At 44.4% G+C, this 72,089-nt stretch overlaps 1 protein-coding gene across 1 annotated transcript; it reads right to left on the bottom strand.

The window, feature by feature from the left end:
- Positions 1-18,629: 18,629 nt before the first annotated feature.
- LOC144496986 (interferon-induced very large GTPase 1-like) lies at positions 18,630-68,698 on the bottom strand. The gene is given in 5 exon segments (XM_078217649.1): positions 18,630-28,091; positions 40,908-41,642; positions 41,645-43,888; positions 44,017-44,147; positions 68,439-68,698. Coding segments are annotated over 4 exon segments (8,046 nt in total). The 5' UTR covers positions 44,099-44,147; positions 68,439-68,698; the 3' UTR covers positions 18,630-23,106.
- Between the last annotated feature and the right edge of the window lie 3,391 nt (positions 68,699-72,089).

Here is a 72,089-nt window from a genome sequence, read left to right as displayed (position 1 = left end):
ATTGATGATTTAAACTAGTTTGGCAGGGGGTGGGACAAAAGAGAAGGTTGAAGACAGCACAGAAGTTAAAGAGAGCACATTAAGTAGTAAAGGCAGTGTCAGTAATCCTAGTGCCAGACAGGTCAGGGAAAAGCAGAGTAGAGAGCAAGGGAATGCCAGATTAAACTGCATCTATTTCAATGCAAGAGGCCTGACGGGCAAGGCGGATGAACTCAGGACAGGGATGTGTACGTGGGACTGGGATATTGTAGCAATTACTGAAACATGGCTAAGGGAGGGACAGGACCGGCAGCTCAATGTTCCAGGGTACAGATGCTACAGGAAAGATAGAACAGGAGGTAGGATTGGCCGGGGAGTTGCAATTTTGATTAGGGAAAACATCACGGCAGTACGTACAGGGGATATATCCGAGGATTCGCCCACTGAATCTCTATGTGTAGAACTGAGAAATAAAAAGGGGGAAATCACTTTGATAGGGTTGTACTATAGGCCCCCAAATAGTCAGCGGGAAATTGTGGAGCAAATATGTAAGGAGATTACAGATCGCTCCAAGAAAAATAGGGTGGTAATAGTAGGGGATTTTAACTTTCCCAACATTGACTGGGACAGCCATAGTATTAGAGGGTTGGATGGAGAGAAATTTGTTGAGTGTATTCAGGAGGAATTTCTCATTCAGTATGTGGATGGCCCGACTAGAGAGGGGGCAAAACTTGACCTCCTCTTGGGAAATAAGGAAGGGCAGGTGACAGGAGTGTTCGTGAGGGATCACTTTGGGACCAGTGACCATAATTCTATTAGTTTTAAGATAGCTATGGCGAATGATAGGTCTGGCACAAAAGTTAAAATTCTAAATTGGGGCAAGGCCAATTTTGATGGTATCAGGCAGGAACTTTCAACAGTTATTTGGGGAAGCCCGTGGGAAGGCAAAGGGGTGTCTGATAAGTGGGAGGCTTTCAAAAGTGTGTTAACCAGGGTTCAGGGTAAGCACCTTCCTCTTAGAGTGAAGCGCAAGGCTGGTAGAAGTAGGGAACCCTGGATGACGTGGGATATTGAGGCCCTGGTCAAGAAGAAGGAGGCACATGACATGCATAGGCAGCTGGGATCAAGTGAACCCCTGGAAGAGTATAGGGGGTGTAGGAGTAGAGTTAAGAGAGAAATCAGGAGGGCAAAAAGGGATACGAGATTGTTTTGGCAGATAAGGCAAAGGAGAATCCAAAGAGCTTCTGCAAATACATAAAGGCCAAAAGAGTAACAAGGGAAAGAGTAGGGCCTCTTAAGATCAACAAGGCCATCTCTGTGCAGATCCACAAGAGATGGGTGAGATCCTAAATGAATATTTCTCATCAGTATTTACTGTTGAGAAAAGCACGGATGTTAGGGAACTTAGGGACATAAATAGTGATGTCTTGAGGAGAGTATATATAACAGAGAAGAAGGTGCTGTAAGTCTTAAAGCACATCAATGTAGATAAATCCCCGGGACCTGATGAAATGCATTCCAGGACATTGTGGGAGGCTAGGGAGGAAATTGCGGGTCCCCCAGCAGAGATATTTGAATCATCGATAGTTACAGTTGAGGTGCCTGAAGATTGGAGGGTGGCAAATGTTGTGCCTTTGTCTAAAAAGGGTTGCAGGAAAAAGCCTGGGAACTATAGGCTGGTGAGCCTCACATCTGTGGTGGGTAAGTTGTTGGAAGGTATTTTGAGAGACAGGAGCTACAGGCATTTAGAGACGCAAAGGCTGATTAGGGACAGTCAGCATGGCTTTGTGAGTGGAAAATCATGTCTCACAGATTTGATTGAATTTTGTGAAGGGGTAACCAAGAAGGTAGATGAGGACAGTGCAGTTGATGTTGTCTACATGGACTTTAGCAAGGCCTTTGACAAGGTACCACATGGTAGGTTGTTGCATGAGGTTAAATCTCATGGGATCCAGGGTGAGGTAACTAAATGGAAAAAAAACTGGCTTGATGACAGAAGCCAGAGGGTGGTTGTAGAGGGTTGTTTTTCAAACTGGAGACCTGTGACCAGCGGTGTGCCTCAGGGATTGGTGTTGGGTCCACTGTTATTTGTCATTTATATTAATGATTTGGATGAGAATATAGGTGGCATGGTTAGTAAGTTCGCAGATGACACCAAGATTGATCGCACTGTGGACAGTGAAGAAGGTTATCTCTGATTGCAACAGGATCTTGATTAATTGGGCCAGTGGGCTGATGAATGGCAGATGGAGTTTAATTTAGATAAATGTGAGGTGATGCATTTTGGTAGATTGAACCAAGGCAGGACTTACTCAGTTAATGGTAGGCCATTGGGGAGAGTTACAGAACAAAGAGATCTGGGGATACAGGTTCATAGCTCCTTGAAAGTGGAGTCACAGGTGGACAGAGTGGTGAAGAAGGCATTCAGCATGCTTGGTTTCATTGGTCAGAACAATGAATACAGGAGTTGGGACATCTTGTTGAAGTTTTACAAGACATTGGTAAGGCCACCCTTGGAATATTGTGTACAGTTCTGGTCACCCTGTTATAGAAAGGATATTATTAAACTAGAAAGAGTGCAGAAGAGATTTACTAGGGGACTTGATGGTTTGAATTATATGGAGAGGCTTGATAGACTGGGACTTTTTGCTCTGGAGCGTAGGAGGCTGAGGGGTGATCTTATTGAGGTCTATAAAATAATGAGGGGCACAGGTCAGCTGGAAAGTCAATATCTTTTCCCAAAGGTAGGGGAGTCTAAAACTAGAGGGCATAGGTTTAAGGTGAGACGGGAGAGATACAAAAGAGTTCAGAGGGGCAATTGTTTCACACAGAGGGTGGTGTGTCTGGAACAAGCTGCCAGAGATAGTAGAAGCGGGTACAATTTTGTCTTTTAAAAAGCATTTAGACAGTTAAATGGGTAAGATGGGTGTTGAGGGATATGGGCCAAATGTGGGCAATTGGGACTAGCTTGAAAAAAAAGGGCGGCATGGACAAGTTGGGCCGAGGGCCCTGTTTCCATGCTGTAAATCGCTATGACTCTATGATTTGAATGAATGTGCAGCTTGTTCTTTTAACCCATTGGAAGGTGCTGGATGAACATGGTGAATACCATTGGACCTAACAGATTTTCAAAACTCCTCCACTGTAAGTGCTGTGCCATTTTCTGACACTAAGACCTCTGGGATGCCATAGATGGCAAACCTTTGCCATAATTTGTCAGTGGTGGGTGTGGCCATTGTAAACTTCATCAATCAACCATCCAACCATTTAGTATGTGCATCAATCCAGGTGGGGAACATTTGTCCCATGAACCTTTCTGTGAAGTCAATGTGTAATTGTGACCATGGCCGCCCTGGCCACTCCCAAGGATGCCTATTCGTCGGTGCTGGCAATGCCCGTTGGGCTTCTCTACTCGGGCACTGGCTGAATATTCTTTTGATTTCTTTATCGATGCTTCGCCACCAAATGTAACTTCAGGCAAGTGGTTCCATCCCACTTTGTGCTGGGTGTGCAGCGTGCAATTCCTGTAATAAAAGCTGTTGTCCCTGGGCTGGCACTATAACACCAGCCCCCCCACAATAACACAAAGTCTTCACACGTGGGCCGGAATTGTACCGGCCACCCGCCATGGGAATCGGAGTGGGTGAGGGGCGGACCATGGAAAGGTCCGTTGACCTCGGGCAGGATTTTACAGTTTCGGGATGAGTGAGGTTGTAAGTTCTCGCCCTACATCTCTGTTCCTTGCTGCTGGTAGAGTTTAGGTTGTTCTGACTTATGGTCTCGCCAAACTCGCATCTCCTTCTTCTGAACTTTGGTCGCACTGGATCTCTTTTAGTCTAATTTTTAATATTAGCAGCTGAAACTGATAATGTCGTTATTCGGTGCAGCACCAACACTATTTCTTGTGGTATCGGTGGTGACGGTATTGTCTGTGGCAGAGGTAAGTGGTTCAGTGCATCGGCATTCGATATTAACATCCCTGGTTGATGCTGGAAAGACTAGCTACACAGTTAGCAATAGAGCCCATCTCAGCACTCTTGCAAAGGGAATTGGTGACACTGCTTTATCCCCTCTGAATAACCCAACAATGGATTGTGATCTAATACTGTGGTAAAATGTCTACATATATGTATTAATGAAACTTCCTCACCACATAGATTACTGCCAGGCTTCCTTTGTCTACCTGACAATACTTTTACTCAGCATCTGATACTATTTTTGACACAAATGCAATTGGTTTTTCCACTCCATCTGACATCTTGTGGGATAAAAGTGCTTACACTCCATAACATGATGCAGCACAGGTAACTAGAAATGATTTGGTTGGATCAAAGTTTAAAGCAGTGCCAACAACTGTAAGACCTGCTTTATTTTAGCAAATGCTTCTTTTCATGTTTCTCCCCATTTCCATCGCTGATGGTTCTTCAACTCCTGGTTTTGTATGAATCTGCCGTAATAATTCACCATTCCGAGGCACGATTTCAACTCCAACACATTTTTTTGGCTGTGGTACTTCCTTTATGAGTTTAGTTTAAACCCCAAAGGGTGTAAGCCTTTAGTGTCTACCCTGAAACCTAAATGTGTCACTTCATTCACCTGGAAAGTGCATTTCTCTTGTTTCAAACTTACACCCGCTGCTTGAAATCTTCTCAAAACTTCCTCTGAGTTTGACCTGTGTTCCTCAGGTCAGGTTCCTGTAATCAGGGTGTTGTCTTGATAAACCACTACACTGGTGGTGCCTCACAATAAACTTTCCATTGGTCGTTGGAAAATAGCACAGGCTGATGAGACTCCGAAAGGTAAATGTGAGTACGTATAGCCCCTTGTGGGTGTTGATAGTAACTAATCTCTGGGAATCTTCATCCAGCTCCAGCTGCTGGTAGGCATGCCTGAGATCTAACTTGGTGGACTTAAGGGTCCCGGTAATTTGGCATAGAGGTCCTCAATTCTAGGAATGGGGATATCTATCAGTTAGTTTATAATTCCCACAGATTCTTACAGTGCGATCTGGTTTGAGGATAGGCACTACGGTGCAGAGAACATTCAGAGAACGGTATAGGTTTTATGACACCTAAATCTTCCAATCTCCAAAGCTCAACTTCAACCTTGTGATACAATTTATGAGGCACTGGGCGAGCCCAGAAAAGCTTTGGCATTGCCTTGGGATTCAAATAAATGTTGGCTTTATCCCCTTTCATTCATCCCAGTTCCTTTTGAAAAACCTCAGGGTATTTACAAAGTAACTCTTGAAAACCTCTGTCCTGAATGTTTAATATTTCCAACCAATCTAATTTTATCTGCTTCAACCAACCCTGACCCATTAGACAGAGTCTGTGCCCTTCAATCATTGGAACAGATAGTCAAACTGTTTGGTTTCTATAAGATACTGTAATTATTGCTGAGCCGACTATCTTCAATATCCCTCCTGTGTAAGTAAACAAAATGGCTCCAGGCTCACTCAATCTCAATGGTTGATGTCCGTTTAGAAGGTAGTGAAATGCCTGCTTCCTCTGACTGTGGCCACGGCTCCTGTGTCAGTTTCCATTTTCAGAGATCTGCCATTTACCATCAAGGCTGTTTTTATCGGAGGCACCTTACTGAGCTGGACCTGGTTTAAGGTATACAAGTCCCTTGTTTAGCTCCTCAGTTTCTGTAACAGAGTATAACTAACCGTTGTTGGTTTCTTTCCCTATGTTCTGTCCTGACTGCTTCTTTTGTCACCAAGTTTGTAACTGACCCGTCCTTTTACATCGGTAACATACATAATTTCTGCACCGTTAAGTTTCCTACATCAGAAACAAGCTTCCACCCTTGGTGCTATACTACCCATTTCAGGTCCAGCTGCACCCCCACTCAGACTGTTCCTCGCAGCAGCCATTTCCCATCACGAATGGTTCACCTCATTGGGAATGTCTTCGACTCATACTTCAGTCAGCTGTGTTTATTTACATTTCCCTGCATGCTTGAATGCATCTCAAGTCCCTCCACTGATCCCAGCCACAATGTTTACAAATAGTTTAAGTCTGTGCTTTCTTCAAAAGAAATAAGTGGTTTAACTTTCCCTTTTGTAAGTTCCTGAGCAGGAGTCTGAGGGGGAAGTGGAGCAGAGGGAGTTTGGGATCACCCTCATGCCTGCATGGTTGCGTGTGTGTATGTGTATGTGGCGGTGGGCGTTGATCTGTGAGTTGAGTGGTGAAAGGAGGATGCCCTCTTCTGAGTTGTTGGTAGTTCTCTCCTTGAACCTCGGGGTCCAGCATCCTAATTCCATGCTGGCGATTAACAACACCAAAGCCTGCCTGGTGCAGTTCCCCCCAGGGAGCTGGGTGTATGGTGGGGGAGTGAGTGACTGGGACGTCAAACCCGCTAATTGTATGACAGTTAGTGGGTTTATGTTATCATTATTGGATTGCTGCCTGCTCTGTGCCGGATCCCAATCAGGGCCAGCGGGGCAGGTCGGGTGAATCCCAATTGCCTTGACACCCATTGGGAATCCCGATTCTTGGCTGACGACCCATTCTCTGGGGCTTCGGGATTCCCACCGTCTGTCTGCTGAGACTGGAGAATCCGGTCCTTTGTGTCTGGAGTGTCAGGTGATGTTAGCTCCTCCCTCGGCTGTAGGTTTGTGGGCCACAGACTGTGAACAATATCACCTTTCATTTCTCCTCTGCTGTGATTTCAATACAAATAAATAACAGACTTTCTTTAATTGCCCCCAGTTTTCCATTTCTGGGTCAAACAGTTCAATCTTTCCAATTAAAGACATTTTTCTGTGGTGTATCTTATTCATAATTTTGATGCTCACTCTCTTCCCCCACCGCACTCAGCTAATGAAGGGACATTGCTCCGAAAGCTCGTGCTACCGAATAAACCTGTTGGACTTTAACCTGGTGTTGTGAGACTACTTACTGTACACACTACAGTCTCCCAATGACTGACAAAAGTTTTTTTTTTCCATCGCCAGTGTGATAACTTCAAAGGCGACTGGTTGTAACTTCAAGTTATAAAGGGTTTATTACCAATATTATTTCTAAATGTACAAGCCAGAGTCTGACAGAACTGCGACACATGTGTACTCTATTCTCCTCCCTGACTCCAACTGAGGATCCTCTCCAACCCAGGACACATCCTCTTGCACCCGATTAGCTCGGCTTCCCATGCTGCCGCTCCATAGGGTGCAGCCTGATCATGTAGTCCTCAGGGATCGATCCTTTAAAGGGGCCACGTTGCCACAAAGAGACATGGGAATAGTACAGGAAAATGGTGTTAAAGTCGATCAGCCATGATCTCCATGATGGTGCGGGTTCAAAGCATTGAGTGGCCTGCTCCTGTTTCTTATGCGATTATTTTCCTAGTCTGTAGTCCGCACTGTTGTCTGAGAGCATATATATTCCACCACTTTTCAAAATCCATGCATTGTTACAAAATGCTAAAGTCCAGAATAAAAGTTTTATTCAGGATGTGGGTCATAGAATCCCTACAATGCAGAAGGAGGCCATTCAGCCCATTGAGCCTGCGCCAACAACAATCCCACCCAGTCCCATAACCCCACGTATTTACGCTGCTAATCCCCCTGACACTAAGGGTCAATTTACCATGTCTAATCAACCTAACCTGCACATCTTTTGACTGTGGGAGGAAACCAGAGCACCCGGAGGAAACCTGAGCAGGCACAGGGAGAATGTACAAACTCCACACAGACAGTGACCCAAGGCAGGAATTGAACCCTGGTCATGTTAGGCAGGAGTGCGAACTGTGCAACCATGCTTCTCTTAGGATGCATCACTAGATATTATCCAGTTATAGTCATGGTTGAGTTCGTACAGATTGGGAGGGTCACTAATGAAGTGATCTTTGGCATTGAGCACAAGGACAAGTAAAACCATATGAGACTATTAATACTAAAATAATATTGTATATTCCTCAGTAAGATTAGACACACATTCTCTGGTCATTTACTCTCCACATAGCACTGTCAAGGTATTTAATTGTTATTCAAGACGACACTGAACTGGATGAAATCATTTATTTTATTGACAAGGTGAAAACTGAATCATGTTTATACAGTTTTAAAGCAAATCACTCAACTATCACACAATTGAATAATGGAATATCAGAACACCGATTGCAAACTTCTGGAAAATTCAATTAAATTCAAACATTTGAACAGAATTCAAGCATGTGTTTACTGTGGAATTAAAATCCTAATCCATTGTAAGAAGAATTTCAGAATATAATTTTGAACAGTATTATGTTTTATGCTCTGATTTTAAAATTCAACAAACAGGATAACATGTCCAGTAATTGAACACAAGCAACATCATCTTCAATCTGTTACTTGTTTATTTGAAGAAAACATCTGAAACGATGAAATGATAACACTAGCTATGGGGAATAAAGTAGTCTAAATGTGAGTGAAATGTTTAGCCTCTGTGTTAAAGAATTAGAAACTGGTTACACTTAAAAGTAAAGTTTATTTATTAGTCACAAGTAAGGCTTACATTAACACTGCAATGAAGTTACTGTGAAATTCCCCTTGTCGCCACAGTCCGGCGCCTGTTTGGGTCAATGTGCCTAACCAGCACGTCTTTCAGAATGTGGGATGAAACTGGAGCACCCGGAGGAAACCCACGCAGACACAGGGGGAACATGCAAACTCCACACAGACAGTGACCCAAGCCAGGAATAGAACCCGGGTCCCTGGCACTGTGAGGCAGCAGTACTAACCACTGTGTCACCGTGCTGCTCGAGAATTATTAATACGATAGCTGGGAATCGAACTCGGGTCAACTGCTTGGAAGGCAGCTATGCTCACCACCATCGCTCTTTACTACTTGTTACTACAAGTGAAGACGGGAATGGGTTAATGAACTTTGTAATACTTAGAGATTTGTAAAAAGCATTGGAGAACCTGTTTTCATCTCTGTCGGACTTGTTTTCGTGTATCCAAAAACAGATAAGAGAAGCAGCTGTCCCTGCTGTCGTACACAAACTTATGATTTTCCCAGCTAATTGTGTTCAGGAATGTGACTAACCCAGCTAGTATCCATTTTGTGTTCTTTAATATTATGTACTGCTGTGTAACATTGGACCTTACATGCATGCCTTCTGTGATCGTATAATAATACATTCATATATATTCATTATATACTATTTATCCTTACCAATATAAATTATACAGGTACCGACGAACATACATAAATTGCTATATCGGCCCCTGCACCCCTGTATGCCAGTGAACATGTTTGTGCGAGACTGTAACCTTATATGTTAGTTAAACACACCATAGGTGTTCACAAAGGGCAACAACAGTCGCGGCCTTGAGACTGCCGTTCTCAGGGAAGAAGGTGCCGTTCTCAGGGAAGAAGCTGAGGCAGCGATAATCATGGGAACCATGCGGACGTGACCAGGAGCGATAATACCTGTATAAATATGTACTCTTAACTTGCATTCGGTGAGAAGTCTGGAGACGGTGTTAGGAATCGGACTTCTCCCACAAGCTTGTGAAAATAAACCACTGTACTTTGACTCACGATGAGTCTCAGAGGTATTATTTACCTGCAACACAAGTTACAACTTGTTTCTGACTTTATTGATTTGCTTTAAACGTTGACACATAATGACTAAACAATGAAACTCTCACCTAACTCTAATATAAAAGAGAAAAAAAAATGAATATAATACAAATTGACAACAGGTCAGTCAGCATTTGGAAAGAGAAAATACAGAGAATGTTTCAAATTAAAATCACCTTAGTCAAAACCGAAAAGTTAAACTGTTTCAATTCTCAGATCCTGACGAGTCTGTTTTTTATTGACATTTTTGGGGATTTCCTGTATTATTTCCCTGTGTGTAAGATGTCCTGAGCAGTTATTCCCCCTCTCCACAATACAGAACTTTCAAAAGGCAATTAAATAAACACTTGAATGTTGAAATTTACAGGGTTATGGGAAAGAGTAGGGAGTGGGATTAATTAAATAACTCATTCAAAGATAGAGCAGTGGTAAGATGGGCAGAATGGCCTTCTTCAGTATTGTATCATTCTTCTGACAATCGAAAATTAGGGGATGTTTCCTTTTTTTTGAAAAAGATCTGAGGATTGTGATGTCTGTGCTTCTTCCTGGGTATGTGTTTGTTTTATCCCCTAAATTCCCCATGATCAGTTACAACAATTTGCTTTATAGGTCAATACTTTACAGGAATCTAGTTGGTTAAAAAATAATAATTTTCTTCCAACCAGAAATCTAACTAGAAAAATATTTAGGAAAGCAAGAATTGAGATTAACTGCATCTGTGGCTAATCTATTAATTGAGGATATTTTCAACTTACCACCCGAGTGTAAAATTGACAAGCCCATTAGACACATGTTCTCGAAACCAATTTACCAAATGGTGAGGATGTAACTCACCCTCACTTTATTCTTTATGGTGAACTCACTCCATGTGGGAACCAGTGAAGTAAACTGACTTTCCACATGTGCTGAGCAGTGGCAGCACTGGCACAGAAAGATTGCTGTCACAGAAACTCCTTCAACTCTGTTAACTAGGCTGGAAAATTCCTCAGAGTCGCTCTGAGTCACATAAAAAACCCAGCTGGAAGGACAGAGCTTCTGGCAGAGTTACAGTGCGAGCGTGGGAGTGATTCTGAGGAATTTCCTATCTGTATGCAGCTGAGTGAAGTTGCCTCACTGTGTCTGAGACTCAGGCAGGTGAGCTGTGAATGTCAAACAAGGATCCTGATGGAGCTCACCGTGTTTTAAGGAATAGCATCTGACCAAACACCAGCTGAGTAGGCTGGGTAAGGGTGAGTAAAGTAGGAGGTATGGGAATGAGGCAGGTTGACAGAGTGCTGTGACTGGTGTTGTAGGGAAATATCCCTTACCAGTGCAGAATAGAAGTCGAGTCGCAAATCAAGGTTCAAAGCGTGTCTTTATTGTACAATTACTGGGATCCCAGGGAGACCCCCGTAGCCAGCTCAGAAACAGTGGCTTGGCCACGTTGATCTCAATTAAATCACATCAGCTCTGGATCTTTATAGGGATCCAAATTCGCGCGGGAACATTTGATTATGCTTTTTTACACAATGTATAAAGTGGTCTGTCAGTTTCAAAAGTCCCTAGGAAGTTTCATCGATTAGCATTTGTATGGTGTGTGTTCATGTTAATGGAAGTACTTGGTCCTGCCCCGGTGTCTAAATGCGTTTCCCATTACCATCTCTATGTGTCCTCTTATTTAAATTGATCCTATTGTTTTGTGTCTGTGTTTCCTGCTTGTGAGATTGAGTGTTAATGTCATCCTGTCCTGTTGGGTGTCTGGAGTATTTCATTCTTAACCTTTTATCCTTATCTCTTAGTTTATCAGATTTTTATGTCTGCCTTGGCCGAATTGGTAATATTTCAGTGATAGCTTGGTTTTGATAACCCACTCTATGTCTCGTTTCATAGGGATCCTGATCGTCCTTGGCCAGTTTAAAATGCAGCTGCGCGCTGTTGCTAGGCAGATTAGGGATCTTCCGTAGTTTCTGAAATTCGTGAGTCTCTCAGCTGTGCAGGGGGGGACCCGATCGAATATCCATCCGGGGGTGCCTCTCTGCATTGTTGGCCCGTTATGAGTGGTGCCAATTAGTCCAATAAGTAAATATGTTTGATGATACAAATATGGTTTTCTGGAAAATTTCCTCCTTCAGTCCCTCCTCTCGTCCAGGGGGTGCCATTCATGGCTGACCCCCCATGGACGACCTTCAGAGGAACAGTGATTTGTACAGCTGTTGTCCTTGCCGTTGTTCCTCTTCTTCTGTGTCGTTGTTAAGTTCTTGCATCTGGATACTGGCAGTGGGTAGCATTCTTGATGTAATATTTGCACATATCACTTTAATACAGGTTAGGCCAAGGCAGAGTGTGAACAGGATGGCTACTACTAGGATTAATCCCTTCATAATATATGCTCCCCAAACTGTGTTAAACAGCCATCCTAACCACCCATCAGTCCCTGTTAACCCCTGTTTAAAGTTATCCAATTGCTTTTGTATCCCGGACATGGCTGCTGTTATGTTTAGTGTCTCGTCGTGTACATATGTGATGCATTTTTCCTTGATGATGGTGCATACCCCCCCTTGTCTGGCTAGCTGATAGTCCACCGCATATCTCGTTTGTTGTGTGTATAGTCTGAGTTCTGCGAGTTCTTGGTCAATTGCGCCTAATGCTTGTAGGGTGTTGTTTCCTAAAATGGTCAGTCCACATATAAAGAAGTTCCTATTACTGGCACTGATCACCCCTGCGGCGCCTCCCAGGGATAGTGTCCCCAGAAATCCATATCCTAAAGAAGACCCTAGTGTGACAGGGGCCTGCCAGTCGGAGCAAAATTCTGCGCTGATGGCCCTGGTCACTATGCGTTTCTGGACATGCCCTTCACTTGGGCATGGAACCGTGAGAGGTCTGATTGTCCCTACGGAAAAGAACCTTGGAGGCCTGTCTGTGGCCGTCATATATACATTTTAAAATAAAACACGTACCCGTCTTTAACCCGATAACATGCATTACCCCGGGGTCGTTTGACCGCATGGCCCCATCTTGTGGAACCTTCCCTCCCCCTGGACTGTCCACTTGATTGTACCTCTTGGTGAGAATCAAATGGATATGTCCCTGAGGCTGAGCTTACGTGGGTGCTGTTGCACTTGCCACACATAAGCTGCCTACCCGCGGTGACTGCAATGCATTTTTGTTGCTTGCAGTCACAAGTGAAGTGTCCTTCCCGGACCCGGCACTCCTGGAGAGCACAATGTGCCTCAGCGCACGAATCATTTTTAGGGACAAAGGCATGCACGCACCCCCATCCCTCTCCCTTAAAACATTGTGGGTAGTTCCCATGTGTCTCCTCCGGTTGGGGTCCCGTCCCCCTTAGAATTCCCGGCTCAGTGAGCTCTACACACCTTCCTTGTATCCCTTGCTTAAAGTACCCAATATGTTCTTTGCAGGGTGCCCCCGATGTGTCAATAGTGAATAACTCTTGTGGGAGCCACCCTGGTGTTGCGATGAATAGGGAGTTTACTGATCGCGCTGAGGGGTAACAAGCGGTCCTATTCCCATAGATCTGGATGTGTGTTTTCAGGAATAGGTTTCCTTCCATGATTGGTGGTTCTGCTCCCCTAACCCCCATATGTTGGAGTGTATTTACAATGGTCAGGGTTATTATCAGATATGTCCCTGTTCCCATATCGCTCTTTTTTTTTCAACAGTATTTTACAATTACAGTATATACAGAAAATAAACAGGCAATTAAATTAAAAGTAGTTGGTTCTGACGTCTTGATAGTAGATCTGGTCCTGGTTCCTGTGGAAGTTGAATGAGCAAAACGGTATTTTTTAGTTCATTTGTCCTCATATAGTTTTAATTGGGTCCAGTGTTTCCAGACCCCCTGTCCCCTTATATCTATACAGGCACAGGTATCTCCGCTAATAATGACCTCGTAAGGTCCGTGCCATCTTGGGGCAAATCCTGGTTTTGCAGGAAGCACTTTTGTTAATACCCGGCTCCCGGCTTTTGGGACTTCTGGTAATATTTCTGAGTCCCCCTCTGCGTCGACCTGTGCCTGATTAGAAATTACGGACCGGCGCATCCCCTTCAATTGGGTGCTAAGGTCTCGGATGTATTGTCGGATACATCCATTCATTTGTATGTAGTCTTATCAAAAGACATCGCTTTCCCCATTAAAATCACATGCCATACAGTTCCGATCTTTATATGGGTACTCTTACACTATCTCTAATTTGATCATTTGTTTGCGTGCAAGCGCTACACCACAGTACTTCACAAAATAATTATGTCTTTATCAATGCCCAATATAGTATATGAATATATCATACAAAGTTGGTTAAGGCTTTTCAGGATTTGATGTTATTCTTGTGTCTATATGGCAGTGCTATACTGTATAATATCAATAATCAAGCGGCAGTTGTATCATACCACTTTACACATCGTACCCGTGATATCCAAACCCTTTTAATTTAAGCCGTTTCTTTTTTTAAACTGAGCTCCAGATCGAAACCCCCGCACTCTAGGAAAAGTAACAGGCGCCGAATTAAAATCAAAGCAGGTACAATACATACCAGTTATTTGATTAGGAACATTTTGGTTTCTTAACTGGCTAGGTTTTAAGCTTTGCAGTGCTTTTATATTTGGCAAACCTTGAACCTTGATGGCTCATGAAATTCCGACGGCAGTACATAATTTTAACTAGTTCAGAATACTAAACTATCTGACGTTCGCAAATCGCGATATTCTGCGATTAATACTGTATTTCACTGACTTGATATACTTTAAACTAATTCATAGACCTCAGTCTTTTGTTCCTGCTTTTCTACCTTTCCACAAAATAACTTATTTTCTTCTCTTAACTCCTCAACTAACTCTTATAATTTCTACTTCAAGACAAAGGAAAGAGCACATGCTTCCTTCCAAGGTTTAAATCCTTTCTTAACATTCAAACAAACAACAACAAAGCATCCACGCAACCACTTTGTTTAAACACACACACATACACACATGGAAGCTTCCAAAAGTCATTCCACAGTACATCCTTTTTCATTCAAACTTATCATTTCAGACTGGGATGAGTGTAAAACATTCAAAGAGAATACAGGACATTGATTAAGACAATCGCTTTTATTCTTCTTTCTTCCAAACTGTAATTAACTCAAAACAGAAGTAAATTCAAGAAATCCTATCACTTTAATCTTTAACAGTTTTAACACTCTCCCAGCCCCCTGAGGCTAAACCAAGGTGCAATACACTGCACCCACTGCCTGTAGCAAACATTCCACAGGAACAAAGAGCTCCCTGCTCTCAATCTAATTACAACAACAACCACCTACATTCGACAAGCTACCAGATCTCACAAACACACTGAAATACAAAAACTAAGATCTCTCCTATCCATCTGCTGCCTTTCCCCTGGCGTAAAAGGCTTATAGGTTGTGCTAACGTCCCTCCTCTCGTGACTGGCGCTAGATTATAATTGTCTATGTTTTCTTCTGATGCTGGAGTGGCTGTATGTTTCTGCACTGACTCGTATGGGCGCCGAGGGTCCGTTTTCTCTGATCTCTGCGTTATCTCCGCAGTGTGGCTTCTGTGTTCTAATTCCCTCACTCTCTCCTGTAATACTTTAATTTGCTCTGTCTCTTTGTGTCTCTCCTCCATAGAGGCATTTACTTCCTCAATTAGTCCAGCTAACTGGGTCACTAATATTACTCCCATTACTTTTGTTTTGTCCCGTTTAACTCCGTCTACCCACTTTCTTTGATCTTCTAAAGTTTGTGATGCGTTCCACCCGTTCCGTTTCATCTTTGCAACAATCGCTTCTCTGGCTAACAGATACTTCAAAATGAGAGCTACTGCAGTTTCTCCCTTAACAACGTGGTCTGCCATTTTTCTGTCTAGCAGTCCTGCAACCCCCGTATGCTGGCTGCTACAGTAAAAGTGCCTCAACTCTCTCCTGTCACTGATACTGCCCCAGCACCGTCTGTATTGCTGTAGGGCCTCGTAGTGAGGTTCCAGTGGGTCTCTTTCCCCTGGGCTCCCCCAACTATTCCTGACACCTCACGCTTGGACTATTTTGTGTTGTCTTATTGGGATGTGTGCTGGTTGTTTAGTGGGTTTGTCCGCCCCTGTTCCCAGCCCCTCTAAGTACAACGCCTCCCGCTCGGCCACCACCCCCACTAGCAGGGTTGATCCGTTACCCCAAAACCGGGTATCCTGCTATGGGCTGTGGTGTTCCCTACAGACGAACAAGGTTATCAAACTCCGCCCGGGTCCCTAATGGATCCTCCGTCGTCGTGTCTCTTGGTCAGGATGGATCGGGTCCCCTTTTCCTCAACACACACATATGTATTCTGTTATCAAAGCCCCTGTTATAGTTAGTAACTGTATCGACTCTGAGGTTGTTCGTCCCTTCAGAGTCAGTGTTGTTACCCGATTTACACTGTCCGTGCCTTGCACCCTGAGTGCCTGTGCCTCTTAGCGCCCGCTTCAAAACCCAACCTTAGCGTGGGAGATTTCTCCTCTTAACGTCCAGTTTAGGGTAGGGCACCTTGAGTCAAGCACTCCCTTGTCCTATTGCCTTGGCACAGACAGCGGTTTCATTTACAATCCTGGGTTAGTTACACCAATTAGTTCTGCATGCGGTTCTTATCTTTATATTAGTCTTAATTCCTGTTATCAAATAGCCCAAAACCTGTTATCTTTACCTCTGGTCCTTTACTCCTATTAAAGTTAAAAGTTACTTACCTTCTTCCACGCGGTCGTTCTGACCTGTACCTCTTTAGTGCGGACTTCTGTTTCAATTTAAAAACTTAGGCAAGATTATACAGTTCTACAAGACAACAATACTTAAAACAGACAAACCCTAACCCTTCAAGGTACCTCACTTTGAACGGAGACCTGCACTCGCCTTTGACTGCTCTGGATTTGTATCAGATTCGTTTAAATTTGATCCCGACTTTCAAACTGTGGCCATCAGTCAGAAGTCAGATATCAAATCCTGCCGACTACGCCATTTTGTTGTAGGGAAATATCCCTTACCAGTGCAGAATAGAAGTCGAGTCGCAAATCAAGGTTCAAAGCGTGTCTTTATTGTACAATTACTGGGATCCCAGGGAGACCCCCGTAGCCAGCTCAGAAACAGTGGCTTGGCCACGTTGATCTCAATTAAATCACATCAGCTCTGGATCTTTATAGGGATCCAAATTCGCGCGGGAACATTTGATTATGCTTTTTTACACAATGTATAAAGTGGTCTGTCAGTTTCAAAAGTCCCTAGGAAGTTTCATCGATTAGCATTTGAATGGTGTGTGTTCGTGTTAATGGAAGTACTTGGTCCTGCCCCGGTGTCTAAATGCGTTTCCCATTATCATCTCTATGTGTCCTCTTATTTGAATTGATCCTATTGTTTTGTGTCTGTGTTTCCTGCTTGTGAGATTGAGTGTTAATGTCATCCTGTCCTGTTGGGTGTCTGGAGTATTTCATTCTTAACCTTTTATCCTTATCTCTTAGTTTATCAGATTTTTATGTCTGCCTTGGCCGAATTGGTAATATTTCAGTGATAGCTTGGTTTTGATAACCCACTCTATGTCTCGTTTCATAGGGATCCTGATCGTCCTTGGCCAGTTTAAAATGCAGCTGCGCGCTGTTGCTAGGCAGATTAGGGATCTTCCGTAGTTTCTGAAATTCGTGAGTCTCTCAGCTGTGCAGGGGGGGACCCGATCGAATATCCATCCGGGGGTGCCTCTCTGCATTGTTGGCCCGTTATGAGTGGTGCCAATTAGTCCAATAAGTAAATATGTTTGATGATACAAATATGGTTTTCTGGAAAATTTCCTCCTTCAGTCCCTCCTCTCGTCCAGGGGGTGCCATTCATGGCTGACCCCCCATGGACGACCTTCAGAGGAACAGTGATTTGTACAGCTGTTGTCCTTGCCGTTGTTCCTCTTCTTCTGTGTCGTTGTTAAGTTCTTGCATCTGGATACTGGCAGTGGGTAGCATTCTTGATGTAATATTTGCACATATCACTTTAATACAGGTTAGGCCAAGGCAGAGTGTGAACAGGATGGCTACTACTAGGATTAATCCCTTCATAATATATGCTCCCCAAACTGTGTTAAACAGCCATCCTAACCACCCATCAGTCCCTGTTAACCCCTGTTTAAAGTTATCCAATTGCTTTTGTATCCCGGACATGGCTGCTGTTATGTTTAGTGTCTCGTCGTGTACATATGTGATGCATTTTTCCTTGATGATGGTGCATACCCCCCCTTGTCTGGCTAGCTGATAGTCCACCGCATATCTCGTTTGTTGTGTGTATAGTCTGAGTTCTGCGAGTTCTTGGTCAATTGCGCCTAATGCTTGTAGGGTGTTGTTTCCTAAAATGGTCAGTCCACATATAAAGAAGTTCCTATTACTGGCACTGATCACCCCTGCGGCGCCTCCCAGGGATAGTGTCCCCAGAAATCCATATCCTAAAGAAGACCCTAGTGTGACAGGGGCCTGCCAGTCGGAGCAAAATTCTGCGCTGATGGCCCTGGTCACTATGCGTTTCTGGACATGCCCTTCACTTGGGCATGGAACCGTGAGAGGTCTGATTGTCCCTACGGAAAAGAACCTTGGAGGCCTGTCTGTGGCCGTCATATATACATTTTAAAATAAAACACGTACCCGTCTTTAACCCGATAACATGCATTACCCCGGGGTCGTTTGACCGCATGGCCCCATCTTGTGGAACCTTCCCTCCCCCTGGACTGTCCACTTGATTGTACCTCTTGGTGAGAATCAAATGGATATGTCCCTGAGGCTGAGCTTACGTGGGTGCTGTTGCACTTGCCACACATAAGCTGCCTACCCGCGGTGACTGCAATGCATTTTTGTTGCTTGCAGTCACAAGTGAAGTGTCCTTCCCGGACCCGGCACTCCTGGAGAGCACAATGTGCCTCAGCGCACGAATCATTTTTAGGGACAAAGGCATGCACGCACCCCCATCCCTCTCCCTTAAAACATTGTGGGTAGTTCCCATGTGTCTCCTCCGGTTGGGGTCCCGTCCCCCTTAGAATTCCCGGCTCAGTGAGCTCTACACACCTTCCTTGTATCCCTTGCTTAAAGTACCCAATATGTTCTTTGCAGGGTGCCCCCGATGTGTCAATAGTGAATAACTCTTGTGGGAGCCACCCTGGTGTTGCGATGAATAGGGAGTTTACTGATCGCGCTGAGGGGTAACAAGCGGTCCTATTCCCATAGATCTGGATGTGTGTTTTCAGGAATAGGTTTCCTTCCATGATTGGTGGTTCTGCTCCCCTAACCCCCATATGTTGGAGTGTATTTACAATGGTCAGGGTTATTATCAGATATGTCCCTGTTCCCATATCGCTCTTTTTTTTTCAACAGTATTTTACAATTACAGTATATACAGAAAATAAACAGGCAATTAAATTAAAAGTAGTTGGTTCTGACGTCTTGATAGTAGATCTGGTCCTGGTTCCTGTGGAAGTTGAATGAGCAAAACGGTATTTTTTAGTTCATTTGTCCTCATATAGTTTTAATTGGGTCCAGTGTTTCCAGACCCCCTGTCCCCTTATATCTATACAGGCACAGGTATCTCCGCTAATAATGACCTCGTAAGGTCCGTGCCATCTTGGGGCAAATCCTGGTTTTGCAGGAAGCACTTTTGTTAATACCCGGCTCCCGGCTTTTGGGACTTCTGGTAATATTTCTGAGTCCCCCTCTGCGTCGACCTGTGCCTGATTAGAAATTACGGACCGGCGCATCCCCTTCAATTGGGTGCTAAGGTCTCGGATGTATTGTCGGATACATCCATTCATTTGTATGTAGTCTTATCAAAAGACATCGCTTTCCCCATTAAAATCACATGCCATACAGTTCCGATCTTTATATGGGTACTCTTACACTATCTCTAATTTGATCATTTGTTTGCGTGCAAGCGCTACACCACAGTACTTCACAAAATAATTATGTCTTTATCAATGCCCAATATAGTATATGAATATATCATACAAAGTTGGTTAAGGCTTTTCAGGATTTGATGTTATTCTTGTGTCTATATGGCAGTGCTATACTGTATAATATCAATAATCAAGCGGCAGTTGTATCATACCACTTTACACATCGTACCCGTGATATCCAAACCCTTTTAATTTAAGCCGTTTCTTTTTTTAAACTGAGCTCCAGATCGAAACCCCCGCACTCTAGGAAAAGTAACAGGCGCCGAATTAAAATCAAAGCAGGTACAATACATACCAGTTATTTGATTAGGAACATTTTGGTTTCTTAACTGGCTAGGTTTTAAGCTTTGCAGTGCTTTTATATTTGGCAAACCTTGAACCTTGATGGCTCATGAAATTCCGACGGCAGTACATAATTTTAACTAGTTCAGAATACTAAACTATCTGACGTTCGCAAATCGCGATATTCTGCGATTAATACTGTATTTCACTGACTTGATATACTTTAAACTAATTCATAGACCTCAGTCTTTTGTTCCTGCTTTTCTACCTTTCCACAAAATAACTTATTTTCTTCTCTTAACTCCTCAACTAACTCTTATAATTTCTACTTCAAGACAAAGGAAAGAGCACATGCTTCCTTCCAAGGTTTAAATCCTTTCTTAACATTCAAACAAACAACAACAAAGCATCCACGCAACCACTTTGTTTAAACACACACACATACACACATGGAAGCTTCCAAAAGTCATTCCACAGTACATCCTTTTTCATTCAAACTTATCATTTCAGACTGGGATGAGTGTAAAACATTCAAAGAGAATACAGGACATTGATTAAGACAATCGCTTTTATTCTTCTTTCTTCCAAACTGTAATTAACTCAAAACAGAAGTAAATTCAAGAAATCCTATCACTTTAATCTTTAACAGTTTTAACACTCTCCCAGCCCCCTGAGGCTAAACCAAGGTGCAATACACTGCACCCACTGCCTGTAGCAAACATTCCACAGGAACAAAGAGCTCCCTGCTCTCAATCTAATTACAACAACAACCACCTACATTCGACAAGCTACCAGATCTCACAAACACACTGAAATACAAAAACTAAGATCTCTCCTATCCATCTGCTGCCTTTCCCCTGGCGTAAAAGGCTTATAGGTTGTGCTAACGTCCCTCCTCTCGTGACTGGCGCTAGATTATAATTGTCTATGTTTTCTTCTGATGCTGGAGTGGCTGTATGTTTCTGCACTGACTCGTATGGGCGCCGAGGGTCCGTTTTCTCTGATCTCTGCGTTATCTCCGCAGTGTGGCTTCTGTGTTCTAATTCCCTCACTCTCTCCTGTAATACTTTAATTTGCTCTGTCTCTTTGTGTCTCTCCTCCATAGAGGCATTTACTTCCTCAATTAGTCCAGCTAACTGGGTCACTAATATTACTCCCATTACTTTTGTTTTGTCCCGTTTAACTCCGTCTACCCACTTTCTTTGATCTTCTAAAGTTTGTGATGCGTTCCACCCGTTCCGTTTCATCTTTGCAACAATCGCTTCTCTGGCTAACAGATACTTCAAAATGAGAGCTACTGCAGTTTCTCCCTTAACAACGTGGTCTGCCATTTTTCTGTCTAGCAGTCCTGCAACCCCCGTATGCTGGCTGCTACAGTAAAAGTGCCTCAACTCTCTCCTGTCACTGATACTGCCCCAGCACCGTCTGTATTGCTGTAGGGCCTCGTAGTGAGGTTCCAGTGGGTCTCTTTCCCCTGGGCTCCCCCAACTATTCCTGACACCTCACGCTTGGACTATTTTGTGTTGTCTTATTGGGATGTGTGCTGGTTGTTTAGTGGGTTTGTCCGCCCCTGTTCCCAGCCCCTCTAAGTACAACGCCTCCCGCTCGGCCACCACCCCCACTAGCAGGGTTGATCCGTTACCCCAAAACCGGGTATCCTGCTATGGGCTGTGGTGTTCCCTACAGACGAACAAGGTTATCAAACTCCGCCCGGGTCCCTAATGGATCCTCCGTCGTCGTGTCTCTTGGTCAGGATGGATCGGGTCCCCTTTTCCTCAACACACACATATGTATTCTGTTATCAAAGCCCCTGTTATAGTTAGTAACTGTATCGACTCTGAGGTTGTTCGTCCCTTCAGAGTCAGTGTTGTTACCCGATTTACACTGTCCGTGCCTTGCACCCTGAGTGCCTGTGCCTCTTAGCGCCCGCTTCAAAACCCAACCTTAGCGTGGGAGATTTCTCCTCTTAACGTCCAGTTTAGGGTAGGGCACCTTGAGTCAAGCACTCCCTTGTCCTATTGCCTTGGCACAGACAGCGGTTTCATTTACAATCCTGGGTTAGTTACACCAATTAGTTCTGCATGCGGTTCTTATCTTTATATTAGTCTTAATTCCTGTTATCAAATAGCCCAAAACCTGTTATCTTTACCTCTGGTCCTTTACTCCTATTAAAGTTAAAAGTTACTTACCTTCTTCCACGCGGTCGTTCTGACCTGTACCTCTTTAGTGCGGACTTCTGTTTCAATTTAAAAACTTAGGCAAGATTATACAGTTCTACAAGACAACAATACTTAAAACAGACAAACCCTAACCCTTCAAGGTACCTCACTTTGAACGGAGACCTGCACTCGCCTTTGACTGCTCTGGATTTGTATCAGATTCGTTTAAATTTGATCCCGACTTTCAAACTGTGGCCATCAGTCAGAAGTCAGATATCAAATCCTGCCGACTACGCCATTTTGTTGTAGGGAAATATCCCTTACCAGTGCAGAATAGAAGTCGAGTCGCAAATCAAGGTTCAAAGCGTGTCTTTATTGTACAATTACTGGGATCCCAGGGAGACCCCCGTAGCCAGCTCAGAAACAGTGGCTTGGCCACGTTGATCTCAATTAAATCACATCAGCTCTGGATCTTTATAGGGATCCAAATTCGCGCGGGAACATTTGATTATGCTTTTTTACACAATGTATAAAGTGGTCTGTCAGTTTCAAAAGTCCCTAGGAAGTTTCATCGATTAGCATTTGAATGGTGTGTGTTCGTGTTAATGGAAGTACTTGGTCCTGCCCCGGTGTCTAAATGCGTTTCCCATTATCATCTCTATGTGTCCTCTTATTTGAATTGATCCTATTGTTTTGTGTCTGTGTTTCCTGCTTGTGAGATTGAGTGTTAATGTCATCCTGTCCTGTTGGGTGTCTGGAGTATTTCATTCTTAACCTTTTATCCTTATCTCTTAGTTTATCAGATTTTTATGTCTGCCTTGGCCGAATTGGTAATATTTCAGTGATAGCTTGGTTTTGATAACCCACTCTATGTCTCGTTTCATAGGGATCCTGATCGTCCTTGGCCAGTTTAAAATGCAGCTGCGCGCTGTTGCTAGGCAGATTAGGGATCTTCCGTAGTTTCTGAAATTCGTGAGTCTCTCAGCTGTGCAGGGGGGGACCCGATCGAATATCCATCCGGGGGTGCCCCTCTGCATTGTTGGCCCGTTATGAGTGGTGCCAATTAGTCCAATAAGTAAATATGTTTGATGATACAAATATGGTTTTCTGGAAAATTTCCTCCTTCACTGGGATTGGTGACTGGAGGATGGAGAGAACTTTGTGGACTCTAGAATTGAAGCTAATTAGTTAAATGAACTCACTGATCTTCACATTGTATTTATCTTCAATGTCTTTTGCAACCTCATCCCAGAGTAAATTCCAAGCAGAAATGTCATCTGGTGGTTTTGCTGAGTATTTATCAGCAAATTCTTTGTTGTATTTGGAGAAAACCCATTTCCAAAAGGCTGATGTTCTGATGGTGGTGTCAGCAGGAATATTCCATCTTCTGTACTGTTCATTGACATCTCTATACTTCTTATAGGAATGCAGTTCCCAGTCCGTGTCTTTGTTCTTGAAAGAGCCATCACCCGCAACAGCTGTTGTACAATTCTCTGATACTAGTTTGCCAGTATTTATAGAGCGATATCCATTCAGCCCTTTGCTCCGGTGATATTCAGCACTGTGCTGTGAGTGCTCCTTGTTTGTACAATCACACAGGACACCACAGAAGGGACAGTGCTCCCCACAGCCACATAACATGGTGTACAATTCACTGGATGGATCTGTGGGGAGACCAGTGATTTTCTCAGCAATATCTGCCCCCCAATCTTTAACCCTTCTAGTCAGATCATTTGTACTGTTAAAAAGTTCAATTTCTTGTTTAAAATTCTGTGGCTTAATCTTTTCAGACTGAAAAGTAACAGCTCCCAACTTCTCCTGGGGAATCTGTATCTCATCCAGTTTCTCTTTAAATTCCTGAATAATACCAGCCACTGAATTCTGGTCATTTGGGGGTGTTAAATCCCTTAGAGTTTCCGTCACCCGACTGATAACCCCCTGCAGAATATCCAGTGCAAGAGAGCACAGCAGAGGAACTTGTTCATCATTTGTGGTGGCACAGTGTTGTATAACTTGTTCATTCAGCCAATCTTTTTCAAATGACACGGTGTGTTGTATATATCGGTGATACTCATCAAAATTGTCTCTCTCCTTCAAATGGAGCATCAGAGCCACTTGAAAGTTTTTCCGATACAGGAATTTCCCACCTTTGCAGTGGTGTCTCATGTGCTGAGCAATTCCCACTCCCAGTTTTCTGTCAACAGCTTGGATTATGGCTGGGACCATGCAATTTTCCCAAAACAGTTCAGCTTTCTGTTTGGTTTGATCTTTCTCCTGGTATATATCCTTAAAGCTCTGGCAGTAAGCTGCTTTCTCCTTTCCTAACTGTTCCAGGGGATCATTTCTCTTCCGGAATCTTTCCTGCATTTCTTCATATTGTTTCACAGCAAATCCACAAATGTGAAGTTTAAAACCTGCTCTGTAACTTTCAGTAAAACTGAATCCCTGATCCTGGTCTTTCTGGATTTTCCCATCTATTACTTTCAGGAGTTCTCTGCAATGATTAGAATCATAATCCTGTTCCTGGTTCGCTGTCTGTGTCACAAACTGTTTACACTCCAACACCCACTGATTTGTCAACTGCTGAGCTCTTTCAATGTCTTTATCTGCGAATGAATGGAAAGCTTTAGCAGCCAAATTGTGACCCCATGCAGACAACACAATGTGTTCACGAGTGACTTGGAATTCTACAGCACTCAGTTCGTGGAGGCTTTTCTTGCGAAGCTGTTGGTGGAGGAGTTGGGTGTCTGCCGGCATGTTCTGACATAGACTCATTTCCATGTCCTTCATAATATCAACTCTCGGTGGTGGGGAATGTTTAAATGCTGAAATTGTCTTGTTCCACATGTCACGAAACATTTTCTCCAGTTGTATTTCACCCAGGTTCCTATTTTCCTGTCTACATTCTTGCAGAAGTTTATTAACCTGTTTTTCAATCTGACTCTGATAATTGTCCTTAATATTATTCAGCTCCTTCCTCTCTCTCCACCTCTGCACTGCCTCATCACACTTCCTGTCCACATACATCCCACGTTCAATGATCAGAGAGTCGATGCTGTGGACAAAATCCTCCCTGTATTTTTCAACAAGGTTTGAGTTATTGCCGGTTGAATAATATTCCTCTAATTGTCGAAGAGATTCTGTTTTCCTTTCATTGAGAAATGCAATCCCTTTTCCTTTGAAACTTTGAGCTACACTTTCGGGATCCTGCTTTGTATTAAAAATTTGGTTCTGTGCCATTTCCAGGAAGGAATGAATCTCTTTCCTCAGGTCCCACTCCAGGTCAGTGTATTTGACAGAAAGTTCCTTGTAAGCTTCGGCTACCAGACTGTTCCGGAAACTAAAGATGAAATTTTCACATTTCACCGCGTTCCACAGAGCTTTAGTCCACGTGATAAACTCCGAGATGGTTGATGTTCTCCCTTTATTTCCCTTCCCTTTCAGATTCTCAAAGAGCTGTTTCTTCAGCTCAAACACACTGTGACTGTAGCCGGTATTAACAGCTGCCATGGGTGGATTCCCGTGCCACAGTCCTGGGATATTCCAGTTATTCTTCATTGCATCGTACTCCAACACATCTGAGAACTTGGTGAATCGCAAATCCCGTTTCTCCATTTTAGCTGCTGCTTGTGTCATCACATCCAGCTGTTCCAGCAGTTGTTTGCGGCCTCTGATATTCTGATCATGAGCAGATACGTCACTCACATTCTGATGAACAAAGTAACAAACTGGCCTTTTCCCCACTTCTTTCATTCGTATAAATGCATGGACCACTATCTGCAGCACATCCTTCATCTCGGTGGAGTTTTCCATGGCCATATTTACCAATGTTAAATTACTTAACCCAATCACCAGGGTAGCGAGCTCATTGTCATGTTCATAGCTGCCATCAATATTCGACAGTTCTGGTGCTTTCAGTCCCTCAGTGTCGATCACCATGATGTATCCACAGCCCAGCTCAGTCTGCAGATCTCCTGTAATCTCAATGAGCTGCATGAAGGCCCCACGGGTACACCGACCACTGCTCACAGCGAACTGCAAACCAAACATGGTGTTGAGAAGTGTGGACTTGCCTGTGCTCTGTACACCCAGCACCGTCAGCACAAACACACGGGTCTTTCTGCCAATCCTGTCTTCAACTGCCTTCAGCATATCAGTGATCCACTGTAAAGGGATGTTGGAAACATCTCCATCAATGAGCTCCAAAGGGAATCCGTCCAACATCAGATCAGCAGCAATGTGTGGTAACTTTTGCACAATACATCTATTTTTCTTATTAAGATTATTCTGCTTTATCAACATTTCATAGATCAGTCCCATTTCTCGCATGAAATGTTCCAGCCCCAGGGAACTGCCAGTTATCTGTTGATCTAATTCCTGTAACCGTTTGTTGATACTAGAGTCTTTCTGCTTTGTCGACTGTTCCTGAGATTTCTCATACAGAGCTTTGTAACCTTCACGTAAAACAGAGAGAGTGTCTCTCAATTTGGAATCCAACCCAAATTTCATCCACTGCAGGAAATATTTCCTCACATTGCTGTCTGTCAGAGCTGTAATGAATGTTTTCATATCAGCCGATATACCTTTCTCTCGTTGTCTATTTTGAACTTTTCTTTTCTCTTCTTCAAGGTCGTTACAATATTTTTGTACTGACCTTTCCTCTCGCTGTTTTGGACGACTTTGATCTTTTTCTATTTTGGAAATCTGTTGCCAAGTGAATCCCTGAAAAGACATATTTTCCGATTTGTATTTACTAATGGCCTCTCCTTTAACACCATTATAAATGTTTTCAGATCTTACTTTCCCTTGTGAACACAGCATGCCATCCTCATCTATTTCAATTCCCATGTCCCTTGCAATTCCTGCCAGTTTCTCCAGACTCCTGGAGCTCTGAATAGTCTTCTCTTGATTGATTATTTCCAGGGCTTTTCTCAATGTGGATCGTAATGTCTCAGTAAACTCTGCATTGTTTCTATTTCCTCGTGCTAAGATTTGATTCTTCTTAAGCTCTGAGGAAGTAATGAAATCCTTTAAGTGTTCTTTCGTCTGTCTGTTCACACTGCTCCCAGTAAGCACTATGAATGTCCTCGCTGGAGACTGGGTGAGGGTCTTGAGGCTCTTGGTTAAACCCTTGTCAACATTATCGATGAAAATAAAAACAGCCGAAGAGATGTTTGCCAGGAATTGAGCCTGTGTCTGGAATTCTTTCGCATCACCTCGAAGGTTTAATACAGTCATTGAGTCTGGGAAGATATCCAATTCCTCACTCCCACTGGGCAGGTACCAGCACAACTCGACAAGACCATCAGAAATCCTGCGGGGGAAATTACCACATTCCATATTGTGATGCATGAAGAAGCTGTGATGTTGCTGGGAGGAGCTGAGGACTTCATTTAGAAACATAGATTTGGAAATGGAACAGGAACCGAGTCGAATGAAGGAAACGATGGGAATGCTGACAGTCACCATGATTGTTTCCTTAAATCCCGCACTATCTCGGAGTGAGAGTGGGCACCACTTCTTCACAATGGAGCGCAGCGCCCACAGTAGGAAGCTGCAGCCCTTGTTACCAGCAGGCAGTAATAGAGGCAATGCAAACTGGCACAGAGACATCTTTAACATCAGTTCCTGTTGGAGGAATGGGTCAGCACACAGGAAAATAGACACAATGACATCCAAAGGATGGTATGAGCCTTCACAGGTTTCATCCAGAGAAAGAAATTCCAAGTTATCCAATTCTGACTGATTTTGTGCCTGAGCCGGTTTGTATTTCAAGTTTCTTGCTTCTGAATTGACCATCATTAAATTCCGGAGAAAATATCCTGGAATATCCTGGGGGCAATTGGGTGATTTATTTTGAAGTGTTTCTCTGCTAATGTTGAGGACGTCACGCAGTGACAGTCTCCTGCTTTCCAACCCCAATTCAGTTAAGAGTTTTGTAATAACCTTCTCTGGAGAATCTCCTCCTGCATTTACATCAGAAACAATGTCCGTAGCATTTGAAATTTCTGCTGTTTTATTACCCTTCACTGGGTCATTTGTTCCAGGTTGTGTCGCTCTCTGAAGAGGTTCCATTTTGAGCGGTGTTTGGGATTCAGGCAGCTCCAGTTCTACATTATTATCCATGATTCCTGGGTGATGGAGAGTGGTGTCGGTCTCCAGAAATGCTTCCCCTGAAATTGATGAATTGTTAAAAATATAAACTATACAATATCAACATGGACATAAACAGGGCAGTAATTTGGAAAGTATTTTGTAAAACATGGAATCTTCCTGCTTTGATTTCCTTTCACAGCATTGCATATCCATCTGGAACAAAACCATTTGTAAAGCTTCTAGAAGAAGGTAGGGGAGTGGGACCTGTTCTGTCATGAGCTGGAATGGATGCAATGGGCTGAATGGTCTCCTTCTCAGTAGTAACCAATCTATGATTGTATAATTCTGTTGGTATGGGTTAGCTGCTTTACCTGTTCCTATAGCTGATGGCAAAAAGCTTTAATCTGAATCCTTTTTAATTATATTTTACACACTGTGACAACGATGATATTCATTCCAGCACATTCCTGTGTTCCAGACTTGGAAGATTCAAATTAGTTTCCCTCCCACAAGATACCCAATCCTGTTTTCTGATCACCCCCTTAGCCCTGACCCAGACCCAGACCTAGAATCATAGAACAATAGAATCATACAATGCAGAAGAGGCCCTTTGGCCCATCATATCCACACCGGTGCATTAGAAACACCTGAACTCCCACTTAATCCCATCTGCGAGCACTTGGCCCAAAGACCTGAATGTTATGATGTGCCAAGTGCTCATCCAAATACTTTTTAAAGGATGTGAGGCAACCCGCCTCTGCCACCCTCCCAGACAGTGCATTCCAGACCGTCACCACCCTCTGGGTAAAAAGGTGTTTCTTCACATCCCCCCTAAACCTCCTGCCCCTCACTTTGAACCTATGTCCCCTTGTGACTGACCCTTCAACTAAGGGGAACAGCTGCTCCTTATCCACTCTGTCCATGACTCTCATAATCTCGTACACCTCAATCAGGTCACCCCTCAGTCTTCTCTGCTCCAATGAAAACAACCCAAGCTTATGCAGCCTCTCTTCATAATTTAAATGTTCCATCCCAGGCAGCATCCTGGGGAATCTCCTCTGCATCCCCTGCAGTGCAATCACATCATTCTGATAATGTGGTGACCAGAACTGCACACAGTATTCTAGCTGTGGCCTCATCAAAGTTCTGTACAACCCCGCTTTTGTAATCTCTGCCTGGATTGATAAAGGCAAGTGTCCCATACGCCTTTTTCACCACCCTACTAACATGCCCTTCTGCTTTCAGAGATCTGTGGACAAACACACCAAGACCCCTTTGTTCCACAGAACTTCCTCGTGTCCTACCAGTCATTGAGTATTTTCTTGTCAAATTACTCCTTACAAAGTGTATCACCTCACACTTTTCAGGGTTAAATTCTATCTGCCACTTATCTGCCCATTTGATCATTCCGCCTATATTTTCTTGCAGCCCAAGTAACTAACCTCACTGCTAACCACCCATCCAATCTTTGTGTCAGCCCAAACTTAATAATCCTACCTCCCACATGGTCATCAATGTGATCTATAGAAATGATGAATAATAAGATCAACACAGATCCATGTGGTATGCCACTGGACACTGGTTTCCAGTCACTAACCTCAAGGAAACCTGACCCCAATCTTAAGACTCAACTCAATAGCAGACTTGGAACAGTGAAAAGGATAAATGGAGGTAAACTCCCCAATTCCACCCATTTGTTTATGGTTGTATGCTGGTATTTGTGTGCACATGTTGATGTGGGTTGTATGGGCTGAATTTTATCTCAACAGATCCAGTAACTGGCGAAAGTCAGGAACTTGTTTGCCATTGAAGCCACCTTTGATTTGACTCCTAAGTACAGCCTTGCTGCCACATATCAGTTTCCCGAATGTTTAATTAAGGACTTAGAGCACATGTAATGAGAAACATAGAAGAGACCAGTGTGATGATACTGTGCCTTTTTAAAAATGTATTTATATCATGTTTCTTGTGAAGGATATGTTTAGAAGTCAGCTCTGTTTACACGGTGCCAATTTGTCTGCACCAGGCAGCCCACATGCTGAGAATGCAGGAGAATAATTGAATTGAGATAATGGAGTGTTTGATCCGAGTTAATGCAATTTTATGACTTTAGGGTTTTGCCCTGGGGTTTGAGAGGAGGGTTTAATTAGGTTGTTTGACAAGGGACAGAGTCATGGGTAAGCTAAATGGGTGGAGCTAAACTGAAAGGAAAACAAAATTAGATCCTGAAGGGAACAAAAGGTGTTTATTTCTCTCTTTCTCTCTCTGGCAGCTGCTGTTTGAGTGTCAGAAGACAGGTGACTTCCTGGCCGGAATTCTCCCCAAAAAATGCTAAGTGTCCAATTTGCATGAAAACTGGAGTAATTCACGCCGTGTTTTTTCAGTGGGAGTTCAGAGAAGAATCTCCCACACTCTGTGGACTGCAGAGGCCACCAGTGTGAATATCATTACATTTCAGGGGCTGGGCCTATCTCTGCTGGAGAGGCTGAAATCAGCGCGCTAAGCAGGCCACTGCACTGACAGCTTCCCGATGGCTGGCCCATGTCATGACCCCGGCAATGCCGGACCTCTGCCCCCCACAGCCCAATTGCTGGCCCCCTTGGCCATTCCTGGGCCCACCCCCGACCACCCCCCCAGCCCGCCCAAATCTCCAGCCTCCCCTGGTTTTGCCCCATGACAGTTACCCCTCCCCTGCAGTACCGACTCCCCCCCCCCCACTTGGCTGGCCCTCCCCAAGCCCGCCCCAATCGCTGGCCTCCCGCCTTCCCCCATCGATTCCTATGCAGAGTGGCAGCGAGACCCCCACGCCACTGATCGCCCTCCAGGCACTGCCTCATCAAACCCCACCTCCTAGGCCCTGCCCCCCCATGTGCCCCGTTCCCTTGCTACTGCCCCATGCCGAATGGGCAGTGCCAAGGTGCCCCCTGGGTCTTGGCACTTTGCCCCTTGGGCAGTGCCAGGGTGCCAATGCCCAGGGGGCACACCCCCACTGTCCAACCCTCTGGGGGGTCCACGATTGCCCTTCCTTCATTCCAACGGGGTCAGGCCATGTGTTCTCAGTCCAGGGCCCACTAAGCATATTTAAATTGTATTAAAATGACCATTTAAATTCTTTCCCCGCCTCCCGAACGGTTTCTGGCGAGGAGCAGAGGCCGTTGGAAATAGGCGAGGTAAAAATTTAAATGGTAATTTTACAAAATTTAAATATGATCAGCAGGCCCGGGGCAGAAGTCTCCAGGCCCACGAGCCTCTCCCCCCCATCCCCCACCAGAGTGCTTCACTCTGGGTGATGCTATCGTGGCCAGAACGCATGCGCGAATCCCACGCAATGCCTGCCGCGAGATTCTCCCAGCCCGCTGCGGATTGGAGAATTGCAGCCCCTGTCTCTTTCTCTCTATCCACAAGTGTTCAAAGGCTGTCGGGCTGCCAACAAGGAAAACACATCAGCATGTGTCATTTGATAACTGGTTTTGAAGAGGTGCTTACATCTATAAGAGGAATATTGCTTAAATTGGAACTAATAGCGATCGGTTAGCAGTTAAGAAATATACATTGTCATGTTTAAGTATTTCAATTGGTAAAAATTAAGCTACTTCATTCATTATATTTAAACTGTATCATTAAGATAAAGTTTGTTTTGATAAAAGCTTTCTCATGTGTCAGGAGAATCACAGTAAGAAGTCTCACAACACCAGGTTAAAGTCCAACAGGTTTATTTGGTAGCAAATACCATAAGCTTTCGGAGCAATGCTCCTTCGTCAGATGGAGTGGTCTCTGTTCTCAAACAGGGCATAGACACAGAAATCAAATTACAGAATACTGATTAGAATGCAAATCTCTACAGCCAGCCAGGTCTTAAATGCACAGATAATGTGGGTGGAGGGAGCATTCAACACAGGTTAAAGAGATGTGTATTGTCTCCAGACAGTACAGCTTGTGAAATTGTGCAAGTCCAGGAGTCAAGCTGTGGGAGTTACTGATAATGTGACATAAATCCAACATCCCGGTTTAGACCGTCCTCATGTGTGCGTCCACATCAGGAGAATCACACATGGAGTGAAGAAAGATTTGCAGTTTTATTAGTGGAGATAAAGTGTATTATTACCAGTGATAGGTGGACCTTGAAAAGCAAGGTTTACTGGGCCTTATCAAACTGAAAGGAAATTGAGTGAAGTGTATCATTTGATAAGAGCACCAGATAGAAGCAACATTTGCAACATGTGTCCTGTAAATCTGCTTAAACGGTATTTTGATAGGGAAGAAATCCAGACAGAGGATGTGTTAGTTGTTAGAATGCACAGAGAAAAAAAAATCCAAATGATTCTGAATTTGTCATTCCTGAAATTAGATTGGACAATGAGGAAGCAATCAGAAATTGGGATAAATTATTGAGTTATCTTCCAGAGGAAAATCAAATGACCTGGAAGAGTTATTACAATCACATGGAGCTATATGTGGGAATAAACCGGGAAGTACTAAAGTAATTGTGCATGAGGTAGATGTAGAAAATGCTGTTCCAATTTAGCAAGATCCGTATAAGATTAATACTCTCAGATTTGCACAGGTTCAGAAGGAGCAGCTGATGTTTGTTCAGTCCGATATATCGCAGCTGAAAGTCTTCATCCAACACTGTAAAGGACTGGTGGATAATTGCAAATAATAATGAAGACTCAAATGGAGGGAGATGAGTGCAATGTAAAACTGGTGAAGGTAGAGAAGGAAGATGATGTGAATAAGGAAAGTGAGCAGGTGCAAAGACCAATGGAAGAAAAGTTGACTGATTTAGAATTTGTTCCTGACTTGTTGAAATTAACTGAACATAAACTGCAGAACTGTCAACAACAGCTCATCATCTATGAGAAGAAAAATGTAGATCAGTCAGCAGCCATGTGTGATTGCAAGATAGAGATTGAAGAAAGAAGTATTTTACTGCTGCAGACAAAAGAAAATGACTACATGTGAAACAAGACTGACTGATGAAACTGTCCCATCTTTCCAAAAGGGATAATGAATCGATACAGATTGCACAGACATGGATACCCAGAGAAACAGAACTGTTCACAGCTGATGTAAATTTTGATGGTTTCCACAACAGAATAACTTCCACAATGATCGCTAAAACCATAATTACAAGAAATCCTGGCACCAGAGGCAGAGGCAGTAGTAGAGGCGGGTACAATTTTGTCTCTTAAAAAGCATTTAAGCAATTTCATGGATAAGATGGGTTTAGAGGGATTTTGACCAAATGCGGGCAACTGGGACTAGCTTCATGGTAAAAACTGGGTGGCATGGACAAGTTGGAGCGTAGGGCCTGTTTCCAAGCTTGATTGACTAAGTCAATCTGTTATATGTCTTTATCAAGGAGTGTGCAGAAAGTGATGGTGAAGGTCCAGTGCAAACAAAGGGATTGATAAACTACCTCGGAACAGAAAGATATACAATTGGAAATTCTGGAAATAATTCTGAGTGTACCATTTTGCAACAGATGTTGGAGTTGGACTGCCTGACAGAGAAATGAAGGCCAGTTAGCAAGAAAGAGGACGGAGATAAAGTGGCCCTTCTGGATGACCCTGAACCCATGTTGAGAAAGTTTGCAGAGGGACAGGTTCTCTTTGAAAACATCTGTGAGCAGCTCAACCTTTGGCAAAAGATTTCTTAATTTTGACTTTTCGGGACTCTGATAATCAAGAGAACAGGTTGAACGGTGAACGGAATTAAAAAGCAAATCTGAAGTGGTTTGTGCCTGTTTGCATTCACTGTAAAGTTTTATCCTCCAAATCCTGCCCAGCTCTCTGAGGACATTATCAGAACTACTTTCATAGAATCAGACAGCGCAGAAGAGGCTCTTTGGCTCATTGAGACTGCATCAACATATTAGAAACACCTAAACTCCCACCTAACCTGTCAGCACTTGGCCCAAAGCCCCTGATTGTTAAGATGTGCCAAGTGCTCGTCCAGGAACTTTTTAAAGGGTGTGAGGCAACTCGCCTCTACCACCCTCCCAGGCAGCACATTCTAGATCATCACCACTCTTTGGGTAAAAAGGGAAAAAGGTTTTTCCTCACATTCCCCCTAAACCTCCTGCCCCTCACCTTGAACCAATGCCCCGCTCATTCCCCTTCAACTAAGGGGAACAGCTGCTCCTTATCCACTCTGTCCATGTCTCCTATAATCTTGTTCACTTTGATCAGGTTCCCCATCAGTCTTCTTTGCTCCAATGAAAACAACTCGTGCCTATCCAACCTCTCTTCATAATTTAAACGTTCGATCCCAGGCAGCATCCTGGTGAATCTCCACTGCACCCCCTCCAGTGCAATCATATCCTTTCAATAATGTGGTGACCAGAACTGCACACAGTATTCTAGCTGCGGCCTCACCAAAGTTCTACACAACTCCAACATGACTTCCCCACTTTTGTAATCTTTGCCTGGATTGATAAAGGCAGGTGTCCCATCTGCCTTTTTCACCACCCTACTAACATGCTCTTCTGCCTTCAGAAATCTGTGGACCATCACACCAAGGTCCCTTTGTTCCACTGAACTTCCGAGTGTCCTACCAGTCATTGAATGCTTCCTTGTCAAATTACTCCTTCCAAAGTTCATCACCTCACACTTTTCAGGGTTAAATTCCATCTGCCACTTATCTGCCTATTTGACCATCATGATTGTATCTTCTTGTAGCCCAAGACACTCAACCTCACTGCTAACCACCCAGCCAACCTTTGTGTCATCCCCAAATGTCCTAATCCTAATCTATGCCATTTATATAAATGATGAATAATAGGGGCCCCTGTGGTACGCCACTGGACACTGGCTTCCAGTCACTAAAGCATCTCTCTGTCATCACCCTCTGTCTCCTATAAACAAAGACAATTTTGAATCCACTTTATCAAATTACCCTGTATCCCATGTGCTTTTACCTTTACCAGCCTCCATGTGGGACCTTGTCAAAGGTTTTGCTGAAATCCATATAAACTACATCAACTGTACTACCCTCATCTACCCATCTGGTCAGCTCCTCAAAAACCTCAATCAAATTTGTTAGGCATGACCTCCCTCTGACGAAGCCACGCTGACTATCTCTGATCAAGTTTTCCCTCACCAAGTGGAGATAGATTCTCTCTTCAGACCTTTCTCCAATAGTTTCCCGACCACTGACATGAGACTCACTGGTCTGTATTGAGAGTCATCGAGTCATAGAGGTTTGCAGCATGGAAACAGGCCCTTTGGCCCAACATGTCCATGCCGCCCTTTTTTTTAAAAAACCCCTAAGCTAATCCCAATTGCCCGCACTTGGCCCATATCCCTCTCTAGCCATCGTGCCCATGTGACTATCTAAATGCTTTTTAAAAGACAAAATGGTACCCGCCTCTACTACTACATCTGGCAGCTTTTTCCAGCCACTCACCACCCTCTGTGTGGAAAAATTGCCCCTCTGGACACTTTTGTATCTCGCCTCTCTCACCTTAAACTTATGTCCTCTAGCTTTAGAGTCCCCTACCTTAGGAAAAGATATTGACTATTTTGCTGATCTGTGCCCCTCATTATTTTATACACCTCTATAAGATCACCCTCAGCCTCCTACGCTCCAGAGAAAAAAGTCTCAGTCTATCCAGCCTCTCCATATAACTCAATCCATCAAGTCCCGGTAGCATCCTAGTAAATCTTTTCTGCACTCTTTCTAGTTTAATAATATCCTTTCTATAATAGGATGACCAGAATTGCACACAGTATTCCAAGTGTGGCCTTACCAATGTCTTGTACAACTTCAACAAGACACTCCAACTCCTTTGTTCAATGTTCTGACCAATGAAACCAAGCATGCCAAATGCCTTCTTCACCACTCTGTCCACCTGTGACTCCACTTTCAAGGAGCTATGAACATGTACCCTTAGATCTCTTTATTCTGTAACTCTCCCCAATGCCCGACCATTAACTGAGTAAGTCCCTGGCTTTACAATCATGACAATGAAATGGGGCTCAGGCTCTGATGATACTCTGCTCTGAAGAAATATCTGTATATCATGTTTCTTGTGAAGGATAAAGGGCAGCATAGTAGCGCAGTGGTTAGCACTGCTGCCTCACAGCGCCAGGGACCCGGGTTCAATTCCAGCCTTGGGTGACTGTGTGGAGTTTGCACATTCCCCCCGTGTCTTTGTGGGTTTCCTCCGGGTGCTCTGGTTTCCTCCCACAGTCCAAAGATGTGCAGGTTAGGTGGATTGGACATGCTAAATTGCCTCTTTGGGCATATGGGAGAGTTACAGAACAAAGAGATCGAGGGGTATGAATCACAAAAGTTGGTTTGCAGGTGCAGCAGGTAATTAAGAAGGCAAATGGAATTTTGTCCTTCATTGCTAGAGGGATGGAGTTTAAAAACAGGGAGGTTGTGTTGCAGCTGTATAAGGTGCTGGTAAGGCCACACCTGGAATACTGTGTACTGTTTTGATCTTCTGACTTGAGGAAGAATATAGAAAGGATATGTCACTGGAAGGGGTGCAGAGGACATTGGTAAGGCCACACTTGGAATACTGTGTGCAATTCTGGTCATCCTATTATAGAAAGGATATTATTAAACTAGAAAGAGTGCAGAAAAGATTTACTAGGATGCTACCGGGACTTGATGGATTGAGTTATATGGAGAGGTTGGATAGACTGAGACATTTTTCTCTGGAGTGTCAGGGAGACTGGCACTGTACATTTGTCGGGTTAAGGGGATAGGTCCTGGGTGGAATTGTTGTCCATGCAGGCTTGATGAGCCTAATGATCTCCTTCTGCACTGTAGGGATTCTACGATTCTATGATTAAAGGATATGTTAGAAGTCAGCTCTGTTTAACATAAGAACTAGGAGCAGGATTGGACCATCTGACCCCTCGAGCCTACTCTGTCATTCAATCAGATCATGGCTGATCTTTTCATGAACTCAGCTCCACTCACCCACTGCACCTGCAAATCAACTTTGTGATTCATGCACAAGGACACCCAGGTCCCTCTGCACGGCATGCACGCTGCAATTTTGTACCATTTAAATAATAGTCCATTTTGCTGTCATTCCGACCAAAATGGATGACCTCACATTTACCAACATTGTACTCCATCTGCTGCTCACCATAACCCTTAATTCCTTTACTGTTCAAAAATTTATCTATCCTTGCCTTAAAAACATTCAATGAGGTAGCCTCAACTGCTTCACTGGGCAGGGAATTCCACAGACTCACAATCCTCTGGGTGAAGAAGTTTCTCCTCAACTCAGTGCTAAATCTGCTCCCCCTTATTTTGAAGCAATGCCCCCTGGTTCTGATTTCAGCTGCCAGTGGAAACAACCTCCTTGCTTCTATCTTATCTATTCCCTTCATAATCTTATATGTTTCTGTAAGATCTCACCTCATGCTTCTGAATTCCAGTGAGTATAGTCCAAGTCTACTCAGTCTCCCCTCAGAAGCCAATCCTCTCAGCTCTGGAATCAATCTAGTGAATCTCCTCTGCACCCCTTCCAGTGACATATCCTTTCTATATTCTTCCTCAAGTCAGAAGATCAAAACAGTACACAGTACTCCAGGTGTGGCCTTACCAGCACCTTATACAGCTGCAACACAACCTCCCTGTTTTTAAATTCCATCCCTCTAGCAATGAAGGACAAAATTCCATTTGCCTTCTCAATTATCTGCTGCACCTGCAAACCAACTTTTGTGATTCCTGCACAAGGACACCCAGGTCCCTCTACACAGCAGCATGCTGCTACCATTTAAATAATAGTCCATTTTGCTGTTATTCCTACCAAAATGGATGACCTCACATTTACCAACATTGTACTTCATCTGCCAGGCCCTTTCCCACTCACTTAGACTATCTATATCCCTTTGCAGACTTTCAGCATCCTCTGCACACTTTGCTCTGCCACTCATCTTAGTGTCATCTGCGAATTTTGACACACTACACTTGGTCCCCAACTCCAGATCATCTATGTAAATCGTAAACAATTGCAGTCCCAACACCGATCCCTGAGGCACACCACTAGTCACTGATCGCCAACCAGAAAAACACCCATTTACCCCCGACTCTTTGCTTCTGTTCGTTAACCAATCCTCTATCCATGCTCATACATTCCCTGCAACACTGTGCACCTTTATCTTGTGCAGCAGTCTTTGGTGCGGCACCTTGTCAAATGCCTCCTGAAAATCCGGATACACCACATCCACAGGTTCCCCATCGTTCACTGCGCACGTAATGTTCTCAAAGAATTCCACCAAATTAGTCAAACATGACCTGCCCTTCATGAACTCATGCTGTGTTCTCCCAATGGGACAATTTATATCCCGATATCTCGCTATTTCTTCCTTGATGAGAGATTCAAGCATTTCCCCTGCTATAGAAGTTAAGCTTACCCACCTTTTGTCTATCTCCTTTTTTAAACAGTAGCGTCATATTTGCTGTTTTCCAATCTGCGAGAACCACCCCAGAGTCTGGCGAATCTTGGTTAATTGGTAAATACCACTAGAGCATTTGCTATTTCCCGCGCCATCTCTTTTAGTTCCCTGGGATGCATTCCATCAGGGCCAGGAGACTTGTCTACCTTTAGCCCCATTAGCTTGCCCAACACTATCTCTTTCATGATAATGATAGTTTCTAGGTCCTCATCTGCCATAGCCTTCCTGTCATCAATTTTTGGCATGTTATTTGTGTCTTCCACTGTGAAGGCCGACACAAAATACCTGTTCAATGCCTCAGCAATTTCTCATTTCCAGTTATTACATCCCCCCTTCCCAGCCTCTAAAGGACCAAGGTTTACTTTAGCCACTCTTTTTCATTTTAGATTTTGCAGAAACGTTTGCTATCTGTTTTTATATTCTGAGCTAGTTTACTCATAATACATTTTACTTTTCTTTGTAGCTGCTTTCATGGCTTTCTGTTGACTTTTAAAGATTTCCCAATCCTCTAGTTTCCCATGAATCTTTGCCACTTTGTATGCGTTTCCTTTAAATTTGATACCCTCCTTTATTTCCTTAGATATCCATGGCTGATTATCCCTTTTTCTACAGTCCTTCCTTATCACTGGTGTATACTTTTGCTGAGCACTGTGAAAGATCGCTTTGAAAGTCCTCCACTGTTCCTCAGTTGTCCCACTATAAAGTTTTTGCTCCCAGTCTACCTCAGCCAACTCCTCCCTCATCCCATTGTAACCTCCTTTGTTTAAGCACAAGACACTGGTATTGGATTTTACCTTCTCACCCTCCATCTGTATTTTAAATTGAACCATACTGTGATCACTCCTTCCGAGAGGATCCCTAACTGTAAGATTAATTATTCCTGTCTCATTACACAGGACCAGATCTAGGTTAGCTTGCTCCCTTGTAGGTGCCATGACATACTGTTCAAGGAAACTATCGTGGATACATTCTATGAACTCCTCCTCAAGGCTGCCGACCTGGTTTGACCAATCGACATGTTAATTAAAATCCCCCATGATAACTGCTGTACCATTTTTACATGTATCAGTTATTTTTTTGATTATTGCTCGCCCCACCGTGATGTTATTATTTGGTGGCCTATAGACTATGCCTATCAGTGACTTTTTCTCCTTACTATTTCTAATTTCCACCCAAATAGATTCAACCTTTTTTTCCGTAGAACCTATATCATCTCTCACTACCGCCCTGACGCCCCTGGATATTTAACTCCCAGTCATGACCACCCTGCAACCATGTCTCTGTAATGGCCACAAAATCATACTCAATAATTTGTGCCGTCAACTCATTTACCTTGTTTTGAATGTTACGAGCATTTTGGTAAAGTGCCTTTATGCTAGTTTTTGTACCATCTTTTTGAATCCCAACACCTCCATTACTAACATCTCCTGAGTTCTCCTTTTTAACTTACTTCATAATTTTCCATGCAGTTGAATCCTCCTCCCTACATGGTAACCTGCTGCTTTGCTTCCCATTAACTATCATACTTCCCATAGTTTTACCCTTCCCTTCCCCCTCCCTCCCCCTGTCTTGCTCGTTTAAATCCTTGTGACCCTATTTGTCCTTTCTGCTAGAACACCGCTCTCAGTTTGGTTCGGTAAAGACCGTCCCAACGGTACAGATCCCTCTTGTTCCAATATGGATGCCAATGCCCCATGAAATGGAACCCCTCTTTCCCGCACCACTCCTTTAGCCATGTGTTTACTTCCCTAATTTTCTCATCTCTGTGCCAATTCGCATGTGGCTCGGGTAGTGATCAGGAGATTATAACCCTTGAGGACCCATTATTTAATTTAGCTCCTAAATCCCTGAAAGTCCCCAAACAGGTCCTCTTTCCTAGTCTTGCCTATGTTATTTGTCCCAATATGGACACCACAACTGGATCCTCCCCTCCCACTCCAATATCCTTTCAAGCCGGTCAGAGATGTCCCTCACCCTGGCACCGGGCAGGCAACATGCCATGCGGGACTCACAATCTGGCTTACAAAGGATGCTATCAATCCACTAATTATAGAATCCCCTACAACTACCACTTGTCTGTTTGTTCCCCCGTCTTGAGTGGCCTCCTATACCAATTAGCTTATCCTCCCCACAGCCCTTTCCTCATCCACACAGGGACAAGTACCTCATACCTATTGGACAAGGTCAAGAGCTGCACATACGCTATGGTCTTGGTAGAAACATGACTCAGGACTGATGACACCCTCTCTTTGTAAAACCTACTGACCTGGCTCAGCATTTCACCACTCGCCCAACTGAAACAACCATGATGGTTCTGTAGCCTTTATCTCTAAATTACACCTAAGTCTATCCTATCTGTCTATCTCTCCTTTGAGTATTTTACTTTACTCCATTTCTCTTTTCTCAACACCTCTTGGCTGCGACCCACCAACATTCTCACCAAAATGTTTTGTTGCTTTCCACACTCACCATCTGCACTGAGGACCTTGTGATCCTTCTTAAGGACCTCCTTTGTCAAAGGTAAACTCTTTGTTTTCATTTCACGCAGAGCTGCAAAGAATTTCTTCAAACTGTTTGATCCCATCTTCCAGAACATTGAATGAAAGTTATCACTATCCTCTTCCTCATCTTCAGTATCATGAGGGTTCCTCTTGTTGGCAGAATTTCCAGAAGCTGAACTTGGAGCAAATACGGCTGAATTGTTGAATTTGAAGTGAACTGGAAAGCCTTTTTTATCTTTGGGACACGGAACCTCAGCAACATTGATGGCCTCCAGAATGGGGGAAACTTGTCCATCTGCAAATGTCACCAGGATTTGGATATTCTCAGCAATATCTTTACCAAAAATGGAAAGAATTGAATCAAAGACATATTTCTGCGTCTGGGTCAGGCGAGCCAAAGAGGCTTGAGCAATAAAACACACAGCATCGATCTGATCAACACCATCTGTGGAAGTAAAGAACTCTCGGATCTGATCAGTGATCAATTTATCTCGGGTTATTCCCCTGGTATCTCCGAATCCCGGAGTGTCAATGATAATGAGAGAGTAATCAATCTGGAATCCTTCTCGATGGTGGAGTTCATAGGCAGTGATTGCTGATGTCTGACTTTCAGCCTGGGATCGTCCTGTTCCTTCATCTATTAATTTAAATCTGAAATTGTCCTCCCATTTCACACCCAGTATGTAGTTGATCATTCCATTGATGTTTTTCCTGCTCCTGTTGCTCCAAGAACCAGGATTGTCCTGACTCTGTGTTTTGTGGTGGGTTTTCCGAAGGAGCATTTGACACGGTGTCCATCCTTGTCAAGTATCTTCTTCACTAAGGGGAGTGTGTAAATGGAAGGGTTCCCATTGGCTGTTAATGTACTTTCTCTGCGAAGTTTCTCAGCCAGTCTCTTTGGTTTATTTTCTGTTTTTATTAAAACCTCATCACTTGGTTCACTAGAACCTCCTTCTCCACAGTCAGCAGACACTCGCTCTCTGTAGGATGTTTTGGGCTTCAATCCCTGTAAAGTATAATGACATTCACTGTCTGTTGTCTTTATTTCCTCCCATGAGTTATTCTCTGTGCTGAAGGTAACTGCCTTTCCTTCTCTATATTCTATCCTGTATTGAACTATATCAGCACCAGCTCCAATCTCAGTCGGTCTGTCCCAGGTGAGTGTTGCAGCACACCAGTAAACCTGGAGTGTTAAAGGTTTACCAGGTGGATTTGTAGGAAGTGTGGTGACTCTGTAACTCTCACTGGCCAAGCTGACCCCTGCCTTGGTCACTGCTCTGTATTGGAATTGATACTCTTGGTGTGGCTGTAACCCGGATATTGTGAAGGAATTGGATTGATCAGGTGTATCCATAGTTGTCCATTCCTCCTGTTGGGTAGCTCGGTATTCCACCCTGTACCCAGCAATCTCACCAGCACCGTATCTCGGTGGCTGTAATTGGAGGGTCACACTGTCATGTGTTGTTTCACTAACCACAGGTCTCTCCGGCTGTGATGGAGGTTTGAAACATTGACTCACCACAAACCCTCCCTCATACAGGTAAATCGATGCTCCAACATTACTGTCATCCTGCACAAAGGCAACAATAAACTTTGTTTTCCCTTGTGGTTTGTTGGCTGTGGCAAAATCCAGGAATAAGTGAGAGTGTTCCCTCATCTTCTGGGATACAGACATAGAGTTAAACCACTGCTGGGAGTGATGTTCTGCACTAACCCGGTTAGCAGGATTTGCTATCTGCATTTTGCCAGCTGTGTGAGATTGTAGGAAACTGTTTGCTTCTGACAGATAGGAATCCTCTTGTTTCAGTGATGTGAATGTGAAGCAGACCACATACTCTGTCTCTGGGTCCAACAATTCTCTATCCAACTCACTCCTTGATTTCACAACATGTATATCTTTCAATATCGAGAGATAAGATCTCACCACATTCATTTCCCGCTCCTTGTCATCCAGCCATTTGATCAGTGACTGGTGTTTGAATGGTGATTGTTCCTTGTTCTTCAGAATATCCACCAGTAACCCTTCCTCCTCCCCACCTCCACGGATAGATGGTAACATTCTGGCTAAAGCCTTCTGGAAAACCAGTTTGTACTCCAGACACATGTTCTGGAATTGCTTTATCCTGTTCCCGATCTCTGGAAATTGAACAGCGACACTGTCTCTCATCATATCATTACATTTCATCACTGCCTCATTGAGCTGCTCCAGCCCAGACTGGGAGCGATTGACCAGTCCGATACTTATGTCTCGTACCAGCTGAGCAGCTTTGGAGTCCATTCTGTTGAGTTCGTAGAGCCAGACTCTCATGGGCACAGAGTGCTCACCATCCGGTCCCAGTAACTCTGGGAGGGTTCTGTAGATGTTGATGGCGTGCTGGAAAGTTGTGGGATTGTTTTTCAGGGAGAAATCCCCATAAAAGGTGCAGCTGAATTTTTGGATATTTGACATTTCTCCGTCTGTCATTTTTAGGGAGGCCTGACCATCAATTGCAATCTTAGGAATGTTTTTAATCATTACCTGCAGGTTCCCCTGAATATCCTGAAGATTCTCTGTTGAAGAGACCTCTTGATCAAACACAAAGAAAGCCTGAGCTCCGTACAGCACTGCTGTAACCACGTGAGTTGCTGTCCCCTGATCAAACACATCTGGGTAGGTTACATTCTGTCGCCCTAAGTGACTCATTGTCAGCTGCTCAAACCTGGTTGTTGTTTGGTACTGAAGGGTCACTTTGGCCGTTTGTTCTGAACTCTTTGTGTTGTTGAGATATTTTGCTGATCCATTCACCTCTACCAACCCACACAAGAAACTTGCTTTCAATGATCCATTCACATTCAGAGCAGAGGTTTTATCCTCAATGGAATCGGATGCAATGATGTGAAACTCTGTGTTATGCTGAGATTGGACATCATTGTCTTTTTTCAGAGTTTCTAAGTCCCACAGTGTTATCCCTACAGAAGAAACAAAATAAATGGATTAATACTGAGATGAATGTTGATAAATGAAAAGTGCACTGGGGGTGTGGGAGATCTGACAGAGATTAGTGTGTGTTGTCCCACAGTCAGTAAGACTGTATTACCTGGGATCAGAGAGTCAGAGCGACAGTCATACAACATTCCCAGCCTGAACGGACGGCCCAGAGTTGCCAGTTCCATCACCATTTATTCTCCGTGAGTTACTGTTCCAGATTTTCCTGATTCACAGCGGAACCTGTAATCAAAGATCTGAAACTGAATATCTTCCAATGAGCAGAAATCAAACATCCAACCTCAGAGATTACAAACTAACAAATCACACATTGTGGCCGGAAAATCCCGCCCACTCGCCCCGAAACTGGAAAATCTCACCCGTGGTCAACGGACCATTCCATGGTCCGCCCCTTCACCCACTCCAATTCCCATGGCGGGTGGGACGGTAAAATTCACCCCCTAGTCGCTGATATGTTCAGTGCTCTAACCTGCTAATAACTTTCCAGTGGGACTGACTATTACTTTACACAGCACTCTGACAGTTATCAACAATATATTGTTTGTTCAAAGTCTGAATTTATGTGAAACAGATTCTTAAAGTGAACAAAACTGACAACTCAATGGGGCAGAGAAGTCAGGGTGACATGTTCTGGAGACATTAAGAATGGGAATTGAGCAGTGTTTGGCCGATTTTTCCCATCCTGCCTGCCGCGGGTTTTGCGCTGGTGGATGCGAGAATTTAGCAACAGACAAACAGCCAGAAGCTGCCGGGGCAAAAACAGTTTGTGATTCTCCCGAGGGTGGGTCAGTTATCCTGCTGACTAGTGCTGTGAACATCATGTACCTTCATTAGCCTCTCTGGAAAGCTAATTAAATTAACTTGTTGATGGAAACACAAACTGCCTTCCAATCTCACATCACACCAGCAGGAAATCACATCGGTCTGAATCTTGTTTGGAAAAGGGTGGATCCACAGGCCAAGCCTCACTTTGCTCGTGATTTTGGAGTGAGTTCAGAGGCTAGCTGCCAGAGCACTACGTGGCCTTGTGGTGGTGAACTCCACACTGCTGGGCTGCAAGGTTAGTCTCCTCATGTTGTTTGTCTCTGTTGTGGGAAAAATCCACTAGTAGTCAGACTTCGAGATTCAGAAAATACGATTTATTAAACGGAGCTCCGTGGAGACAAGGCACATGTCTGTAGCAAACCTTCTCTCAATAGTATGTCGGGAGCGGTTCATTTTTATACCCTTTACACAATGGGTATACCGGTGATTCGAACATTATCACATTGTTTAAGTGAGTACAAGTATTTAACATTTTATGAATGGGTACATTTCCTCATGTTTACAAGAGTACAAACAGGTATAGACATTTAGCATTTTATGAATGGGTACATCTCCTTATGTCTGTGTCTATCAATGGCTAGTTTCGTCTTGTTCAGGTGCTAATCGGTTCCCTCGCATTCATATTTCCCGCGTTCCTGTAACGTTAATCTAAGCTCTTTGTTTTGGGGTTTCCTTATCTTAAAAGATGTCTTGACCCTTGGTTTTGGCTTCCTGAGGTGTTTGTTTGCGATGAGTCACTGTCTGTGATTTGGAAATGGCTTGTCTGTTAGGATTTTCTGAACAGCAGGAGCCTGTGTCTGCTCTTTTGGCTTTCCCAGTTAACCCTTTATGTGCCAGGCAGCCATTTTAAAGTGTGCTTTCTTGTATTTTCCCCTTTACATCTCCATTCAACAGAGGCAGGATTCCACTTCCAGACACTGACCCTCGTTACAACCGGTGTGGGGGTCACAGGGAGAGGGAGGAGCACACGGGGGACAGGGGGCAATGGGGAAAGAAAGGACTGTACTGTAGTGTGCCATCTGAGCTGTCTAAATATCTGAAGCACCTCTTCACTTCCCCTCACTGGGCTTCAGTTTCCCCTGGGTCTATCGTGCCCTGTCCTCTGCCTTCCATCGTGCCCTGTCCTCTGCCTTCCATCGTGCCCTGTCCTCTGCCTTCCATCGTTCCCTGTGCTCCCTGACCTCCTTTGCTTTCCATTGTGACCCCTCCTTCCCCACACCCCTTGGAGATCTCCTCTTCCTGTCCATCATGTCCTTTGCCACTAACCCCAGGGGAGATACAGCAGCTGAAAATCCCTCAAGGCTGTCCTCACACAATGGAGCTTCCTGAGGAGGAAGAGTTACAAACACGGACTTTACACACTTCCAATAAAGATTTCAACACATCTCCCTGCCATCACACAAGGTGTACAAACCCCTCAGGGACTGCAGTGGTTCTGGAAGGCAGCTCACCACCACTTTCTGAAGGGCATCTCGGGATGAAGAATAAATGCTGCTCTAGACAGTGACAAACAGATCTGCAAGTTATTCTTAAACCCTGTCTTCAGTGATATTGACATCAGATGAATGTGAATCTCAGAGGAACAGCACACTGAGCGGAAGGGTGGATAAACTGCAAAATATGCAGTCAAGATTTTGATTTGATTTATTATTGTCACATATATTGGTATGCAGTGAAAAGTGTTGTTTCTTGTGCGCAATACAGACAAAACATACCGTTCATAGAGAAGGAAACGAGAGAGTGCAGAATATAATGTTACAGTCATAGCAAGGGTGTACAGAAAGATCAACTTAATGCAAGGTAAGTCCATTCAAAAGTCTGACAGCAGCAGGGAAGAAGCTGTTCTTGAGTCGGTTGGTACATGATTTCAGACTTTTGTATCTTTTTCCCGAAGGAAGAAGGTGGAAGAGAGAATGTCCGGGGTGCATGGGATCCTTAATTATGCTGGCTGCTTTGCCGAGGTGTAGACAGAGTCAATGGATGGGAGGCTGGTTTGTGCGTTGGATTAGGCTGCATGCACGACCTTTTGTAGTTTCCTGCAGTCTTGGGCAGAGCAGGACCCACACCAAGCTGTGATACAACCAGAAAGAATGCTTTCTATGGTGCATCTGTCAAAGTTGCTGAGAGTCATAGCTGACATGCCAAATTTCCTTTGTCTTCTGAGAAAGTAGAGGTGTTGGTGGGCTTTCTTAACATGTTGGCATGGGGCGACCAGGACCGGTTGTTGGTGATCTGGACACCTAAAAACTTGAAGCTCTCGACCCTTTCTACTTTGTCCCCAATGATGTAGACAGGGGCATGTTCTCCTTTACGCTTCCTGAAGTCGATGACAATCTCCTTCATTTTGTTGACATTGAGGGAGAGATTATTGTTGCCGCACTGGTTCACCACATTCTCTATCTCATTCCTGTACTCTGTCTCGTCATTGTTTGAGATCCGACCTACTACGGTGGCGTCGCCGGCAAACTTGAAAATTGAATTGGAGGGGAATTTGGCCAGAGTCATCGGTGTACAAGGAGTATAGTAGGGGCTGAGAACACAGCCTCGTGGGGGCACCGGTGTTGAGGATTATCATGGAGGGGGTGTTGTTGCCTATCCTTACTGAAGGAGTTGTACTGGGAGTCCTCAACATCAGCTCCAGACCCCATGAAATGTCATGGCACCTAATAGGGGCAGAGAAGTCTCTTTCTGATTGCCACATACTGACCCGCAACCCCCCTTCTGCCCACAACTGATGAATCAGTATTCCTCCATGTTGAACACCACTTGGAGGAAGCACTGAGGGTGACAAGGGTGCAGGATGTTCTCTAGGTGAGGGACTTCAATGTCATGCCTGACACAAAGGAAGAAGGAGCTCGGTCTTTTTTCCTTGGAGAGACAAAGGATGAGAGGTGACCTGATAGAGTTGTACAAGATGTTGAGAGGTATAGATCGGGTGGATTCTCGGAGGCTTTTTCCCAGGGCTGAAATGGCTGCTACGAGAGGACACAGGTTTAAGGTGCTGGGGAGTAGGTACAGAGGAGATGTCAGGGGTAAGTTTTTCACTCAGAGGGTGGTGGGTGGAATCGGCTGCCGTCAGTGGTGGTGGAGGCAAACTCGATAGGGTCTTTTAAGAGACTTCTGGATGAGTACATGGAACTTAATAGGATTGAGGGTTATAGGTAAGCCTACATATAAGCCTAGGTAGGTAGGGACATGACCGACGCAACTTGTGGGCCGAAGGGCCTGTTTGTGCTGTATTTTTTTTTTCTATGTTTCTATGTTATGGTGTTTGGAGATTAATCATCTCAGCTTCCGGGACATCACTGCAGGAGTTTCTCAGGGTAGTGTCCTAGACTCAACCATCTCCAGCTGCTTCATCAATGACCTTCCTTCCATCATTAGGTCAGAAGTGGGAACATTCACTGAAAACTACACAATTTTTAGCGCCATTTGTGACTCCTCAGATACTGAAGTAGTCCATGTCCAAATGCAGCAATATATGGGCCATATCCAGGCTTGGGCTGAAAAGTGAGAGTTGCATTCATGTCACATAAGTGCCAGGCAAAGACCATCTCCAACAAGAGAGGGTCTAACCACTGCCCCTTGACATTAACTGGCATTGCCATCACAGAATCCCCCATGATCAACATGCTGGAGGTTATCATTGACCAAAATCTGAACTGGACTAGCCATATAAATACTGTGGCTACAAGAGCAGATCAGACACTAGGAATCCTGTGGTGAGTAACTCACCTTCTGACTCCCCAAACACTGTCCACTACCTAGAAGGCACAAGTCAGGAGTGTGATGCAATAATCTCCGCTTGCCTGGATGAGTGCAGCTCCAACAACACTCAAGAAGCTTAACACCATCCGAGAACAAGCTACCCGCTTGATCTGCACCCCATTCACAAATATTCACTCCTTCCACCACATCGCACAGTGGCAACTTGTACCATGTACAAAATGCACTTTAGGAAGTCACCAAGGTGCCTTAGTTGCACATCTCATATCCATGACCACTGGCATCTAGAAGGACAAGAGCAGCAGATTGTGGGGCCGAAGGGCCTGTTTTGTGCTGTAGTTTTCTATGTTTCTATGTAGATACTTGGGATCACCACTACCTGGAGGTTCATCTCCAAGTCACTTGCCATCCTGACTTAGAAATTTATTCATTCACTGTCGCTGGGTCAGAATCCTGGAATTCCCTCTCTTGCAGCACTATGGGTGGACCTACTCCTCAGGGACTGCAGCAGTTTAAGAAGGCAGCTCACCACCACCTTCTTAAGTGTAATTATGGATGGGCAATAAATGTTGGCCTCGCCACCGACATCCACATCCCAAGAATGAATAAAAAAAGGATTCAAAAGATCATTAACACCACATCCTCAGCAGACTGAGCCTTTCAGAGAAACATCAAATTTGTTTCCTAAATTGCAATATTTTTGCAATGGTTGCACATCTCTGTCCCAAAAGTGATTTCAGTATTTCTATTTTTTCCTAACCAGACCCCTGTCCTGGATGCAGCCCCGACATCTGCAGCAGATGTGGAGGTGGCCTGCTGACACCTACATCCGGTGATGATCTTGGTGGACTTACCCTGGTATCCCCAGGCCTGAAAGGCCACAGCTGATAAGAGCCTCTTGCTCAGGGGCAGATGTGCCCAGCAGCCTGAGCAACTGGAATTGAGGCTGTCACAGGCAGTTGGCACTCCGAGTGGCTGGAGACCCCTTGGAGTGTCCTGAATGGAGGCCACTAGGGTGTGCGGCTGATGTTCTTCCTTCCGGTGGGTGCTGAGGGCTATGGCTGGACTCCTTGCAGGAGATGGAACATCTGTAGAGAAGTCCAGGTGTCTCATCCCTATGTCACTGCATCTTAATGATGCTCACCAGGGGCACTCCAGCAAGGTCAAACATAAATCCAGCAAAACCTCGTTTGCAAAAGAGGAAGTGAAATCACTTATTCTCTTTGAAGAAACCACAGATGTCAATCAGGCTTAGAATCTTTATAAACATTGAGTCTCGGAACAATTGGGAGGAGGTACTTCAGCTGCATTCAAATTGAAGAGAAAGGTCAATAAACACAGCTGACTGGAGGCGGAGTAGAAAACATTTAAGCTGTCAATCAAAGCACTGCACTATGAAATTGAATGAGATCAAAGGTTTTAAATTCAATAGAGAGGGTTTCAAAGCATTTGAGCTTTCTAGGAAGGCTCAGAGAGTTCCAATAAAAGTGGTGTGACTAGATTGGGGTTGAGTGAACAGCTGTGGAGAAAGGACCCCACCACCTCCTGACCGCAAGTGAAAATGATATCTCCTCTCCTTATACTTCAAAGGGGTCTGCTCTCACTTGCAGCTTCGGGAAGTGAGAAAGAATGGAGTGCTACAATGATTTAAAATCCTGACAGGTGACTGAGGAGAATGGAGGTTAAAGTGACCTGGCCACTTCACAGTTTTCACAGCTGACAGGCAGAAATGAAGGTGTTGATCACAAGGCTGCCTGAAATCACCATGCCAGAGGTGATCTTCAGGACTGCTAAGGCTGGAAAGTGGAGTTCAGCCGCAGGACCCCCATCCCAGGTGACAGTGCTGTGCACCCAGCCCGAGCCCACCCAACCGGTCAGGACAGTTGGGGTCCCTCCCTTTGCAGCCTGGCAGCAGCAGAAGGGCAAATGGCCACTGGATCTAGCTGTTTGACTGCCCCCCTCCCCCACCTTCTCAGGGTCCAGTACACCAGGTCAATGCTGTTGTTGCCAGCAACAAAGTCGCCCATCCGGTGCCTTTCCCGCTGGGGAAGCAGGTGAATGGCAGAGGATAGGGGGCATTGAATCGGGCTTCAAGCCACTGATGAGATTGAAAACAGGTGTTTTGAATCATAATCGGGGCCTGTGGGGTGGGTGAATTCTGATTGCCTTCACACCTGGCAGGAATTCCGATATTTGGCCAATGCCCTATTCAGCAGGACATCGGGGCTCCCATGGGCCATCTGACAGGGCTGGAGAATCCCCCCTGGACTTTTAACTCTTCATGGGAACTTGCTGTGCTGAAATTGGTTGTCATCTTTCCCACATTACACCAGTGACTAACTACACTTTAAAAAGTAATTTTATAGGCTAAGCGTTTTGAGGTAACCAGTGGTCATGTAATTCACTCTATAAATGAAAGACTTCCTCTTACCCTGAGCAATTGGGTCAGGGTGAAGTATGGTATATTTATGAATGGCCTGTGTTCATTCAATCAGCGATCATTGTCAATGGTATGAGAAGCAGTTTCCACAATTTATTTATTGAGATGAATGTTGTGTAACAAGATCAACATCCTGAGGATTTATAAAGTCAAACAGATCTTTAAAAAAAACAATTGGGACTTTTGATTGATAAAGTTATAAAGTCCCAGCTTTGTCTCCCACAGGGAGTGGTGCAGTGGCAATGTCACAAGATGAGTAATGCAGTGACCCAGTCTAATGGCCTGGGGATTGGTTCCAATACCACCTTGGAGCTGGTGGAATTTAAATTCAACTGATTCTTTATAAAGTCTGGAACTGAAAGCTTGTCTCAGTAAAACTATTATTGATTGGTTCTAGTTCATTAAAAATCCATCCTGGCTTCGTGTAATGCCAGATACACAGCAATGAGATTGACTCTTAAATGTTCTATGAAATGGTCCAGAAAACCATTTAGTTGAAAGGTAATGAGGGGAACAATTGCGAGCCATGCCAGTGACGCCCACATCCATTTAATGTGACTCCCCCACAGTGAGATGGACATTTCTCAACACAGTATTTGTCCCAATTTACTACAATTAACAGGGTGTCCGAGCCTGGCACACGACAGCAGGCCCAGTAACCTGACCACCAGTCTCTCTGCCTTTACTAGCTCAGATATCCTGGGCACCGGTGATACATCACTGTCTCAGCTGTATAATGTAATCTTCACAATATTCTCTGCTTAAGGAGGCACTGTCTTAGGGTATAACAGGATGATGACACATCTCCTCAAGCATAAATTACTGACTTCGGGTCCACTCTGAGCATCCACTTTGTAACTATGGAGTAAAAATAAAAAACAAACCTTTCTGTATTTTAACAGACAGATATCACCACACCCTCTACCCTCAGCTCTCCCGTTACAGCTATCATCCACTCCTCAACTACCAACCTTTCCCTCATTGACTCAGTCTTACTGCAGAAACGTACAATTTCCACAGAGGCAGGGAGATTGTAGATCTCCCACAATAACAGGGAATATGGGGGAGAAAGATGATGACAATAAACAGGAGGAAGAGGGATGGGGCAAAACCCTTTCCTAATTCTTTGTGAACTGTGAGAATGACAGGGTGATGGTGATGATGATGATGAAGAGGGTGAGGAAGCCTGAACCAAGGCCATTTAAGAGTTCCTGCTACAACCTCCTCAATCTCACCCTAATAAATATTTTGTCCCATCAGTTACCAGCTGAGAAAGTCATTAAAAAATCCAGCAGAAGCCTCTTTACCCAGAGGTGGGGAGAATGTGGAACTCACTACCATGGGGGTAACTGAGGTGATTATTAAGAATAATTTTAAGAAGCAGCTCGATAAACACATGAGGATCGAGGAAAGGAATGGAAGAATATATCAGACAGTGTGAGGTGGAGTTAATAGAGAGGGAGGAAGCTCATGCTGAGCATTTCAAACCAGTATAGACCAGATGGGCTGAATGGCCTGTATCTGAGCTATAAATATCTTGTAATTCCAAACCTTTGACCTGTGCAGCTTTGAAACAGTGAAACTGGAATATAAATTGAGGGCAATAAACAAAGTATCAAAGCCCCAGAGTAAAAAACAAGTCTACAACACCTCACTCATATAAAATATCACTGCAAGTGACAAACATTCTCTATTCAGTTCCAATGTTCTTCATCAATGAAGAATAAAGGAACAGGAGGAGACCATTCAGCCCCTACAGCCAGTTCCATCAATCCTGGCTGATATAAAGTTCCAGGATCATTTAAACCCCTTCCTTTCCAAAAATCTCTCAATCTCGGTTTAAAACATTTCCATTGATTTCCAGCTTCAACTTCGACAGTTACATGGGTACGATGGGTATAGAGGGATATGGGCCAAAAGCGGGCAATTGGGACTAGCTTAATGGTAAAAACTGGGAGGCATGGACAAGTTGAGCCAAAGGGGCCTGTTTCCATATTATAATCTCTTTGTGATTTTTATTAATGACTTAGAGGAGGGGGCTGAAGGGTGGATCAGTAACTTTGCTGATGACACCAAGATTGGTGGAGTAGTCGATGAGGTGGAGGGCTGTTGTAGGCTGCAAAGAGACATAGATAGGATGCAAAGCTGGGCTGAAAAATGGCAAATGGAGTTTAACCCTGATAAATGTGAGGTGATTCATTTTGGTAGGACTAATTTAAATGTGGATTACAGGGTCAAAGGTAGGGTTCTGAAGACTGTGGAGGAACAGAGAGATCTTGGGGTCCATATCCACAGATCTCTAAAGGTTGCCACTCAAGTGGATAGAGCTGTGAAGAAGGCCTATAGTTAGCTTTTATTAACAGGGGGTTGGAGTTTAAGAGCCGTGGGGTTATGCTGCAACTGTACAGGACCTTGGTGAGACCACATTTGGAATATTGTGTGCAGTTCTGGTCACCTCACTATAAGAAGGATGTGGAAGGGCTGGAAAGAGTGCAGAGGAGATTTACCAGGATGCTGCCTGGTTTGGAGGGTAGGTGTTATGAGGAAAGGTTGAGGGAGCTTGGGCTGTTCTCTCTGGAGCGGAGGAGGATGAGAGGAGACTTAATAGAGGTTTATAAAATGATGAAGGGGATAGATAGAGTGAACGTTCAAAGACTATTTCCTCGGGTGGATGGAGCTATTACAAGGGGGCATAACTATAGGGTTCGTGGTGGGAGATATAGGAAGGATATCAGAGGTCGATTCTTTACGCAGAGAGTGGTTGGGGTGTGGAATGGATAGTGGAGTGATAGTGGAGTCAGACACTTTAGGAACATTTAAGCGGTTATTGGATAGGCACATGGAGCACACCAGGATGATAGGGAGTGGGATAGCTTGATCTTGGTTTCAGACAAAGCTCGGCACAACATCGGGGGCTGAAGGGCCTGTTGTGCTGTACTGTTCGATGTTCTATGTTCTAATCCTCTATTACTCTACAACTGTTGTTTGGGGGAAAGTGTTCCAGATTTCCATCACAGTTTTTGGAAGAAAGTGCTTCCTGACATTACCCTTCAATGTCCCCATTCTAATCTTTTTATTCTGGACCTGCTCACCAGAGGAAATAGTTTCTTTCTATCTACTTCATCAATTCCTTTATTCACCTAAATGACTCCAATTAGATCACCACATAATCTTCTATACTCAAGGAATACAAGCCCTGTCTATATGACCTCAGTACTATGAACCTGGTATAATTCTCATCAGTCTGTGCTGTTCCCCCACTTTACCCTTGCTGTGTTATGGTGCTCACAACTAAATGCAGTTCTCCAAATCTGGTCTGACCAGAACTCTGTACAACTGGAACTGAACATCCTCCCCTTCGTGTTCCTGTCCACAAAGTAAATGTTGTTGATGTGCTGTTCCACTGATTAACTCTTTTATATTTAAACACCACCGGGTTTTGATGATTTATTTGCTTTAATTACAATTGGTTTACAATTCCTGTTTCCATCAACCTTTCTGTTTTTAAACAGTTTTCACTGGCAGAATAAGTAACATGCAAAAACAAAAGATCAAAGATAAATATTTAAAAATTAATAATCTGAATCATTTTACAATAAGTGTTTTATCGACTCACCTTTTGAAAGAACAGCTCCCTGAGAACTTCCCAAAATGGGACGAGAATCCCAGCGATATAGTGTGATACTGAACTCTCTGATTGGATGTGGTTTATCCAATAGGAATAAAGCTCAGCATTCATTACCAGGCAATGTTCTCTCATTTATGAGTTTATTCATTTATTGCTTTTACACTTTGGACAAACGAGGCCGAGGCTGGCCTGAACACCCTCGCTCCAATTGAAGTCCTTAAGAGAACAATTATTGACCACCTTTGGGTTATTTCCCATCCAGCCACAATTTTCATCCTGGTGGGAGGAATCCAGGGATGGGGGGATTGCCCCTGTTCAGACGGTGGGAGTGAAGAATGGGGTGTGCTGCCTGCATTAATAACCTCCTTTTACAATCAGGTACACTCTCAAATGTTTAACCCCTTCGGGACTCACTCCCCTGGCATCTCAATGACACACCTTCCCCTCTGTTCATCCCCCTGCCCCTCCCCCCACTCTCCAAGGCCTCACCTATTCATGCTTCCCTGAGACCCCCAGAACTGACCTGGTGCTGGGCGCCAGTAGTTCAGGCTATCGGCATTGCTTGCAGTCCCAGTCGTGTCCACTACAGTTTCTGGCACTGCACAGACTCCAGAGCTGCTGGCCAACTGAAGCCCCCCTCATTAGAGTGTGAAACATCTGTGGGGAGGAGGGAGGGTTGCAAGGATGGGCAGGCATGTGTTTGCTGCCAGTTCCTCGGATGATGAGAAGGAATCTCTGCCAGTTGAAATATCCTGGAGCAAACACAATTTGGAAAGCTTTGAGTCTTTTTCTCTGGACATTTCTTGATCTTCTGAATCTGACTTTTCTGAATCTATCTCCCCTGAGTAATGTAGTAATGAGGTGACAATGTTGAATCCATGCAGTTTAACTCTGGAGGGTGAATTGGGTCCCATGATCAGACTCTGTGTTATAGAGGAAATGAAGATCACAGGGTGTAATTAATAAATCGCCCCGTGGGCTTTATAGAATACCAGTTTCCTCATTGAGTGACTGTAAGCTCACCCAATGAGAGATCAGCAGTGCGAGTTTAAAACCCGCATTCACAACTTGGGCTGGCTGTTGTGCAGGTCCAGAACACAGGCCTTGATTTATTATAAGCTGCAGACACAATCTTGTCTTTGTTTTAATAAAGCAATGTTATAGCGGAGGACCGACCTTGATGAGATTATTACATTGTCAATGAAGATGGGATGTGAAAGGTTTACACGCAAGTGAGGGTCATTAAGGGTCACCAATACTGAAAAATACCAGAGTTAAAATCCATTTTAGGATTAGTGAACTACTGTGGGAAATTCATTCCGGACTTGGCTCCGTAACTGATCCTCTTGCACACCCTGCTGTGGAATCACCAAAGATGGTCCCGGAAGGAACCCCAGGTTGAGGCCTTCAACATGGTAAAACAGCAATTATTGCCATCAAATCTATTAGCCCATTTTGACTCCAAGAAGGACACATCCTGACGTGTGATACATCCCTGTACAGGTCAGTGCTGATCTTTCACATTGTTGGAAAGAGGAATCAGAAAGACCCGCCGCTTATGCATCCACGACCCTCTCAGATACTGAGTGGGGGTACTCACAAATTGAGAAAGAGGGAGTGGCAGACATCTTTAGTGTCAAAAGATTTCGGGGGTGATTTTCCCAATCTGTTACGCTGCTCTAGCAGTGCAATTGGCTGGGAGACACCAGCGGAGGCCCTTCAGCAGGCTTCCTGCTGGGTGCCACAGCCTCTGTGAGTCTCTGGGGCCCGGATTTCCGTCATCGTCAGCTCGGGACTGAAGTCTCCGGGCCCGCTAGCCTCTTTCCCCGCCAGGAGGTTTCACTCCAGCAGGGTTTACAACAGCTCCCCGCTAACGGGGAGCTGGCGACCAGACCCCGCTGGAGTGAAGGGAGGTCATGGAGGCCACTCAGGAGGTTGGGGGGTAAGAGGGGGTGCCCCTGGGCATTGCCAGCCTGACAGTGCCAAGCTGGCACCCTGGCATTGCCCAAGGGACAAAGTGGCACTGCCCACCAGTCATCGGGCAGTGCCAAGGGATGGGACCAGAGGGGGTGGTGTCTATTGGGGTAGGGCCTATGGGGCCTTGCAGTTCTGGTAAATTCTGCACTCGATGGTGTTGATTGTCGTTGCTGGGCTGGTTTTCATGATACTTATCCTCCTTCTCCTTTACTCTCTGTATATCATAGAATCATAGAATCCCTACAGTACAGAAAGAGGCCATTCGGCCCATCGAGTCTGCACCGACCACAATCCCACCCAGGCCCTACCCCCATATCCCTACATATTTATCCACTAATCCCTCTAACCTACACATCTCAGGACACTGAGGGCAATTTTAGCATAGCCAATCAACCTAACCCGCATATCTTTGGACTGTGGGAGGAAACCCACGCAGACACGAGGAGAATGTGCAAACTCCACACAGACAGTGACCCAAGCCAGGAATCGAACCCAGGTCCCTGGAGCTGTGAAGTACCAGTGCTAACCACTGGGCTACCGTGTATTAGTTATGTTTTAACATAGCATGTGGAAGAACAGGAAATTGAGTTTGTAGTCTTCTTTCCATCAGGAATTTTAATGGAGCCAGTCCATTCTGTAGTGGTGTAAAATGGTCGTTCCACATAGTTAAATTGATATCCTCATTCTACTTCTGCAAAGCTGTGACAGTTCTTACTCCTCTCTCAGCTTCACCATTCAGCTTGTGGGTACCTGGGTGAACTAACTATGTTTACAATTATACAGGCTGGGATTTTCTGCACCAACGCCCCCCACCCCCCCACCCCAATGATGAGTTTTCTGGTGGTGGAGGTGGAATGCCATTGGCCACCAATGGGATTTTCGGGTCTCCCCAAAGTCAAATATTAATTGTGTTGCTCGCCGGGGAACGAGATTCGGGAGTCACTTTCGGTAGGAACCAGTGGGAAAACCAGGGCTGGAAAATTTATTGAGCCATTCATTTGCAAACATAGACCACTGTCTGAAATGACAATATCTGAAATGATGTGCATGCCAAAAAATTTTACTGAATGACTGACTGCTTCTGAGGTTGTTCCATGAACATGTTTAACCTCAAACTGTCTGGAGTAACTGTTAACAACAAGAGGGATGTCTTCTTCTTAAGCTTGAAGAAGTCCTTTCTGAGAGGACTCCAGCATCAGCGATTCTGTTCGCCCTTGGCAACTGATTGTAGAAGTGATCCAACTCAAACTCATTTTCTCTAATGATATTGAGATCAGTGGCCACCGAATGAGATGTTCACTCCAACAAGACACTTTGCAATACATAGATATCTCTGAAGGATCGACTTTGAGGATCTTCCGTATGATTAACCGTTCATCATAAATTAGCAAGTCATCCATGACACTGAGATGTCTTTGTTGCTCTAAGTATGTTTTAGATTGAGATTATTTGGAACATATTCTGGCTATCCATTGATTTAATATTTGCACATTCTTCGTCTGCTTTTTGTGCTTCTCAGGGCCAGATTTTACCGTTAAACGGGCGCAAAAACGTGGTAAAGTCAGGCTTGAGGCCATTAACGCGATCAGCGCCCGCGTCCGCGCAGATGCCCACTTTACCGAGGCCCGGGAATGGCCGCGATCCGATTCACACGCAAAACGGGCACAATAGCGATTTAAATGCATTTGCATGGATTTAAATTGAATTAATGAACACCCCCCCCCAACTTTATCAGCATTTGCCCCTTTACCATCGTGTTCACGCATCCAGATTCAGCGCAAACAGACATGCTCGGCAAAAGGTCTGTTTCGGGCGCTCCAGCTTCGGAAGAGGTGAGTTCAGCGCTTCCAATGGCTCTCTGACTCAGGTCGGTGGTGGGGTGGTCGGGGGGAGGGAGGCAGGTCAGATCATTCTCTGGTGGGGATGGCCGAAGAGGGAGGCCCGATCAGAGGCCAGATAGTTGTCTGGCCATGGGGAAGGGGTGGGGGAAGGCGGGTCAGATCATTCTCTGGTGAGGCGGGGGGGGAGAAGGGAGGCCTGATCGTTGTCTGGTGGGGGGGTGGGGGGGGGGTGCGGGGGAAGGAGGAGGGCAGATCATTGTCTGGTTGCGGGGTGGGGGGGGGGGGCGGGGTAGTGGGGGGGGGGGTGGGGGGAGACCCGAACTTTCTCTGGGGGAGGTGGTGAGGGAAGCCCGATCATTCTCTGGGGGTGGGGATCATTCCTGTTATAAATGCTACTTAGATTATATTTCACTTGCCACTGACACCTCTACTTTCTCAGGAGACTAAGGAAATTTGGATGTCAGCCACGACACTCAACAACTTTTACAAATGCACCACAGAAAGCATTCTTTCTGGTTGTATCACAGCTTGGTATGGCTCCTGCTCTGCCCCAGACCGCAAGGAACTACAAAAGGTCATGAATGTAGCCCAATCCATCATGCAAACTAGCCTCCCATCCATTGACTCTGTCTACACTTCCCGCTGCCTCAGCAAAGCAGCCAGCATAATTAAGGACCCATGCACCGCAAACATTCTCTCTTCTTCCTTCTTCCATTGGGAAAAAGATACAAAATTCTGAGGTCATGTACCAACCGACTCAAGAACAGTTTCTTCCCTGCTGCCATCAGACTTTTGAATGGACATACCTTGCATAAAGTTGATCTTTCTCTCCATCCTGCCTATGACTGTAACTCTACATTCTGCACTCTCTCGTTTCCTTCTATGAACGGTATGCTTTGTCTGTATAGCACGCAAGAAACAATACTTTTCACTGCATACATGTGACAATAATACATCAAATCAAATCAAATCCCCAAATGGTTTAAGTTAGAAAAAAATATTGCCATCTATTCCTGCAGGTTTTTACAGAATGTTTTGCTGACTTTTTCCAAGAGCTGTTATTGCAGTTGAGGTCATTATGAATGCTCGGTGGAGTTTCAAAATTACAAAAGCACTTGTCACAGCAGGGGAACTATGTTGACAGTTTAAGTAAGCTAGTTAACACATAGAAAGAAACTTAGCAAGAACCTTTACCAATAACAATCAAGAAAAAAACCCACCGTGATATTGTATAAACCGTAACAGCTCAATATACTGTTCCAACATAACATTCTTACCAACATATACCCCTAGTTTCGGTTTTGCACAGAAAATACATTTGCTCACGTGATTTTGCAGCTCTGCAACACCTTCTATGAATTAGTCCTTTGGATGGAGAATTGAAACGCTGACCTCTCAGCCCTGTAGCTCCCAGCACACTTGAGGTAGAGATAGAGCCTCTGCTTGCCTCTAGCTAGCAAACCACCAACAACAAAATTTTCACTCCAGAAAGGCAAGAAAGACCGCTTCCGACTAGCCTGCAGAATTTCTAATACCAGGGAAAGAGACAGACACACTGCCTCCAGCCTCTAGTCCAGACATCTTCTAACTAGCCAGCAGCCAAAACTGAAAGTAAAAGAACTCTTGTGAGGAAAAAACTGTCCCACCTGACCTTTCAATCATTAGAACATAGAACATAGAACATTACAGCGCAGTACAGGCCCTTCGGCCCTCAATGTTGCGCCGACCTATGAAACCAATCTAAAGCCCATCTAACCTACACTATTCCAAGATCATCCATATGTTTATCCAATGACCCTTTAAATGCCCTTAATGTTGACGAGTCCACTACTGTTGCAGGCAGGGCATTCCACGCCCTTACTACTCTCTGAGTAAAGAACCTACCTCTGACATCTGTCCTATATCTATCACCGCTCAATTTAAAGCTATGTTCCCTCGCGCTAGCCATCACCATCCGAGGAAAAAGGCTCTCACTGTCCACCCTATCTAATCCTCTGATCATCTTGTATTCCTCTATTAAGTCACCTCTTAGCCTTCTTCTCTCTAACGAAAACAGCCTCAAGTCACTCAGCCTTTCCTCGTAAGACCTTCCCACCATACCAGGCAACATCCTGGTAAATCTCCTCTGCACCCTTTCCAATGCTTCCACATCCTTCCTATAATGCGGCAACCAGAACTGTACGCAATACTCCAAGTGCGGCCGCACCAGAGTTTTGTACAGCTGCAACATGACATCATGGCTCTGAAACTCAATCCCTTGACCAATAAAAGCTAACACACTGTACGCCTTCTTAACAACCCTATCAACCTGGGTGCCAACTTTCAGGGATCTATGCACATGGACACCGAGATCTCACTGCTCATCCACACTACCAAGTATCTTACCATTAGCCCAGTACTCTGTATTCTTGTTACTCCTTCCAAAGTGAATCACCTCACACTTTTCCGCATTAAACTCCATTTGCCACCTCTCAGCCCAGCTCTGCAGCTTATCTATGTCCCTCTGTAACCTGCAACATCCTTCCGCACTGTCCACAACTCCACCGACTTTAGTGTCATCCGCAAATTTACTAACCCAGCCTTCTACATCCTCATCCAGGTCATTTATAAAAATGACAAACAGCAGTGGCCCCAAAACAGATCCTTGCGGTACACCACTAGTAACTGAACTCCAGGATGAACATTTCCCATCAACCACCACCCTCTGTCTTCTTGCAGCTAGAGTTTTAGCAACACCAGGTTAAATTGGACTTTAACCTGGTGTTGTTAAAACTCTTACTGTGTTCACCCCAGTCCAACGCCGGCATCTCCACATCATTCTTACAGCTAGCCAATTTCTGATCCAAACCGCAAAATCACCCTCAATCCCATGCCTCCGTATTTTCTGCAATAGCCTACCATGGGGAACCTTATCAAACGCTTTACTGAAATCCATGTACACCACATCAACTGCTTTACCCTCATCCACCTCTTTGGTCACTTTCTCAAAGAACTCAATAAGGTTTGTGAGGCATGACCTACCTTTCACAAAACTGTATTGACTAGCCCTAATCAAATTGTTCCTTTCTAGATGATTATAAATCCTATCTCTTATAATCCTTTCCAAAACTTTGCCCACAACAGAAGTAAGGCTCACTGGTCTATAATTACCAGGGTTATCTCTACTCCCCTTCTTGAACAAGGGGACAACATTTGCTATCCTCCAGTCTTCTGGCATTATTCCTGTATGTCTTAATGTCTTAACCTGTCTTAATGCTCTCTCCACTCACATTGCTTGTACCTTTAAGACTTGATTAGCTGTAAGTATTCGCATTCAAACCATTATTCTGTAAATGGAGTTTGTGTCTTTATATGCCCTGTTTGTGAACAGAATTCCCACTCACCTGAAGAAGGAGCAGCACTCCGAAAGCTTGTGGCTTTTGCTACCAAATAAACCTGTTGGACTTTAACCTGGTGTTGTTAAACTTCTTACTATTCCTGTAGACAATGACGACATAAAGATCAAAGCCAAAGGCTCTGCAATCTCCTTCCTAGCTTCCCAGAGAATCCTAGGATAAATCCCATCCGGCCCAGGGGATTTATCTATTTTCACACTTTCCAGAATTGCTAACACCTCCTCCTTATGAACCTCAATCCCGTGTCGTCTAATATCCTGTATCTCAGTATTCTCTTCGACAACATTGTATTTTTCCTGTGTGAATACTGACGAAAAATATTCATTTAGTGCCTCTCCCATCTCTTCGGACTCCACGCACAACTTCCCACTACTGTCCTTGACTGGCCCTAATCTTATCCTCGTCATTCTTCCCCCAATATTCCAAAAAGGTCACAACATCCAAGAGAGTGCATTAAAAATAAACAAAAACCCATTAAATCATTTAAGCAGCAATAAACTGGTTGGGCGGCACGGTAGCACAGTGGTTGGGTGGCACGGTAACACAGTGGTTAGCACTGCTGCTTCACAGCTCCAGGGACCTGGGTTCGATTCCCAGCTTGGGTCACTGTCTGTGTGGAGTTTGCACATTCTCCTCGTGTCTGCGTGGGTTTCCTTCGGGTGCTCCGGTTTCCTCCCACAGTCCAAAGATGTGCGGGTTAGGTTGATTGGCCATGCTAAAAATTGCCCTGAGTGTCCTGAGATGCGTAGGTTAGAGGGATTAGTGGGTAAAATATGTAGGGATATGGGAGTAGGGCCTGGGTGGGATTGTGGTCTGTGCAGACTCGATGGGCCGAATGGCCTCTTTCTGTACTGTAGGGTTTCTATGATTTCTATGATGAAACAACATCTAGTCAGACAGTTCAGTGCCTGTTTATAACTGCAGAGAACATCATTAAATGTACAGTTCTGAAAGGCACAGTAGCGTCACAACACAGTCACCCAAGGCGAGAATTGAACCTGGGTTCCTGGTGCTGTGAGGCAGCAGTGCCAACCATGGTGCCACAGTGCCGTCCCACAGTTTAAAAATTCTTCCATTAAATTTATGTCCAGTAGAATTTTATTTAAGGTTTTTTTGAATAGAAAATGCTGGACCTCCTCCTTTAATGCAGCTCCAAAGTGGAAAAAACAACTTACCCACTACATACACAGTCGAAGAATAAGGGGTAAGTCATTGAGAACTGAGATGAAAAATAAATTCTTTACTCAGAGAGTTGTGAACCTGTGGATTTCTCTACCACAGAGAGCTGTGAGGGGCAGTTTGTTGGATATGTTCAAGAGGGAGTTGGACGTGGCCCTTGTGGCTCAAGGGATCAAGGGCTATGGAGAGGAAGTGGGAGTGGATACTGAAAGTGCATATCAGCCATGATCATATTGAATGGTGGTGCAGGCTCAAAGGGCCGAATGGCCTACTCCTGCACCTATTTTCTATGTTGAGAGGTCTGGATAGGGTAGACTCTCAGAGGCTATTTCCAAGGGCTGAAATGGTTGCTACGAGAGGACACAGGTTTAAGGTGCTGGGGGGTAGGTACAGAGGAGATGTCAGGGGTAAGTTTTTCACTCAGAGGGTGGTGGGTGAGTGGAATCGGCTGACGTCGGTGGTGGTGGAGGCAAACTCGTTGGGGTCTTTTAAGAGACTTCTGGATGAGTACATGGGATTTAATGGGATTGAGGGATATAGATAGGCCTAGAGGTGGGGATGTGATCGGCGCAACTTGTGGGCCGAAGGGCCTGTTTGTGCTGTGGCTTTCTATGTTCTATGTTCTATGTTCTATGTTTCTACCAAGTCAGTAGGGAGTCCTCTGCTCTGCCTTGCTATTCCCTCACAGGTCAGCTCCTGTATCAGTAACTGAACTCTGATTATCGATATTCCTCAGTCATTTAGAACATAGAACAGTACAGCACAGAACAGGCCCTTCGGCCCACGATGTTGTGCCGAGCTTTATCTGAAACCAAGATCAAGCTATCCCACTCCCTATCATCCTGGTGTGCTCCATGTGCCTATCCAATAACCGCTTAAATGTTCCTAAAGTGTCTGACTCCACTATCACTGCAGGCAGTCCATTCCACACCCCAACCACTCTCTGCGTAAAGAACCGACCTCTGATATTCTTCCTGTATCTCCCACCATGAACCCTACAGTTATGCCCCCTTGTAATAGCTCCATCCACCCGAGGAAATAGTCTTTGAACGTTCACTCTATCCCCTTCATCATTTTATAAACCTCTATTAAGTTTCCCCTCAGCCTCCTCTGCTCCAGAGAGAACAGCCCATGCTCCCTCAACCTTTCCTCATAAGACCTACCCTCCAAACCAGGCAGCATCCTGGTAAATCTCCTCTGCACTCTTTCCAGCACTTCCACATCCTTCTTATAGTGAGGTGACCAGAACTGCACACAATATTCCAAATGTGGTCTCACCAAGGTCCTGTACAGTTGCAGCATAACCCCACGGCTCTTAAACTCCAACCCCCTGTTAATAAAAGCTAACACACTATAGGACTTCTTCACAGCTCCATCCACTTGAGTGGCAATCTTAAGAGATCTGTGGATATGGACCCCAAGATCTCTCTGTTCCTCCACAGTCTTCAGAACCCTATCTTTGACCCTGTAATCCACATTTAAATTAGTCCTACCAAAATGAATCACCTCACATTTATCAGGGTTAAACTCCATTTGCCATTTTTCAGCCCAGCTTTGCATCCTATCTATGTCTCTTTGCAGCCTACAACAGCCCTCCACCTCATCCACTACTCCACCAATCTTGGTGTCATCAGCAAATTTACTGATCCACCCTTCAGCCCCCTCCTCTAAGTCATTAATAAAAATCACAAAGAGCAGAGGACCGAGCACTGATCCCTGTGGCACTCCGCTAGCAACCTGCCTCCAGTCCGAAAATTTTCCATCCACCACCACCCTCTGTCTTCGATCAGATAGCCAGTTACTTATCCAATCGGCCAACTTTCCCTCTATCCCACACCTCCTCACTTTCATCATAAGCCGACCATGGGGGACCTTATCAAACGCCTTACTAAAATCCATGTATATGACATCAACTGCCCTTTGAATCAAGACACTTAGTTACCTCCTCAAAAAATTCAATCAAATTTGTGAGGCACGACTTGCCCTTCACGAATCCATGCTGACTATCCCGGATTAATCCGCATCTTTCTAAATGGTCGTAAATCCCATCCCTAAGGACCTTTTCCATCAATTTATCAACCACCGAAGTGAGACTAACCGGTCTATAATTACCAGGGTCATTTCTATTCCCTTTCTTAAACAGAGGAACAACATTCGCCACTCTCCAGTCCTCTGGCACCATCCCCGTGGACAGTGAGGACCCAAAGATCAAAGCCAAAGGCTCTGCAATCTCATCCCTTGCCTCCCAAAGAATCCTAGGATATATTTCATCAGGCCTTATCGACCTTCAGTTTATTCAAAACTGCCAGTACATCCTCCCTTCGAACATCTATTTTCTCCAGCCTATTAGCCTGTAATACCTTCTCTTTCTCAAAAACATGGCCCCTCTCCTTGGTGAACACTGAAGAAAAGTGTTCATTCATCACCTCACCTATCTCTACTGACTCCATACACAAGTTCCCACTACTGTCCTTGACTGGCCCTAACCTCACCCTGGTCATTCTTTTATTCCTCACATAAGAGTAAAAAGCTTTGGGGTTTTCCTTGATCCGACCCGCCAAGGACTTCTCATGCCCCTTCTAGCTCTCCTAAGCCCCTTTTTCAGCTCATTCCTTGCTAACTTGTAACCCTCAATCGAGCCATCTGAACCTTGTTTCCTCATCCCTACATAAGCTTCCCTCTTCCTTTTCACAAGACATTCCACCTCTTTCGTGAACCATGGTTCCCTCACTCTGCCATTTCCTCCCTGCCTGACAGGGACATACCTATCAAGGACACACAGTATTTGTTCCTTGAAAAAGTTCCACTTTTCATTAGTGCCTTTCCCTGACAGTTTCTGTTCCCATCTTATGCCCCCTAATTCGTGCCTAATCGCATCATAGTTACCTCTCCTCCAATTGTAAATCTTGCCCTGCCGTACGGCCCTATCCCTCTCCATTGCAATAACAAAAGACAGCGAATTGTGGTCACTATCTCCAAAGTGCTCTCCCACAACCAAATCTAACACTTGGCCCGGTTCATTTCCCAGTACCAAATCCAATGTGGCCTCACCTCTTGTCGGCCTATCCACATATTGTGTCAGGAAACCCTCCTGTACACACTGCAGAAAAACTGCCCCATCCAAACTATTTGACCTACAAAGGTTCCAATCAATATTTGGAAAGTTAAAGTCCCCCATGACAACTACCCTGTGACCCCCACACATATCCATAATCTGCTTAGCAATTTCCTCCTCCACATCTCTATTACTATTTGGGGGCCTATAGTAAACTCCTAACAACGTGACCGCTCCTTTCCTATTTCTAATTTCAGCCCATATTACCTCAGTGTGCAGATCCCCCTCGAAGTGCCTTTCCGCAGCCGTTAGACTATCCTTGATTAACAATGCTACTCATCCACCTCTTTTACCAGCTTCCCTACACTTACTGAAACATCTATACTCCGGAATGTCCAACAACCATTCTTGTCCTTGTTCTACCCACATCTCCGTAATGGCCACAACATCGTAGTCCCAAGTACCAATCCATGCCCCAAGTTCATCTACCTTGTTCCGGATGCTCCTTGCATTGAAGTAGACACACTTCAACAACCTTCCTGTCGACCGGTACCCACCCTTGACCTTGATATCTTCCCCAATACCTCACCACCCTCAACACTGACTTCTGGACTACAACTCCTTTTCCCACTCCCCTGACAAATTAGTTTAAACCCCCCTGAAGAGCTGTATCAAATTTCCCTCCCAGGATATTGGTGCCCCTCTGGTTCAGGTGCACCCCGTCCTGTTTGTACAGGTCCCACCTTCCCCAGAATGTGTTCCATTTGTACAGATATTGATTTTATATACAAGATCATTCCCCCTTTTCTCAGAATTCCCACATCGCCAAATTCCGAATTAATTCACTCTGTTCAGAGATGCCACTCCATTGCAGAACTGCTCTGTGAAGAACCCTTTTAATGGGTTTTATGAATGGGAAATTTCTTTACGTATCAAGTGTAATGAGTGCTGTATCAGACCTTTAGAAGTTTCTTTTCTCACCTGTACATGTTTCCTGATGTTTGCCCATATGAATGCCGACCAGGTGAATGGTTTATGGGGATGGCAGAGAGGTATGGGGTGATATTGGATCTGGTTGGGGGCATGGTAGCAACATGGGGAATTAGGGGGGGATGAAAGGGTAATGAAAATGTAAAGGCTGAAGGATAGAGTGCCTCACAGCTTTTGTGAGATCCCAGAGAAACAGTCCAACCAGCCCATTTTGGCACTCACTTATCCACACTCTGTTTCTTGTTCATCGACCAATCTTTTATCCATGCTAATGATATACTCCCATTTCATGAGCTCTTATCTTGACCATTAAAAGTTTTTATGCCACCGTATTCAATGCCTTTTAGAATTACAAATGCACTCCGCCTGCTGGTTCCCCTTTATCTACACTGGCAGTGATACATTCCAAAAAATCTATCAAACATGACTTCACTTCAGAAAACCTCATAGATTCTGCTTATTCATATTCTGATTCTCTCAATGCCTTGTTAAAACCCCTCCTAATAGGTCCTAATATTATCTTGACAGCTGATGTCAGGCTAACAGACTTGTTCCTTATTCTCTTATTAATCAGTCCATGAATAACAGTATTACATTTGCTAACTTCCAATACATTGTGATTATTCCAGGGTTGAGGGAACGTTTGGATGTCGCTATCAGGTTCAAGGGATTTGTTCGCCTTTCGCCCAATTAACTTCTTTCATATTTTTCCTTTGCTGATGTTAATTGCTTTGGGAACCTCATTCTCATCTGCTCTTTGATCCCCCACTATTTCTGTGATACGTCTTGTGGCGTCTACTTGATTTCTCCACCATTTCTTTATTTCGAAGATATTTTACCTGTTTCAGCCTCGAAGGGACTCGGATTTACTTTCACAACTTTCTTCTTCCTCCATATTTAAAGATGCCTTTACCATTCACTTTGATACTTCTTGTTATTCGACTCTTGTATTCTATTTTCTTCTTCTTTGGCATTTTTTTAACTCATGATTGGTGGTAGGTCAGAAAATAGGACAGATTGAAAGAGCCAGCAAAGAATGACTATTAAACTAATATAGAGAAAGAAATTAGAGTATGAGAGAAGGCCAGCTAGAAATATAAAACATGTAGTAAGAGTTTCTACAAGTTTGTGTAAGTTTGTCCTTTATAAAATCCTAAAGTCAAGAAATGAAAGTCAAGAGTGAAAAGTGAAACTCTTACAGTTCCTTCACTGCCTCTGTGTCAAAATCCTGGAACACCTCCCTAACAGCACTATGGATGTACATACACCACAGGGATTGCAGCAGTTCAAGAAGGCAGCTCACCACGACCTTCGCAAAGGCAATTAGGGATGGGCAATAAATGCTGGTCCAGCCAGCAATGCCCACACCCCGTGAAAGAAGAAAATATAAGAAACACGGAGTAATCAGGTAAACTCACACTCAGAAATTCCCTGATACATGAAATTATTTTACTGACCTGTATATGAAGTGTGTGCGATCCAGCTGTGGGGAATTGCTGTAATGACCGGATGTACCAGTGCTCTCACTGAGATCTCACCTCCTGTATTGACAGCACTGTTATAAAACAGGAAAACTGTTGGGCTGGTGAGAGTTGAAGTCAAGCTTCGATTGTTACAGCGTCGGCGGGTTTGGGTGTGGAGTAATGCTGCTATCAGATACAGGAAAGGATTATTTACTGTGGACGCTGATCCTGCTGTTTCAACATAGTGTTATTCTGAACTTGTACAGGAAATGCTGCTGGTATCTGAGAGATTCAGCAGGGGAGTGTCAAATATTTTAATTTCACTTTGTTAGTTGCAGTTTCTCTGCACAGTGAACAGATTCCGGGAAATGCGACAAGTACTGATTTCAGTAATATGATACCATATCCTGTGGTAAACTGAGTGAGGTCAAAGCAGGTTGAGATGATGGTCAGCAGCAGAATACACAGTGAGCTGGTTGCAAGAGGAAAGTGGAGACCCAGAGCTGGAAACCCTGTTGATCACAATTTATATTCATGATTTAAAAATTGGGATCAAATCAGAGGAGGCGATTCTCCCAGCCCGCTGTGCTACAAAAGCAGCGCAGCGGGCCGAAGACTCAAGTGGAGGCTGTTTTGCGGGCCCTCTGCTGGGCGCCATGGCCTCCGCATGTTCCTGGCAGCCGGATTTCCGGTGCCAGTCGCTCTGTGTCGATTTCTGGTGCAGAGCTGCAGAATTTATTTAAATGCACATTTAAATCTCTTACATATTATTAGTGGGCCTGAGACTGAAATCTCCAGGCCCGCGATCCTCTCCCCCCACCCCCTCTCCGCTCGGAGTGTTTCACTCCAGCGGGGTTTACTGCAGCTCCTCACTTGCGGGGAGCTGGCGGCCTAACCCCAGTGGGGTGAAGGGGGGTAAATGAGCCCTCCCAGAGGGTCGGGCACCGTGGCGGCTGGGATCAAAAGATCGGGCTGCAGTGGAGTCGAGGTTGACCCGGACACGTCCGGAGGGCCAGCAATCAGACCATGGCGGGGTCGGATGGCCAGCGATGTGGGTGGGGGGGGGCGCGGGGCTGGCCAGCGATTGAACTGGCCAGCAATCGGGAGGCCGGCAGTGTGGGGCCACTGCGCATGCACCAATCTCAGCACTGACAGATCGGCGCATACGCAGTGGCCCGCTCAGCGCTCTGCTGCTGTCTACTCCAGACGGAATAGGCCCTGCCCAATGATTTTCAGCATGATTCACGCTCGGCACTCTGCAGTGCACAGAGTGTGGGAGATTCATTGTGAAACTCCCGCTGAAAAAGACAGCGGAATTTACTCCAGTTTTTACACAAATTCGACACTTAGAAGTTTTTTGGGAGAATCGCTCCCATCATTTCTAAATTTACAGATGAAACCAAATTGAGAGAATGATCAATTCTGAGGAGGACTTTGATAATTATAGTAAAACATTAATAAATGTACAGAATGGGTCTGAACAGTTTGAGCACAGATCAGTTTAATAGTTTACATTTCAGACAGAAACAAACAGGCCATCAATGGAAAATAAGAGTCAAAATTGAGTGTTGCAGCAAAGTGGTATCGGCAAAACAATAAATCCCTCCATCCCATGGCACAGGCTAATAAAATCACAGCAATAACAATCCAAACACGAGGGGCCCTATTTTACCATTTTCAGTCGAAGTGCCGGGCGGACTTGAAACTGGGAGTGTTTCAGATCTGACTTTTAGGTCCGTTCTGAGGCGCCCCCATACACACTCTGTCTGCAAAACTATCAGTGATTCCAAATTGCACTGCAGAAGCCTGATGTAGGTCTCGTGCGAAATTGTGAACCTATAAGAATTACCCCAAAATCTGATTATAGGCCATGCAAGACACAGTATCCATTAAAACCGGAAGCGGTGGAAGGAATCACTCCGGTATTTAATTCATTGTTGAAAACAGGGGTCATAGTACCCTGTGAAAATTCACCGGTGCGTACGCTAATTTTCCCTGTGCGCAAGGCAACACTTCCAGGGGAACCTGAGGAGTGGTGATTTGTGCAAGATTTGCAAGCAGTCAATGGTGCAGTTGTGCCTAGAGCCCCTAATGTTCCGAATCCGTATACCATTTTAGCGCAGATTCCACCCGAGAGCAGATGGTTCTCGGTAGTAGACCTTGCAAATGCATTTTTTAGTATACCTGTCCACCCAGATAGTCAGTACTGGTTTGCTTTTTCATTTAAAGGAAAGTCCTATACATTCACCAGGCTGTGCCAGGGGTATTGTGAGTCCCCCACGATCTATAATGAGGTACTGAAAAGGAGTTTAGAACCACTGATCTTGTCCTCTGGGACAGCTCTCCTGCAGTATGTGGATGACTGCCTGATTGTGGCTCCCACCAAGGAACAATGTGAAAGGGACACAGTGACACTGTTGCGTCACCTAGCTGGAGAAGGACACAAAGCGAGTCTCTCCAAGTTACAATTTGTACAAGAACCAGTAAAGTTTCTAGGGCATCTGATATCAGGAAAGGGTAAAGCTCTAGAGTTTATGGGGATGGCAGAGAGGTATGGGGTGATATTGGATCTGGTTGGGGGCATGGTAGCAACATGGGGAATAAGTGGGGGATGAAAGGGTAATGAAAATGTAAAGGCTGAAGGATAGAGTGCCTCACAGCTTTTGTGAGATCCCAGAGAAACAGTCTAAATAGCCCATTTTGGCACTCACTTATCCACACTCTGTTTCTTGTTCATCGACCAATCTTTTATCCATGCTAATGATATACTCCCATTTCATGAGCTCTTATCTTGACCATTAAAAGTTTTTATGCCACCGTATTCAATGCCTTTTAGAATTACAAATGCACTCCGCCTGCTGGTTCCCCTTTATCTACACTGGCAGTGATACATTCCAAAAAATCTATCAAACATGACTTCACTTCAGAAAACCTCATAGATTCTGCTTATTCATATTCTGATTCTCTCAATGCCTTGTTAAAACCCCTCCTAATAGGTCCTAATATTATCTTGACAGCTGATGTCAGGCTAACAGACTTGTTCCTTATTCTCTTATTAATCAGTCCATGAATAACAGTATTACATTTGCTAACTTCCAATACATTGTGATTATTCCAGGGTTGAGGGAACGTTTGGATGTCGCTATCAGGTTCAAGGGATTTGTTCGCCTTTCGCCCAATTAACTTCTTTCATATTTTTCCTTTGCTGATGTTAATTGCTTTGGGAACCTCATTCTCATCTGCTCTTTGATCCCCCACTATTTCTGTGATACGTCTTGTGGCGTCTACTTGATTTCTCCACCATTTCTTTATTTCGAAGATATTTTACCTGTTTCAGCCTCGAAGGGACTCGGATTTACTTTCACAACTTTCTTCTTCCTCCATATTTAAAGATGCCTTTACCATTCACTTTGATACTTCTTGTTATTCGACTCTTGTATTCTATTTTCTTCTTCTTTGGCATTTTTTTAACTCATGATTGGTGGTAGGTCAGAAAATAGGACAGATTGAAAGAGCCAGCAAAGAATGACTATTAAACTAATATAGAGAAAGAAATTAGAGTATGAGAGAAGGCCAGCTAGAAATATAAAACATGTAGTAAGAGTTTCTACAAGTTTGTGTAAGTTTGTCCTTTATAAAATCCTA

The sequence above is a fragment of the Mustelus asterias genome, chromosome 8 (assembly GCF_964213995.1).
Source record: "Mustelus asterias chromosome 8, sMusAst1.hap1.1, whole genome shotgun sequence".
NCBI classification, from domain to species: domain Eukaryota; kingdom Metazoa; phylum Chordata; class Chondrichthyes; order Carcharhiniformes; family Triakidae; genus Mustelus; species Mustelus asterias.
Note: the sequence above shows the minus strand (reverse complement) of the source record. Positions and strands in the feature narration are given on the sequence as shown.